At 46.8% G+C, this 72089-nt stretch overlaps 1 protein-coding gene, 1 long non-coding RNA gene and 1 other non-coding gene across 4 annotated transcripts in view; 2 read left to right on the top strand and 1 right to left on the bottom strand.

Moving 5' to 3' along the window:
* Positions 1–14242: 14242 nt before the first annotated feature.
* Positions 14243–15610, top strand: Zdhhc25 (zinc finger, DHHC domain containing 25). The gene has a single exon (NM_027306.3). It carries the CDS (start codon positions 14405–14407, stop codon positions 15242–15244), a length of 840 nt encoding a protein of 279 aa, NP_081582.1. The 5' UTR covers positions 14243–14404; the 3' UTR covers positions 15245–15610.
* A 39862-nt stretch (positions 15611–55472) lies between these two features.
* n-TMcat4 lies at positions 55473–55545 on the top strand. The gene has a single exon. It is a non-coding gene; the product is annotated as a tRNA-Met (tRNA).
* Positions 55546–70401: 14856 nt separating this feature from the next.
* The window catches only part of Gm35997, a 6155-nt gene continuing 4467 nt past the window's right edge, over positions 70402–72089 (bottom strand). For both annotated transcript variants that reach the window (XR_384332.2, XR_384331.2), the window contains exon 3: positions 70402–70513. This is a non-coding gene — a long non-coding RNA (predicted gene, 35997). The remainder of the gene's footprint in view (positions 70514–72089) is intronic.

Raw genomic sequence — 72089 nt, forward strand, 5'->3', positions numbered from 1 at the left:
CTCTCTGCATCCACGGAGGAAATCCACAGAGCCACAAAGGAAGGTCAATTCTCCCAGAACAATCACTTAAAGCTGGTTTGTCTCCTGATTAATTGGAGTGTCCTTTCTCCTAAAGTCCCCATCTGTCTGCTTTATGTGAACAGGTCACTTAAGCCTCTGGGATGCTTGCATCTCTTGTTTTTCTACTTTGTCTGTATTTATTGAATTCAAAGATCCTCTCCTGTGCAAGCTGAATGACTTCCCACGCTACTAACAAGAAGGCAAGGACATTCCGGCCAAGCAGGCCAGGGGCAAAAGGGAGACCCAGCCCTCCCACTCCTCTGACTCTCCTGTCCTCCTGCCGCATGTCTCAGGAGAGTACAGGCCAAGCATCAGCTACAAGGGGAGCCCAGAGACTCAGGACCACATGTCCGTGGTAATTTGTGGGTGTCAGGGAAGTACAAAGCCAGAAAGCAGGAGAGCTGCATCCATCATACCCTGGGTAAGATGCTTGTGTAGCCACAGGTAGCGAGCGTCCAACAACGCTAACAGAACCAAGTCAGTCTCCACCCCACAGCAGCTACAAGTCAAAGCAGAAGAACGGGGGAGCATCCCACAACCTAGAGGGAACCCCTCATGCTGCCCCAAACAGACCCCCACTAGCGCATGGCAAATCATAATCGTACCAGGAAGAAGTGTAGACCTGATCAACACGGGACAGACAGATTCAACTAGCCAAAACTCAGGGATGTTCGGCATCACTAGAACCCAGGCCAAAACAGAGGCCTGGACAAGAGGCAAAGACAGCTCTGAATTCCATCCACAAAAGCCCAAGAGGACCATTAAGATTTATCCAGCCTGAGCCAATGTGAGGAAGACTGCATGCTTATAAGTGCCTGGGAACTAACAGGGGGGCCTCTTAGAAATAAACTGAACAATAAATTTTTATTGCATTATTGTGTGTGTGTGTGTGTGTGTGTGTGTGTGTGTGTGTGTGTCTTGGTGCACATGTGGAGATCAGAGGACAACTTGCAAAGGTGGGTTCTGTCTTCCAACCATGATTGCCCATCAAGACACCCCAGCCATGTGCCCAGTCTGACTCAATCCCATGCCAGTCTCTCACCTCCCTCTCTCCAGATCCTGGCTAGACCTCCAGTCTGGCAACCATCATCTCTTGCTTAGAACAGCCTCTCACGCTGACATAACAGCTAGCTTCTCAAGGAGAGCTAGGCCATTACTCCTGAGCCTCCAGTGTTTCAGTCCCTGTGCTCTTCAAGGGTTACCCAAACTCAGGGACCCGCCTTTGTCATACCTGCCGCAGTGCTGAAGCTGCCGTGGCCTGCACAGGGAAAATAGCCACATCCCAAAACAGGAATGTGAGTATGTAGGGAGCCAACTCAAGAAGGTCAGAAGTGGTACCCGAGGCAGTACAGAGAGGTGAAGCAAGGATGGGAGAGAGCCGGAGAAGATCTCACAGGCAGGCAGGACTGCTATGAAAAATTTTGTAGGAAGTGAAAGAACCTAGGTAGAGCACTTGACTCTTGGAGCAGAGGAGTGAGCATGCATACACCAATCACAAGAGGACAGGTGCTGGTGCAGGGTGCTTCAGCTTACCTAGGGGTTTCCTTCAGACACACTGGGTGCAAGGGACACACTGTGTGCAAGGGCACAAGCTCTTTTTTTTAAGATTTATTTATTTATTATACATACAATGTTCTGTCTGCATACACACCAGAAGAGGGTACCAGATCTCATTACAGATGGTTGTGAGCCACCATGTGGTTGCTGGGAATTGAACTCAGGACCTCTGGAAGAGCAGGCAGTGCTCTTTACCGCTAAGCCATCTCTCCAGCCCTCCTTATAGCTCTTAAAAGCTACTCTTACCCATTTGAGGCCCCCCTGGAAATGGCACCCATCTTGCTTGGCCTTAGCTCACTCTCTGTAGCCAAGGATCATGCCCTCTCCTTACAAATGCTCGACTCACACATTACTGGAGACTGAGGCCCAGCTTCCTGGGTCAGATGCTTCCCAAACACAATAAAGTAGACAGAGCCCCACAATGCCTCAAGGGATAAATATTTTACACATCTACCTACACACAGTGGGTAGCTTCACAATGCTTGGAGCCTGGAGACCTTCAAGAAACCTAATCCCTGTGCATTTTCGTTCCTGACAAATTATTTTTAGGTAATTTATAAGAACATCCTTTCTCAAAAAAACACATAGTTAAGATCCCAGATGTGACCCTGAGCAGAGCCAACTGTGCGTGGCCAGGCTTCATGGGATCTGCACGCTCCCACATTCAAACGTCGGAGATCAAAGCCAACTATCCTGGCCTCTCTTTAGCCCCTTCACAGCTATTCATCCTTCACCTCCGTAGCAGAGCTAACAACAACCTTGTGAGCTTCAGCTAAAACCTTTCAGAACGCATTCATTGAGCAAATCACCAGCTTCCACCAGCTGGAAGTCTAAAAATGCCTTCAGACAGCATCTGAGGACTACAGAGGAGACTGTTTCTCACTGTGCTGCCCCCATCGGTTCTGAAAATCCCTTTAGGAATTTCTTCTGTCCTGAAACTGTTAAAGCCCTGCTACCTCTTCCACACTGGAGCATGCTACTCAGGACAATCTAAATCTGTTGTTCATATGTGTCTCAGAAGATGGGCGACTGAGGTCAGAGCTGGGGTTTGCATCAACAGTTCCCCCACCATGAGGGACTCAGAGCTGAGATTATATCCTTCCTCTCTTAATTGGCTTCTCATCTGATATTTGGTAACATGGATGAGAAAAATAACTAACTCAAGTGATGATAGGGGAGTGATGAGACAACATAGGCAAACAGAGCAGTGGGGTGGGGGGGTGGGGTGATGGCACATCATTGGACAAAAGGTCCAACCCAAATACTGAGCCCACTTCAGTGAGACCACAGGTGCTGACCAACAACCCACACGGGTTAATGTGAGGCAAATAAGAACACTTGGAAACTTGACAGAGATGCAATGTAGTGAAAGAATTAACCCACAACTCAGCCTTGAAATGGACAACATAGGAGAGTGTGGAGAGCCGTTACGTGCTGCGAGCAATTGCATGCGTGCTGCCAGTAATCTCTGAGGAGAGCCGTGTGTGCCGCGAGCAATCGCCATTATAAGATGGCGCGGGCCTCCGCTGTGCCTAACTAGTAAACAAGTCCTGTACGCAGGTGCAAGAGTGAATTCACTCCTAGTCACTCCCATTCTTGGGGTGTAATAGTGGGGTGATGGGCAAGCAACGAACCAGGAGCTGTCACGCCATATCAGGTGCTGAAACGTCACACTGCGGGTTATAAAAGCAGCGCCATTTTCCCGGTTTGGGATCTTCCTGAGAAGCAAGCAATAAAGCTTTTGCCGCGGAAGATTCTGGTTTGTTGCGTCTTTCTTGCCGGTCGAGCGGGACGCAATAAGTGGTGCCGAAACCCGGGAACTGTCATCACACCGGCGCAAGGAAGATCCCTCGTTCGCGGGGCAGAATCAGAACCGTGGGACAAAAGGCTCTACAAGGTATGTACAATCTTGAAATTTCTTCAGAGTTAGAAGCCCTTTTGATTGTTTGCACGGCGATTATGAGGATTGTCAGCAAATGGTAGAAGCGGGGCAGAAAGTTCTGGATGAAATTCAAGAAAGTCTATCAGAGGTAGAGCGGGGAGAGAAAGTAAAAGTAGAGAGGAAACAAAGTGCACTGAAGAATTTAGGCCTTTCCACGGGCCTTGAGCCCGAGGAAAAGAGAATGTCAGGGAAAAATACCTGGGGAGAGATTAGAAAAAGGGATGGAAAGGGAGAGAAGAAGGGAGATCGAGCTGGAGAGGCACATAAGGAAAGGAGCCTCTACCCACCACTGGATGAATTTAAGCAGCTAGCTCTTAGTAGCTCAGAACCAGATGAAGGAGTTAGCACCTCTGAAGAAATGGACTCGGAGGAGGAAGCAGTTCGTTATAAGGGAGAAAGGTACCAGCAAGATAAAATGTAAGCTACTCAGTCCAGAAAAAGGCAAAAAGCCGCTGGCGAAAGCCAGCTTGCTGCTCGGCCTCCGGACTGTCGGCTTCAGGGTCCTAGTGCACCTCCGCTTTATGTGCAGAGGTAGTTGTCAATTTTTACCTACTCCTCATGTAGGGGTAAACCCTCGTGGCGTCAGGCCACAGGTCTGGCAAATGGATGTCACTCATATTTCCTCCTTTGGGAGAAATCAATATTTACATGTTTCTATTGACACCTGCTCTGGTGTAATGTTTGCCACACCTTTAACAGGAGAAAAAGCCTCTCATGTTATACAGCACTGCCTAGAAGCGTGGAGTGCTTGGGGCAAGCCCACAATTCTTAAAACGGATAATGGGCCAGCATATACTTTTACTAAATTTCAACAATTTTGTCATCAAATGGATGTCACTCACTTGACTGGCCTTCCTTATAATCCTCATTGTGGAACGTGCCCACCGCACACTAAAATCTTATAAAACAAAAAGGGGAGTTGATGAGACTCTGCCCTCAGTGCCAAGAGTAGTGGTATCTATGGCACTCTTTACACTTAATTTTTTGAATCTCGACGAGCAGGGACACTCTGCAGCTGAGCGACATAGCTCAGACCCTGATAGACCAAAAGAAATGGTCAAATGGAAGGATGTTTTAACTGGTCAGTGGAAAGGCCCGGATCCTATCTTAATCAGATCCCGGGGAGCTGTTTGTGTTTCTCCACAGAGTGAAGACAACCCATTTTGGCTGCTGGAACGACTCACCCGCAGGATATTCATCAAGGATGGTGCAGAAGATGCTGACCTCCCGAGGACTGTTCCTGATCCTGACAATGCTGAACTTGTCTCAGGTTCCTAGTATAATGGGCGAGCAGAGATGGGCTATTCTCTCGACTTTCCCTAAACCAATGCCAGTTCGCCATGATGCTATAGTTTTTCCAAAATTCTTTACTACTGATAAAACAGTGGATTTGCCATATTTACCCTATGATCCCACCCGAGCACCATTAGGAGAAAATCGCTCTTTACTAGAACAGGGTTCTTTATGTTTTCAAATTAATGGACCAGGAAATTGTTTCAACCTCACAGCCCGAGCTTTGGGGAAGTTTAATGAGCATCGAGGAGGTTGGGTGAGCACAACCCAAGATACTTCCAATGTAGAGATAACCTTTACAAATCGGACCTTTTGGCACGAGGTAAATTGGGTTAATGGTACATTTCTACCACCTAACTTTTCAGACAAAGAACGTCCACACCAACCAAAAATAGCCCCTCATTGTAGTTTGGAAGATGAAGGGCTGATCCTGTCTTGGTCTGATTGTCAATCCTCCATCACTCATTGGGCAGATCAGAGTAAAACCTTTTCCTTTTCTCCCAACATGATAGATGACCCAGAGAAGGAATTTGTTATGAAAAAGGGACTTTTCATACAGGACTTTAGAATGCATCCCTTTCACAAGTGGGTGCTTTGTGGAGTCAATGGCAGTTGTACAGAACTCAATCCTTTGATTTTTATCCAGGGAGGAGCAGTTGGAAAGGCTTCTTTTACTGGCATCTCAAGATTTGCTCAGTATTGGGGAATACATGATGCCTCCCAGGACTCTTATGGATATACTAATACCAGTGTAGAGATCACTGGGTTCAATAAAACTTTGGTAAACCAGATTAATTATCCATCTACCCCAGTCTGTGTTTACCCCCCTTTCTTGTTTATTCTTTCAAATGATTCATTTGAAGTCTGTTCCAATGATTCTTGTTGGATTTCTCAATGTTGGGATGTAACAAAGAACACCCGTGCCATGGTGGCACGGATCCCACGTTGGATCCCTGTTCCGGTGGAAACACCCTCCACCTTATCTATGTTTCGACAAAAGAGAGATTTTGGCATTACTGCTGCCATGATCATAGCAATTTCAGCCAGTGCAGCTGCTGCTACAGCTGCAGGGTACGCTATGGTTAGTGCAGTTTAATCAGGCACAAAATTAAATCAGCTTTCAGCAGATCTGGCTGATGCCATCACTGTCCAAACTTCTGCTACTACCAAGTTAAAGGGAGGGCTGATGATTTTGAATCAGCGCCTTGACCTGGCGGAGGAACAGATAGGTGTTCTATACCAGATGGCCCAGTTGGGTTGTGAAAGAAAACTGGAAGCTCTGTGCATTACCAGTGTCCAATATGAAAATTTTACTTATGCAGCTAATCTGTCTAGACAGCTTTCTTTATATCTTGCAGGAAACTGGTCTGAAAGATTCGATGAGACCCTTGAGGCCCTGAGAGCGGCCGTTCTAAAGATCAACTCGACACGAGTGGACCTGTCATTGACAGAGGGCCTCTCCTCCTGGATTTCATCTGCCTTTTCTTATTTTAAGGAATGGGTGGGGGTAGGTTTATTTGGCGTTGCCACCTGCTGTGGACTTGTGGTCATGCTCTGGTTGGTTTGCAAGCTCAGAACCCAACAAACACGTGACAAGGTTGTGATAACTCAAGCACTTGCTGCCATTGAGCAAGGGGCCTCCCCTGAAATCTGGCTATCTATGCTCAAAAATTAATTGACATTGGTGGCTGGCCTCTTTTATAGAGTTCGCCCTAGGTCATTTAGTAGTTAATGTCACATAGCACTGCGGTATCCAGGGACGGGCAACTTTCCTCATGCACAGATCAACCTAAGACACGGGGCCCGGTGGCGATAGGGTTACCCTATGACAGGAAAGGCTGTGACATTGGAGGAACGACCTAAGACAGGAGCCACAGCGGATGGGCATAATTACACAGGCCTAGACCAGCCTCAAATTTTAATAAAATAAAAAGGGGGATATGTGGAGAGCCGTTACGTGCTGCGAGCAATTGCATGCGTGCTGCCAGTAATCTCTGAGGAGAGCCGTGTGTGCCGCGAGCAATCGCCATTATAAGATGGCGCGGGCCTCCGCTGTGCCTAACTAGTAAACAAGTCCTGTACGCAGGTGCAAGAGTGAATTCACTCCTAGTCACTCCCATTCTTGGGGTGTAATAGTGGGGTGATGGGCAAGCAACGAACCAGGAGCTGTCACGCCATATCAGGTGCTGAAACGTCACACTGCGGGTTATAAAAGCAGCGCCATTTTCCCGGTTTGGGATCTTCCTGAGAAGCAAGCAATAAAGCTTTTGCCACGGAAGATTCTGGTTTGTTGCGTCTTTCTTGCCGGTCGAGCGGGACGCAATAGGAGAGACTGTAGAAATAAATCACATGGTTAATAAGGTCGATTAATAAATACATAGGTGCAGAACCAACACACACTTTACCTCCAAAATTCGCAATGGACTTGCAGATATTAATCACAAATAAGTCGGCAGGATAAAACGCGCAATAAATTCAGAAGAGAGGAACCGCGTGTCCTACTGTCTAGATAGGAAAAAAAATAACATTCAAAACATCCAGTTTTGTTCAATTCAAAGACATGGGTGTGAATAAATCAACCAAAAGGAAATCAAAATGTCAGGCAAGAAACCAGAAGTCAAGTCCCGGGAGTGAGAGATGGAGGGCAGGGTTGAGAGATGTCCCAGCTCTCAACATCACACTGTTGAATTAAGAAAAGCAGAGAATGTGTCCTTCTTACCGGTTGGGACATCTTCTGGATATATGCCCAGGAGAGGTATTGCGGGATCCTCCGGTAGTACTATGTCCAATTTTCTAAGGAACCTCCAGACTTATTTCCAGAGTGGTTGTACAAGCTTGCAATCCCACCAACAATGGAGGAGTGTTCCTCTTTCTCCATATCCTCGCCAGCATCTGCTGTCACCTGAATTTTTGATCTTAGCCATTCTGACTGATGTGAGGTGGAATCTCGGGGTTGTTTTGATTTGCATTTCCCTGATGATTAAGGATGTTGAACATTTTTTCAGGTGCTTCTCTGCCATTCGGTATTCCTCAGGTGAGAATTCTTTGTTCAGTTCTGAGCCCCATTTTTAATGGGATTATTTGATTTTCTGGAGTCCACCTTCTTGAGTTCTTTATATATATTGGATATTAGTCCCCTATCTGATTTAGGATAGGTAAAGATCCTTTCCCAATCTGTTGGTGGTCTTTTTGTCTTATTGACGGTGTCTTTTGCCTTGCAAAAGCTTTGCAGTTTCATGAGGTCCCATTTGTCAATTCTCGATCTTACAGCGCAAGCCATTGCTGTTCTATTCGGGAATTTTTTCCCCTGTGCCCATATCTTCAAGGCTTTTCCCCACTTTCTCCTCTATAAGTTTCAGTGTCTCTGGTTTTATGTGAAGTTCCTTGATCCACTTAGATTTGACCTTAGTACAAGGAGATAGGAATGGATCGATTCGCATTCTTCTACATGATAACAACCAGTTGTGCCAGCACCATTTGTTGAAAATGCTGTATTTCTTCCACTGGATGGTTTTAGCTCCCTTTGTTCATAGCAGCCTTATTTATAATAGCCAGAAGCTGGAAAGAGCCCAGATGCCCCTCAACAGAGGAATGGATACAGAAAATGTGGTACATTTACACAATGGAGTACTACTTGGCTATTAAAAAGAATGAATTTATGAAATTCCTAGCCAAATGGATGGACCTGGAGGGCATCATCCCGAGTGAGGTAACACAATCAAAAAGGAACTCACACAATATGTACTCACTGATAAGTGGATATTAGCCCAAAACTTAGGACACCCAAGATATAAGATACAATTTGCTAAACGCATGAAACTCAAGAAGAATGAAGACCAAAGTGTGGACACTGTGCCCCTTCTTAGAATTGGGAACAAAACACCCATGGAAGGAATTACAGAGACAAAGTTTGGAGCTGTGACGAAAGGATGGACCATCTAGAGACTGCCATATCCAGGGATCCACCCATAATCAGCTTCCAAACGCTGACACCATTGCATACACTAGCAAGATTTTGCTGAAAGGACCCAGATATAGCTGTCTCATGTGAGACTATGCCGGGGCCTAGCAAACACAGAAGTGGATGCTCACAGTCAGCTATTGGATGGATCACAGGGCTCCCAATGGAGGAGCTAGAGAAAGTACCTAAGGAGCTAAAGGGATCTGCAACCCTATAGGTGGAACAACATTATGAACTAACCAGTACCCCGGAGCTCTTGACTCTAGCTGCATATGTATCAAAAGATGGCCTAGTCGGCCATCACTGGAAAGAGAGGCCCATTGGATACGCAAACTTTATATGCCCCAGTACAGGGGAACGCCAGGGCCAAAAAAATGGGAATGGGTGGGTAGGGAAGTGGGGGGGGGGAGGGTATGGGGGACTTTTGGGATAGCATTGGAAATGTAATTGAGGAAAATACATAATAAAAAAATATTTTAAAAAATATTTAAAAAAAAAAAAGAAAAGCAGAGAAAGCAAGCAGTAGGGGGCACACACCTTTGATCCCAGCACTCGGGAGGCAGAAATGGGTGAATCTAAATCTAGGTCAGCCAGGGCAACACAGAGAAACCCTGTCTTGGAAAAGAAAGAAGAGGAGAGGGAAGCAGTGGCAAAGAGAGAGAAGAGAGGAGGAGAAAGGAGAGGGGAGGGAAAGAGAGAGGAGAGGAGGGGAGGGGAGGTAATAGGAGAGGAGGAGGGAGAAGAGGGAAGGGAGGGAAGAAGAGGGGAGAGGAGGAGATAGGAGGGGAGAGGAAGGAAGAGAAAGGGAGAGGAGAAGATGGGAGGGGAGTGGGAAGAGAGACCTCAATCTGCTGCATTTGCCAGGGGCAGCAGGATCCAGGAGGGACCAGCCTCTTGTCTATTACTGGGAAACTAGAACTTTTACCCCCTCATCTTTGGATGAGCCAGTGAATGTTCAGAACCTCTGAGCTCCCACAACCAAGGAAATTAGGCGGATGCAGCCACAGCACAGGGTTAACTACAGAAGATCACCACAGATTCGGTAAACGCTGACGTACACAGAACGTTCCGGACTGTGTGAGCCTGGAATCCTAGGATACCCTGTGTGCCCCAGAGAAGGCATGGAAATTGCAGGGAACTGCACAGAGTCTGGGGAAGGGGATTTGGAAGCCTGTGACAGGGGTGAGTGAAAATGAGGAGAAAGGGGACCAAGAGAAGAACCAAAAGAGCCTGTAGCCACCCAAAATGGTCTAGTTATATAGGATCAGAAACTGGGGGAGGGAAGGGAAGTCCAGTCCCTGGGTTAGAGAGGTTTAGGGTCAGAGGTAGGATGGTAAGTGCTGGGAGGAGCCACAGGTGCTGAGACTCGCCCCAGAGCTCTTTGTGATCTGAGGAGGGCAAAGCACGGAAACAGGAAGTGTACCCTCTAAAGCACAGGAAACAGGAAGTGTACCCTCTAAAGCACAGGAAACAGGAAATGTACCCTCTAAAGCACAGGAAACAAGAACTATGCCCCTCAAAGCGTTAAGCGGGAAGCAAGCCTCTTCACCTGAAGCCGAGAGCAACCTCATTCCAAACCCTGGCAGAGATAACACAAGAACGGGAGAACCTCATTTGATGTAACTATAACGCCGGCCAGATGAACCCGGTGCTCTCTGTGGGCAAGCATGTCTCCAGTTCTTCAGGGTGCCAGGGCCCAGCTTGGACAGCAGTCCCCAGGTAAGAGCAAGCCTCTGTGACAATGACCTGCAGCCCAGATGATAGTCACTGTCCTTCGAAAATGTACTTTGGCTTCACCTGGGGAGAAGTAGGGCTCAAGTGGAACGCTAAGAGCTGAGGACTGGGCAGCAGATGGCTAATATTGGCTATCAACTTCACATATTTCAGATGAAAAACTACCTCCATCAGACTGTCCTGTGGGGTGTTTTCTTGATTAATATTGATGTAGGAGAATGTACTGGCTGGTTTTGCGTTTCAACTTGAAACAAGTTAGAGTCACAGAGAGGAAGAACCCTCAACTGAGAGAATGCCTCCATGAGATCCAGCTGTAAGGCATTTTCTCAATTAGTGCTCGATGGGGGCGGGCCCAGCCCATGGTGGGTGGTGCCATCCCTGGGCTGGTGGTCTATAAGAAAATAGGCTGAGCAAGCCACAGGAAGCAAGCCAGTAAGCAGCATCCCTCCCTCCATGGCCTCTGCATCAGCTCCTGCCCCCAGGTTCCAGTCCTGCGTGAATTCCTGTCCTGACTTCTTCCAATGATATAAGTGTAGGCCAAATAAACCCTTTCCCCTCCAACTTGCTTTTTGGTCATGGTGTTTCGTCACAGTAGTGAAAACCATAACTAAGACAGAGGGGCTGTGTAAGAAAGGCTAAGCAAGCCAGTGCATTCACAGCATTCTTCCATGGTCTCTGCTTCAGTTCCTGCCTCCAGGTTCCTGCCCTCAGTTACTGCCCTGGAGTCCCTTGATGCTGAATAGTAGTAACCTGTTGTCAACCAACTGAAAGAGAGTAAAGACCACTGACCCAATTGTTTTTAGTCGAATTAAGCAAGCTTTATTATGTGTGCACAATATAGCTGGCCCGGTGACTGCCTCTCCCTAAATGGGGGATTTGAGAGAACCACCCTGAACATAGGAGAAGGGGAAGTTTTATACCCCAAAACCGTACAGCTAGGAGGTTTCCAGGGATCGGGGGATTTCCAGAGGAATTCTGGTCCCATAAGAACTTGGCAAAACATCTCAACGTTATTTGGGCAGAATACCTTATCTTATAAGGGTGGATGTGGGTGAAGATTCAGTCAGGATACAGACCAGCTTGAATTCCAGGGAGATCATTCTATGGTGAGGTTGAATTACAAGAAACAAGTTGTACAGAAAACAGAAACGAACTTAATTTGACCCTGTACCAAGATGGCTTCTGATCCTAAGACAGAGCCAGACTGGCTCCTCACTATAAGCAGCAGTAAACCCTTTCCTCTTCTGGTCAGTGTTTTATCATAGCAGCAGAAATAAAGCTAGGACGGAGTGGATAGGAGGCAGGTATCCCAGAAGCAAGCTAGCTTTGGACACATCTTGCAGCTGTGGGAAACAAGCCACAGATCCACAGGAAACCTTCCATCCCAATCCAGCTCCTCTTGATCTGGATACCAGGAGTATCAATTGCCCACAGCTAAGCTGTGTGACACTCCCGTCCCAGAGCAGAACATCTTAGCAGGAGACAGACTCAGCCTTGTAGACTCAAGTTTCCCAGCAAACGGCAGGTATGTCCAAACCCTGAGGTCTCCACTCTGCCCCGCCCCCAGTCTTTCCAGGAGCCTCTCACACACTTCCTTGCTGCTGGTTTCATGAAGTTGACACCCCTGACAGTCTACACTGAGAAGCTAACTGGGTCCCAGCATGGAACCTAAGCCACCAGGCCCGCACTATAGAGTGTGCGCTTCCCAGGGGAGTTGCATTATACTCCTATAGTGTTGGCGATGCACCCCTGAAAGCAAGCATTTGAGATGCCGCCCCACCACCAGCAAGATGGCAGCCAATGCCATGCTCAAACTCAAAACCCAGTGAGGGAACAAGATATTCAGGTACCAACCCACAGTAGGGTACGGGGAACCACACACCACGACTGAGTCATGAGGAGAGACAGCAACTGCATACCCTTACATGCAGAAATAAAAGGAACAACCAGGGCACCCAGACAGTTTGGATGGGCCATCTAGCAGGTAGACACAGGAATGGCAATGCCAAGAATGGACAAGAGGCTCATGCCAGAAGCCCCACCACTCCCCCAAGAGGATTTTCTGCAGTTCTGTCCCAGAGAGCTGAGTTCCCTCAAAGTCCCACACCAGTCACCACACATGGGGGACAAAGAAGCAGGTGAACAGATATTTCCGATTTCACAACTCAGACACTCAAACACTTGCCTGATGGCTTCCAGCAGACATCAGGGAGATCAAGGTGTGTGAGGAGGGTCTGGAAAGGAGAAAGCTCAGAAGGTTCCCAGCAGTGGGAAACAGAACGGACAGAAGGCTGGGGGCTGGCATGGCGGGGGACTCCAATGGTGTGCATGTATGCGACTATAACATGTATGTTCACAGAGGCTTCGACACCCCACAAATTCCGCTGCCCGAAGCAAGGCCACCCCATATTGCAAAGCGACCTGCTGAGGGGGGTGAGGTAGGGGCCAACAGTGACTTTTCACCTGCAGGCTGTAGCTTGTTCCCTCGTGCCCTGCATGCCCACCTGTGTGTTAGGTGTGGTGACAGTGACACACAAATCCATCAGGCCACTGGGCTGTGACAAGGAACAGCAGAAATGATCCCTGTTGTTGTTTATCACAGACAGACAGACAGACAGACAGACACACACACACACACACACACACACACACACACACACACGTGCACACACACCATCTCCACAGCCAAACAGAAAGTTTTTTTTTTAAGGGTACAGAACATTGAGGAACCCAAAGCACCCTGGCCTCTGTATTGAGTGAGTCCTGAGTACAACACAATTGAAAAGCACCCCACCGCATCCTGCCTCTGCCATGTTTATGGCCAAACAGGTCCCTCTACCCTGGTAGACCACTCAGAAGCCCAGCCACCCATATTTGTCCCCCTACCACTGAATTTGGGCTGTGGAAGAAGAAGGCAGTTGGACCAGGTCTTCTCTGAAGCTTCCCCCCAAAGCTATCATGCCTGAGAAGCCACAGATCCCAACGCTCTCCAACATGTCGTCCCAGGGCTACATCAACCATATTGTTGCCACAACAGGCCCCTCTGGACAGATGCTCTTCGTGGGGATGCTGTACCTCCGACATTCCGTATGCTGTGTTCCCTAACAGGACCTGGCCGTGCACAGGCAGCGCCGCCCTCGTTTACACACACCTCTCCTCTCACCTGCGCTCTGCTGTGTCTCTTCTCTGCTCCACAGTAAGCATTGAAGGATCTGCCTGCTGGGCTCTAGAGGGAGGGCTCCCTGTGGGAGCTTTGCAAGGAGGCTCTAGAGCTGTCTTGGCAGACCATGGTGCTGGTCACATGCATCACCACCACCTCTTCTGAGGAAAGACTCATGTTCTCTCAACTAACATCCTGAGTCCTCCCCTGGATAGACCTTCAGCCCAGAACAAGAAGGGGCAGAAGCCCAGGCTCTGGACCACACAACAGGTGTGAAGCCCTCACCTGGTCTCTTCTGGTAATTTACTTAACTTCCTCTTGCCTCAGTTTCCTCAAAGCAAAGAGGTTCCAACAGGTTCGTTCAGAGTGGAGAAAGCAAAACCAAAGGGCCACCACCTATAGGTGTCTCCTCCCAGCCTTCCCCCGCAGGCCTTGAGGGACACTAAGCCCTTTCTGTGTTCATAAACCTGTCTGAGGGAACATTCTAGAATGCTGCAAGGATCAGCTTGTCAGGGAGCTCTCCCCGCCCCTCCCTGGCTCCGGGAGACAGGAGGCAATTCCAGACAAGCTGAGCAGGAGAGGAAGGCCAAGGGATCTTCCTCTCTCTGGAGGATCCTCTCCTCTCTAGGGGGTTCCTCCGGGGCCCTGGGTCTACCATCATGATGCTAGCTCTTGAGCAGGTCTGAGGACTCTCAAAATGTCCTCGTGGGTCCAAAACCACGGCACATCTGAGCACAGCGCCGGGCTAGAGACCCCGCTGCAGGCCCCCAACCAACGCTGCTGGTTCATATTGGATCCCATTGGCATCCTGTGCGCCATGGCCGCGTGGGCGCTGGTACTGAGCGGCGGATGGGTACTGTTCCGGGACCTGCTTATACCATCTAACAACATGTTGTACATAGTAGCCAATGGTGTGGTCTTCCATCTGCTGGCCTCGTTGGCACTCGCGTCACACCTACGGACTATGCTGACCGACCCAGGCTCTGTGCCCCTGGGTAACCCGCCCGGGCCTGACACAGTGTCCTACTGTACCGACTGCCACTCTGCCATACCGAGGACAGCTTGCCACTGTACAGTGTGCCAGCGCTGCATCCGCAAGAACGACCACCACTGTCCGTGGATTAACAACTGCATTGGTGAAGACAACCAGAAGTACTTCCTGCTTTTCACAATGTACATTGGACTTACCTCGACCCACGTTCTGCTCCTGTTGGGCATCCCTGTCCTGTGCAGCTACATGCGAGGCGAGTGGGATTCGAGCAGCACCGTGTCCCTACCTGCCCCTATCCTCTTTCTCCTCCTGGTGGCGATAATGGGCTTCCTCTTTGCCGTGGTGATGCTCTGCAGCCAAATGTGCGTCATCTACTCAGACAAAACGACAACGGAGCTGCTGTATCAGAACACACACTCAGGGGGCAGATGGTCCAAGTGCGCAAACATGAAGGCCGTCTGTGGCTCCCACGTCTCCCTGGCCTGGCTCAGCCCTTTTCATTCTCCAGAACATTACAAAGTGAGTGAGCACCATGATATGGCCTAAAGTCATTCATGGGTGTCCAGAGCAAAGCACGGCACACACAAACCTGAACACGCCAGCTCCCTGAAGGAAACCAACATGGCAGAATACAAAGTAATATACCTCAAATTTTCTTGTGCAACAAAACAGCAAAGGAAAGCCAGGTGTTGGAGGAACCCCGAGGAAATTGGGCTCCCTGTGCCGGACTGTAGCTCTACCATGCTGTCAGATGGAAAGCAATGAAATGCATCCCTATGACCACCTGTCCTGAGTTGGTGCTCACACTTGTTTAATTCCAACTGCACATTCTAAAGTAATCGTAAGATGATGCCCTGCCTTCTACCGTGAGCTTGAAGAGCATCATCGGGTTCTGAACGGTCTTTGCATTTCTCACAAGTCCATTTCCATTGTATTGGTAGTTCTCTCTCTCTGTCTCTCTCTCTCTCTCTCTGTCTCTCTCTCTCTCTCTCTCTCTCTCTCTCATATTGGTAGATTTGATTTTACTTAGGGTCTTTGCTTTGTGGTTTATCAATATACCCTAGCTTTGGTTTGTTTGTTTGTTTGTTTTTTAATCTTTTTGTTACATTTATTTGCTTACTTGGTGGATATCTACATGCTATAGTGCTCGTGATGAAGTGCTCTTCTCTCACGTGGATGCTGAGTATCTCTCGAATTATCAGACATGATGGCAAATACCTTTGCCTGATGAGCCACCTTGGTGGCCTGACTTGGAGTCTTTCATTGGCTTTATCTATTCATATTTCACTCAAATTCTCACCGGACATGGGAAATGGCCGGGATATCTGGGGTATATATTATCTTTTGATCAAGCTGTACAAGATTGGCCAGAGTTTCCTTAGAACAGAGGGTAGAAATCACGAAGTATAACTTCTGTTTTAAGGTAAGGATACAGGAGGTCCCTCCTGTAAAACATGGCAGGGGGCTCCTAGTGCCTTAACCTGCTGTCTTAGTTAGGGTTTCCATTGTTGCAACAAAACACCATGACATAAAAGCAAGTTGGGGAGGAAAGGGTTTATTCAGCTTATACTACCACATTGCTGTTCATCACCAAAGGAAGTCAGGACAGGAACTCACACAGGGCAGGAACCTAGAGGCAGGAGCTGATGCAGAAGCCGTGGAGGGGTGCTGCTTACTGGCTTGCTTCCCATGGCTTGCTCAGCCTGCTTTCTTATAGAACTCAGAACCACCAGCCCAGGGATGGCACCACTCACCATGGGCTGGGCCCTCCCCCATTGATCACTAATTGAGAAAATGCCTTATAGCTGGATCTCATGAAGGCACTTTCTCAATTGAGGCTGCTTCCTGTCTGATGGTTCTAACTTTGGTCAAGTTGACATAAAACCAGCCAGTTTACCTGTTCTGCCACCATGTGACACCTCTCATGACCGAGTCACCATGCCAACACCAGGAAGTCTGTACCGATCCCATCTACCAACCCTGAGCAGATGTCACCATGGTACAAACATGTGCACATATAACTTGAGAGTGCTGGCCCCATACCAGCGCAGACCTGCCCTTTTATAAGTGCCCCTCCCCTCCTCACCTAAGACCACCTGCATCTCTGTGGTTTTATCATTTCAAAATCACTACATAAATGGAGTTATACAGCATACCATTGTTCAAGGGTTTTAATTTATTTTTATTATTTTATTATTATTATTATTATTCGTTGTATTGTCCTGAAGATCCAGCTAAGTTTGCTTGTGTTAGAAGTTGTCTTTTATTGATAAGTATGATTGGCAGTATGGTACTGTAGTATTTGACCAGTTTGGACCTGTTATAGATGAGGCTGCTATGGGCATTATATGGCAGTTGTGCGCATGTCCATTTCCATGTCTCTGGAGCCAACACCCAAGGTTGCACTTGCAGGTGACAGAACAGGACATGTCTAAAATCCTGCAGTGCCTGTTTCCTGTGTCATTCACACCTTATGCCACTGCCAGCAGGGATGAGGGACGTGTCTTTCCCCCACCCTCTCAGCCTTTGGCGATGACACCAGGCATTTCATGTCGCCCTTCTCATGGCTGAGTGGTGATACCTCGTGTGGTTTTCATTCTCTACTGGCTAACGGGGAGAACTCTCTCTTCCTGTGCCTGTTTTGCCTCTGAGGCTTTCTGCCTGTTCTCTAATTGGTTTCTTGGGTATTTCTCTGTGATTTAGACAAGGCTCACCACAGACTCTGTGAGCTCATTTGCTCCAGCCTGTGTGCTGATGGACTGTCTCTCTCCCACTGGCTCCCTTTGGCACAATGTCAGATTTACTCAGATCTGGGAGGGTCTGTTCCTGGTTTCTCTAGCATCTCTGTGGTCTCTGCACACAGCCCCTTGTTTGTGTAGCCGGCTGTGGCTGCTGTAGCATCAAGAGGAATAATTCCTCCGACTTTCCTTCCAAGAGCGTTGTAACTCTTTTACATCTTTTTCATTTACATGTTAAGAGTAAGAGTTCTAAGTTTAGGTAAGTAAGGAGATCTACAGGGAGTGTTGGTAGTGTGCAAGGGTGTGGCTGAACTAGACACCCCGATGCCTTCTGCTCAATTCTGCTTTGAACTTAAAATTCCTGTGAGAAACAAATGCAGGGATAAGGGAGAGGTGGCTAACCAGATGGTCCACATTCCATCCCTGAGACCTACATAAAAGGCTGGGTGTGTAACAGCTCATGTGTGGAATCCCTATTGAGACAGGTAATAGAGACAAGAACATTGCCCAAAGGCAGAAGTTCTTGGCCATCTATCCCAAAGCTTACAGTGCAGGAGATACAGGAGGGACTCCACTTCAATGTAAGAGGACAAAGCTAACTCCCAAAAGGATGTCCCCTGACTTCCACATGTCCATTATGACATGTATGCCCATGCACTCATATGCACACACACACACACACACACATTATCATCATCATAAATAAATAAACAAACAAACAAATAAAATTGGGGCTGAAAAGATTGCTTCGTGGCTAAGAGAGCACTCATTCACATAGAGGACCTGGGTTCTATTCCTACCATCTACATGACAGTTCACAACTGTCAGTAAACTCCAGTTTTAGGACGCACATGATACACATACATGCATATGGGCAAAACACTCCTACACAAAAATAACCTAAAAATGTTCTTTTGAAAGTCACAGCAAGCAACAAAATAATTAGCTACACGTGGCGGTGCACTCCTTTAATCCGAACTATGGGAAGGCAGATCTCTTGAGTTTGAGGCCAGCCTAGTCTACACTGTGAAGTCAAGCACAGCCATGGCTACGTATTATACAGACTCTGTCTCAACATAGTAATAATAATGACAATAATAATACAATAAATCAAATCAAAAATAAATGATGAGAAGAGAGGGGGAGGGGCGGGATCTTGCTGGGTTTGGGGGAGACAGACACTCGAGCTACACTGAGTCTTCTCCGCTGCCTGGTGTGCTGCTCTGTTTATTTCTGGGTTTGGGGGTTCCATTGCCATACTTTCGGATGATTACACCCAGGTCTCCCACTGTGTTCAGTCACCTGTGAGTAGTAGTGTGCCTAGGTTCAATTTCCATGCTCAGCACGCAGGTCCGGCTGCCTTCCCATGCCAGGCTCCTCTCCCGTGCCCCCTGCGGAGCTCACAGGTTTCATCTTGGAAGGTTTTTGTGTTTCATTTCCATCGCTTCTTGGCTGCTTTCTGCATGGATGGTTGTCTGGTCTGAATGGAGTCATCTCAGCATCTTTTTCTGTAAAATATATGCTCAAGTCTTTGCCTATTTTTTTTTAATTGGCTGGGGTGGAGTTTTTCTAAATACAAGCCCTTACCCGGCGCAAGAGATAAATCACGTGATCCGTTTTGGGTATGAGCTGCACTTAGAATTTTCTGGAGAGTCCCGGGTAGACAGGGGGCACCAGGCCCCCATTTTCCCTAGCTGACCACTGGCAACCTCTTGTCTACGCTCTCAGATCATCCTAAGGTTGGAAAGTTGCAGGCACTGTGCTACATGCCTGAGTCGGCACATCAGAAAGGGAGGGCATCTCCAGCCCCACTCAATACCTTAGATTAAGGCTTTGTGTCCTAAGCCAGGGGTATGTCGGACCTGGGGAGGGAGCTGTGCTAGACAAGTGTGAAGACTGACCATCTCTGACAGACCCGCCTGTGGGAAAGAGGGCAGGAATTTCACAGTCTGGAACCTTAAAGATCACTGTCTCAGTTGGTCCTAATGACTTCTCTATGGCTGTGATAATAACCATGACCAAGGCAGCTAACAGAAGAGGTCTACTTGCCTTGTGGTTCCGGGGGAACGGGAGTGGGTGGTGGGGGTGAAGCCTGCCAGCAAGCAGCAGTCCTTAAACTCTCGAAACCCACCCTCAGTGACATACTTTCTCAAGTAAGGCCACACCCTCTGAGCCTCCCCCAAACAACGCCACCCACTGGGGACCAAAGGTTCAAATCCCTCTGGAGGACAATTCTCATTCAAACCACTAAGTGCACCATATTGACTCCGCAGCTATTTTTGCCTTTTCTGTAGTAGACTGGCCTCCATTTGGGCAGGGGGAGCAGAGAAGGAGACGTTTGCTTCTGCTAGTTTCTTCAATTCTCTCACTTCTCACATCCCATAAACTATTTGGCAATACTCTGCTGCCTCGGACTTGTCTTTCCACTCAGCACTGTTTGTTTTGGTGATGTCTTCCCCCTCTCTCTGTGTTTATGAGATGCTGGGGAAGACAGATCCTGGCCAGTGTTCCAAGGTCCCGCTAGACAAGAGTAAGGTCAAGTGACCACCGTGAGGCACAGCGACCGGAGTTAACGGCGGTGTCCTGTACGCCTGCAAATTGCTAAAAGAGTACATTTTTACAGGTCCTACCGCAATAAATGGTCATTTTGTGAGATGATAGATATCCTAATTAGTGTGATTTAAATGTTGCGTGACGCATTATGTCATATTTTGCCCTGTGAGGATATACCATTGTCAGTACAATATTTTTTTTAGATATTGCTCTATTAACTTTTAACTTTATCATTATACACTAGGCACAGTAACAAAATTAACAACCTGCAGCTGATCTTAGCAAGTTCCCAGCAGAGTTCATTTTTAATCTCCCACCCTTTTTTTGGGTTTTGATTTCATGTATTATATTGTTTCAGGTCTATTTATTTTATGAGAATGAGTGTTTTGCCTATGTGTATGCATGTACATCCCATGCAGAGCCGGGACCCACAGAAGTCAGAAAAGGTTCTACAGATGTCCTGGACATTTTGAATGGCTGTGAGCCACAATGTGGGTGCCAGGAACCAAACCCGGGTCCTCTACAAAAGCAACAAGTGATCTTAACTGCCGAGCCAAGTCTCCAGCCCTTTTTATATGCTTCATTCTTTGAAAGTTCCAGACCTTTATAAAATGCATGCTCATTATACACAGTCAGTACTTTTCTCCTGCTCCTCTAGAGCCCCCTCCCCATCTCTTTCCAACCTCGTGTACAAATAGTGTTGCCCATATGCACACACACATATACATACAGCGTTACTCTTTCTGTGTCAGATAGTATCACCAAATATTTTCTCTTCTTTAGAGAGTTACATGGTGAATATGTATACTTCTAAATATTTAAATTGATCCTGCATTCTTAGGCTAAATGTCATGTGTGTGTGTGTGTGTGTGTGTGTGTGTGTGTGTGTGTGTGTGTGTATGTGTGCATCTGTGGGGGGGTGCATTGGGGAGGGTGTATGTGTGCATTTGTGGCTGTGTGTGCATTTGTGTGTGTGCATGCATGCGTGTATGCATGCGTGTGTTTTGTGTGTGTGTGTGTGTGGTATATATAAATGTAATTCGGGATACTGCACAATTTGTTAGTATTTTGCTGAGAAATTCAGTCTGAAATGTCCCCCACGGGGTCTGGTTTGAAGCACGTCTTTCCCAGCGAGGAGCACTATTTTGGGAACCTATGGAATCTCTAGGAGATGGGACCTAGCTAGCAGAAGTGGGTCAGGAGGGGAGGGCTTCTGCACGCTATGGCTTCCCACAGCTCCACCGCCCTCTCTGCCTCCTACTCTGCTGTGGTTAGAGGAGGCTATGCAAGGCCTTTGGAGCCACGATGAACTGAGACCATGAGCCACGGCTAATAATCCTTCCCCCCATGGACTGATGCTTTCAGGCAGTGTAGTCACAGCACCCGGACAGTGACCGACAGGCTTCACACTCAGGAGGGACATTGGTAAGCCCAGATATAACGTCTGGGTTTGGAATCAAGGTAACACTGCTTTCATTAAATGTGTGGGTTCTCTGCTTTTCTGTCTTCTTAAACAGCCTCCGTTCTCATCACCATTGCTGATGATGATGATGACGATGATGATGATGTTTTAAATATTTGCTGGAATTTCCCAGGGAGACCATCTGTCCTGGAGAATCTTTCTCAAAAGGACTTCTAGCCTTAACTTTGGCTTTTTCTTTCATGTTCCTGTCCCATGATGGGGGGAGGGGAGATCAGGAGCACTCACACACAAACACACACACACACACACACACACACACACACACACATTCATTGACTAGTATTAGACTTACAAATGTGTACCTCCTCACCTAGGCTTTTATGTGCTGTTGGGGATTTGAACTCGGGCCCTCACGTTTGCACGGCAAGAGCCCTTAACCACTGAGCCACTTCTCCAGCGTCTCAGAACTCTCACTCCCACCTGCTTTGTCCCTGGTGAATCAGGGTCTGCAGCTTCTTTTCTCCCTGGGAGTGGCCTCGGGCTGTGATGTCTGCATTCCTTCTGCCCCCTAACTCTGGAGCAAGGCCTGTCTTTCCATGCCTAATATGTGTGATGTGTGCCCTTTTTTTTTAATGTGTCAATTCTAATGGAACTTTAGCCATTTTGTTCATCTTTTCAAAGCCTCAACTATGATATTCATTTTTCCCATCCTTTCTTTGTTTCAAGTCCAGTAATTTTTACTTTTTTCCTCCTTTGCACAAACTAAATTTATCTTGCTCCTGAGAAAATGTGTGGGTGTGTGCATGTATGTGCATGTATGTGTATGTGTATTGGAAGTATATAGGAGTGTGTGTGTGTGTGTGTGTGTGTATGAATGTGGAGGCCAGAGGTTGATGCCAGATGTCTTTTTCAATAGCTCTCCACCTTATATATTGAGGAAGAATGTCTTGCTTGAATCCAGAGCTTGCTAAATTCATCTGATCTCGCAGGCAAGCTTGCTCCAGAAATCCACTGCCCCTACCTCCTGAGTGCTAAGATTACAGGTAGACCACAACACCTGCCCAGCATTTATGTGGGTACCAGGAACCCAGACTTCAGTGCCAACATTTGTACAACAAACAGTTTACTCTCTACACCATCTCCCCAGAGTAGAAAAGTTATTTCTAATCTTTAATTTTTAACTTTTAATTTTTAAGTATGCAAGGATATTAAGGTGTGTGTGCCCTTGAGTACAGGTGACCATAGAAGCCACCAGAGAGTGTGGGATCCTCTGGAGTGGGAGTTACAGGTGTGAACAGCTTCTTGTGGATGCAGGAATGAACCCCAGTACTCTACAGGAGCGCCATGTAATCTTAGCCACTGAGCCTGCTCTCTAGCCCCTTGGAAAGGTAACTCTTTAAGCTGGAGGCTTGGGTGGTTGATTTAAGTCCTTCCTCTCTTTGGATACAGTTAAGCTCCACATTCTCCTCCATTTAAAGGTTTTTGTTTTTAATTCTCCATGAGACATCTTTGACTGTGGATTATCTAGATGTGTCATGTTTCATTTTCTAGTGTCTGAGTTTTTCTCTTTGATCTTCCCGCTGCTTCCTAATTTAGCTTCATTGTATTCAAAGAATGGGCACGGTTTGATTTCAACTATTTTACGGCTGTTATAGAACGAGGTAGAATATGGCCTATCTTAGTGAATACCCCCAAGCACCCTTAAAAACGTTGAGTTGACCCTGGCTGAGTAAGGAAGAAGGTAAATTATTTTATACCCCCGGCTTTATATCCATCCCACCAAGTACTAGTAGACAATAACCTACCCCCCCCCCAACAACTGTGGGTGCATCTGTTTCTGATTTCATCTTTCTTCTTCACGTCTTACCTTGGTTGTTGATTGTCCATCTGATATCATCGCCTCCTCTATGGGCTGAGCTTTGATCCATGCATAATCTCCTTTGTCTCTCATAATCATCTTTTCCCTGATCACAACTCTGACTTTTACAGAGTGACCCCAGCTCTCCTTGTTCATTGCACATATTTCTCTCTCCTTTATTCAGACCCCTTTTATCTTAGGGTACGTGGAATGTCTGGTTGGTTGTGCATGGTTGGCTCACGTTCTCTTATTAGTCTGGCAACTTTTCATGTGTGTATGTGTGCTGCGAATGTGGGTGTTTGCATGTTTTTGCACATGCGTGTGAGCACATATGTGTGAATGGGCAGCTGAAGAGCCCAATACTGACATTAAAAATTACCCTCAGTTGTCCCTTTATTGGGTTCATTGAGCCAGTGTCTCTCAGTTGAACCCAAAACTCGTTGATACAGCTAGTCTCACTAGCCAGCTGACTAGGAATCTGCTGAAATTAAAAGGGAGCTGACACATCTCCCTGGCATTGACTCGGGTTCCTAGGGACCCCAGTTCCAGTCTTCATGCTTGCTCTGCAAACACTTTCGCTACTGAGCCGTCCTCCAGCCTTCATTCTGACAACTTCTGTTCTTTGACTAAACTTTTGACTGTTCTGTCAAAGCTGTAGCACTCCTTGCATCTGGAATGCCTGTGTCAGGACAGAGGTCGAATAGAAATGACCGTTTAATCTTGAGCACATGATGAGGATTAGTTCGGCTCATTCTATCGCTGGCAAATGTCTAGATGAAATGTGATTACCAAGGTCAGTTGTCCACGTTTAAGGCTGTGTAAGCGCATCCCTGCATCCCTCAGATGGTATTGTGGTCATTCCCTCACAGTTCATGGTGTTGTCTGCAAAACAGCTCAGAGCAGTCTTGGCGTCATGATTATAGATTCTAAAAAGAACACAATCCGCCTGGGCTACTGTGTTTGTGAGTGCATGAAAAACAGAGCTAGATCCCAGGTGGCTCCAGAATTTCCTTGAAGCCCAATCTTGTCACAACACCAAGCTGTGGTTTTCAAGAGGCCGTCACCTACTGGAGTTTGTCATCGTCTTCCACATATTGTCCCTGTCCTCACTTCCTTGACACTTGACTCTTCCTTTCTAATCAATTTAAGTTTGTCTGAGACAGGGTCATTCTATGTAGCCCAACTGGCCTAGAACTCTCTATGTAAACCAGGCTGGCCTAAAACTCAACAGAGATCACCTTGCCTCTGTCTCCCAAGTGCTGAAATTAAAGACACACATTAAAACACACCTAATGTGCTACTTAACATTTTAATCATGCGCGATCCCACCATCTATACCCAAAACCTGTGCACATGAATAGCAACTACATTCTCAGGTATTGAAGCATCATTCTTTTTTATACCAGATAATATTCCATTGTATATAAGCATTTATTCCCACCTCTCTGTTGATAGACACTCCAGTTGCTCCTGCTTTTGGGGCCTTGTGAATAAAGACCGTTGATGTTTACTGTAGAGCTCACAGGCTGAATTGGGGTCCACTACTCTATTTCCTTCCTCTGCATTTCCTGTCTCTCCATTCATTCTGTCTCCGACCCTTCCAGATGTTTTGTATTTTGTTCAACTGCTGAGCTGCTGACTGTGTCTCTGTGTGTGACGTTTTAGTGACAGTCCCAGGGATGTCACAGAATACAGACAGCATTGTTCATCTGTAGGGGACTGGCCACCCTAGCAGAGGAAAAGAGCTACTGACAGTGAGTGAATTCACTCCTCAGAGCAGAGTGGAAAGAAGAGACTATTGAGAACCCTGCAAGCAGAGAGCAGGCTGACTGTAACTGGCTGTAAAATGCAGATGTGCTGCAGCAGGCTGAAGTGAGCATATCTGTACCTTAAAGATGTGCCCCATTGGGTAAGTTACTTTGTGTGCAACGGCCTGATATGAAGTCCACCCCTTAGTGAATGCTGGCAGTCCAGATCAGCCAGCGTCTAGCTCTGGAAATTTGGTATGGTTTGCAGTGCAGATCTCTGCCAAGCAAATAAGGACAGTCCTAGCTGATGGAGATTCAATCCTGGACCAAGCCTCTGGTTACAGAGACAGGATATCAGACAGAACACTCTGTAGCTAGCACTTTTGGCTGAAGATGGGATTTTCCGTTTGGGATTTCTTCACCATGTATCTGAGAATTCCCAGACAGAGTCTGTTCTATTTCTCTGATCTCCTACTCATGACTTTCCTTCTGTACTGTCTACATCCATGGGATATGGAACCCTGCCTGTCCTTGACCCCATCCCACCATCTTGCTGATGCCATTGCATATGTTACAAGTACATTTGTTGAATTCCCATCAACTGTAATTTTAAGCATAATTTTCAAAATTCACGGGGGAATAAAACTGCCCTCCTTACTTTCTCAGTCTCCACTTTAACATCCTTGGATCTTACTGCAGAGTAAAGACCATTGTGGATGGAGCACATCCACCAGGGTGCCCAAGGACCCAAAGAGAGACAGAACCAGAGATGTATGGTGACATGTGTGTGTGACGTGTGATGTGTGTGCAATGTTTGTGATGTGTGTGATATGTGATGTGTAAAGTGAACAAATATGTACATGATGTGTATATATGATGTGAACATGATGTGTATATATGATGTGCAATGTGTATGTATGATGTGTGTATGAGTGTGTATGATGTGTGATGTCTGTGATGTGTGATATGTGTGATGTGTATATATGATGTATGTATATGATGTGTGATAGGTGTGTGGTGTATTTGTGTGGTATGTGTGTGATATGTGATGTGTGATGTGTGTGATGTGTAATGTATGTGTGTGATGTGTGACATATGTATGTTGTATGTGTGTGATATGTGGTGTGTGTGTGTCTGTGATATATGTGTGATATGTGATGTGTGATAACTGTGTAGTGACAATTTTGGTATTTTGATTTCTTTTTAAAAGATTCACAGAAATATAAGAATATGTTTTTGGTCTGATCCCAGAATTGTGATATAGGGCTTCTTCAGACTGTCCACAGCAGCTATAATTTGCTTCATGCTCTAGCAAGGGCGTGATTTTGCCAGCAGCAGATGGTTTCTGCAATTGTGTGATGTTTGGAATTCTGGAGACTTTTCAGAGGGTATATAAATGCTAGGGCCCCAAAAGACAGACCAACAACAGCTAACAGCAATCAACCTGTCACCTGTCCTGCAGTCTGTCACCTATCCTGCAGTCTGTCAGCCCTAGAGTCTGTCACCTGTCCCCATATTGTCCCATACCATTGAGAGAAACCCATGAGCAGCTCTTCTCCACACATGGTAAGCTTGTGCCTTTAAAATAGAAATGCACAGGACAGGGTGGGAGTCCCTTCTGACAGGGCAGCTAGCTGCTCCCATCCACCCAGAAACTGTCCAGCCGGGACCTAGCTCAGGAGCCCTCTCAGCTTTGCAAGTGGCTAAGCCACACCTCTCCCTCCTTACTCCCTCCCCCCATCAGAGAGAGAGAGAGAGAGAGAGAGAGAGAGAGAGTGAGAGAGAGAGAGAGAGAGAGAGAGAGAAAACGCTCCAGCTAGCACTGTCTGCAGTAACGAACCATAAACCATCTTTGGGAAGATTAGAGATGAAGCCGCATTAACTCCACACGGCAGAGTGAGAACGTAATGAGATCAGAGGATCATCCTGCAGGTGAAATCGCTAGGTTCCAAAGCCATGAACTTCCCAGCTGTAGCCGGGCTTACAAGGAGATGGGGCAGGGGGTGCTTGCCAATGGAAGCTACCACTGAAGGCCAGGCCATGAGGAATATGACATTACAGACAGTTAGATCTGTTAGTGAGAAAGAACACTTGGGGACTCTGAAAACAAAGGTATGTTTGGAAATTATAGCCTCAGTGCTGAAATACTTGAAGGATTAAAATTGTAATCATGAAATAATACAGAAGTCAGGCCCAGCTTGAATGGAGGAGCAGAAACCCCACAATGGGTGCAACCTGATGCCTGCCCCCAGTCAGGGGCCCAGGCAGCTGTGGATGACTGGTGAAACATGTGCAACAGGGATGGCTTTGGAGCATCCGGGTCTTTAGGTCTCCCCTCTGGGGATACAGAGCAGAGTGAGGAGAGAAACTGCCTGCCACAACAATGTGACAGTGTCCTGGGTGGCTTGGCCTGATTCTCCACCCGGATGTTCTGGTTTGCAAAAGGGCATATGAGTCTGGGAGCTAACCTGAAGCCCTCTGAAACCCTGGCCAGGGCATGAGTGTGGCAGTCCCTGAAGGGTTAGTCTGCCCAGCCTGGGAACACAGAACTCTGTGAGTACCTCTGAAGCTACCTAGCAGAAAGGACCTTTCAATACACAGAGAAAACAGGAAGGCCTATCCACTCAGGCAATAGCCAAGGGGGCAGCTCAGGGAGGTGCAGGGAAGGGGTGTGGTCAGACCACAGTCAGAGAAAGGTTGGAATAAATAGCTATGACTCAGTCTACAGCACATCCACCTGTCTGATTCTCCAATCCAGGCACATAGACATGCCAGTTCTAATGTGACATCAAGAAGATGTGCAAGTGACAAAGGAAGAGGACATCCCAGGGCCCAGAGCTCAAAATTGAATAAGGAGCAGAGGACCCAGGGCTTGGCTTGAGGGCCACCTCTACACCATAATCGAGTCACAGGTCACGGGTAGACATCATGTTTGTGCTAGGTTCTGAATGTCTACCTGCCCATGGGAAGCTCTAAAACCATCACCTGCCAGTGTGAGTAGGCAACCGGATACTCTGAGGCCTGGATACGCTGGCCACAGGCTTCCTTCTGAAGCCACCAGGGGTTCAGATCAAGCCCTGGGGAACAGAGCTTGAGTCCTCACAGTGTAGAAACTGAAGGGAGTGATGCACACATTCCTTGCACAGATGTGTACATGTGAATGCTATTTGTGCAGACATATACATATGTGCACTCACACATGGTTATCCGTGTACAAAAGATAGGGCATCCATATATAAGCATCAATAGGCTTTTAATGAAATTTTGCATTGCCAGTTAAAGAGCCGAATGTGATGCTGCCCATCTGTTATCCCAACTCAGGAGAGACTAAGACAGGAGGACTTTAAGTTCAAGACCAGCCTGAGCAAGACCAAACTGTGGGTGTGGAGGCTGCAACGGTTAATGCTGGGGGAGTTGGTTAATATCAAAAAATAAAAGAACAGAGAAAATAGGTTCTTACCTCGTTGTAAAATTCAGTTCCAAGTGGCCTAAGGGCTTAACGATAACAAACATTTATAGAACACAACCAAGTCATCACAGGAGACCATCCCGTGGCTGCAGGGCAAGGAGCACTTTCTCAAAACCCCAGAATCACAAACATGGAGGGAAGAGACTGCACATTCAGGGCCATTGAAATTCATCAAACAGCATAAACAAACGGAAGGCGCAGGGCACCAACTGGGAGAAGATATTTGTAACATACGAGGCTGACAACGGATTAGTGTCCAGAATGTATAAATAACTCCACCAAAGCACTAAGAAGCAGACAAATCACTTGTGTTAAAAAATGCGCATCAGATCTGAACACGGAGGAGGAGTGGGGCCGGTGAGCTCAGAATCATATCTATCTAGGTGGATGCAAAATAAAGTCACGTTTAAAATGCCTCTGCTAATCTATATCATCAGTGGGGAAATCCGAGGCAGCGTGAGCAGGCTGCCCTCCAGCTTCTGCAGGTTCCCTGGGAAACTTTCACAGAGCTATGTGAAACTGACAGGGGACATGTATCCCTAGAGTCACCTGTGCTCTGGGGACATGGGCCCCCCTATAAGCATTTGTCACGTCTTCCCACCACAGCATCAGGGGACAAAGTGCAAACAGTACCCCACAACTCTGGTGGTATGATGCCACCAGGCTTCTCTGGGTCACCCTGATGGTCACAGGGTAGACAGTCAGACTTCTGAACATCTAAGGAACTTCATTGTGGCTCCCTCTCTGGACCTGGTCAAGAAAGTTCATCCGGCCTGATGGCGGTGGCTCACACCTTTATTCCCAGCACTTGGGAGGCAGAGGCAGGTGGATCTCTGAGTTTGAGGGCAGCCTGGTCTACAGAGCAAGTTCCAAGGATACACACACACACACACACACACACACATAAACTCAGTCTCAAACAAAAAGGGGAGGGGGTTCATCAGGAAATTTTTATTAGTTTTACAAGACAGAAAAACCCAAGGAAGCTGGAGAGATGGCTTAGTGGTTAAGAACACTGACTGCTCTTCCAAAGGTCCTGCAACCACATGGTGGCTCACAACCATCTGTAATGGGATCTGATACCCTCTTCTGGTGTGTCTGAAGACAGCTACAGTGTACTCATACACATTAAATAGATGATGAAAAAGAAAGAGAGAGAGAGAGAGACCCAAATCCCTTACAATTGGAGGTTGAGGACATCAACTATGGCACATTTAGATTCCAGCATGCACTCAGCATGAGGGGTTCTCTTGGACTTCATGTGGTTATGGTACAGTCGCTATCCAGGAGTGGCTCTTGCTAATATAGAATTGGTTTTGGTTGGTTGGTTAGTTGATTTGGTTTGTTTGGGGGGGGGGTTGTTTGTTATTTTTGTTTAGTGAATTGGTTGGAGGTTTTTTTGAGCAGGGTTTCTCTGTGTAGCCCTGGACATCCTGGAATTCACTCTGTAGATCAGGCTGGCCTTGAACTCAGAGATCCACCTGCCTCTACCTCCAAAGCACTGGGATTATGGAAATGTTATCTTTTTAAAGATCATAGAAAACACAGAGTTCAAATGGCACTTCCCTAAAAGGGTGGAAGAGAAGTGAGGTTGGTATTATCCCACTGGGGGCCTAGAAATCTTGGGGTACTTGCTTACTTACTTGGTTCAGACGGAGTACTGGATGTCCAGGTGATCATTTGCAGCTCTCAACCCATCCATGCCAACTTGGATAGTTAGGCATGGTGGAATCAACCCTTATGTTGTGCTGATGGATCCTTCCTCATTCCCTGTCACAGTCCATCTCCATGTCAACTCAACTGAAGTTAGACTCTCCTAGGAGACAAACCTCGAGGCATGTCTGAAGGTGTTTCCAGAGAATTTCTGAGTCTTGGATGGGAACGCATCAGTGACACCAGGCTGGCTGACCAGCAACCCACAGAAATCCACCTCTCCATGCCTTCCAGCTCGAGACTTATAAGTGCTCAACCACCACGCTCCTATTTTTAGCATGGCTTTAGAGGATGAGACTCAAGCGCTCGTTCACAGTAAGCGCTTTGCCAGCTGAGCTATCCTGCAGCCCCTGCCTGATGTCTTAGGGAGCTCCTCCCCTCCCGACTCACACAGGAACCCCAGATGGTGGCCCCTGCCTCCTGGTAAGATGCCTTGATGACCTAGAGATCCTTTCCTTCTACACCTTTCATCCATTTCTCTCAGCTGTTCCCAACTTCCTCTCCATCTTTCTCGTCTGTCTGTCTTCTCCTTGTCTGTCTATCTATCTACCTCTCTCTCCATCTGTCTATCTCTCTGTGTCTCTCTTCCCTTCAGCACCCACTCACCCTCAACCTCTAAGAAGAACCTGACTGTCCTCTGTCCCCAGAACACTAGCCAGCAGCCCACACCATGAACACTCAGATGAGGCAAAGCTTTCTGAGAATTACTAAAAAGCCAACTAATGTCCTTTTAGAAGGGGGAAAAAATATATTGACTGCTGATATCTGCAATAATGAACCCCAGCAAATTACACAAACGGCGTCTGGGTGGCAGCTTGATAAACACCCCTCCGGAGAGCACAGAAACGCCACTGCCAAACTCACAGAAAACATTCTCTCAAGACAGACTGGATATCACTTTGGGGTGAAGTCTAAGCTGCACGGGCATAAAAATGACAGCCGATGAAGTTGGGATTACACGTTTGAGAACTGATTCTCGTGGAAAATTAGAATTTGAGGGTTTGGCAGCAACGCGGCACGTTTTCATCGTTAGCAATTATCTCGTAGCCTGTCTCAATCTATATACTCCGAGCCTCGTTTGCATGCTTCTCCAAAGATGCTGCGTAAGGGAAATCGGCCCTTTAAGAAAACAACTTGAAGAAAGCTTATCTTCTTTAAAAGCCGTTCTGTGGCAGGTTGAGACTGCGGAGGGGGGAAGGGGCTGAGAAAAATATCTGGATTCCCAAGAAGCACTCCGATGGTTGCTGAAAGCTGATGGAAAGAAATGTTAGCCAGACCGTGTAAGCTCAGGTACAGCATTCTGCACCTGCCCGGAAGGGTATTTCAGCTGCCCTCGACAGCGAGTGAACTAAGAGGTCTACCACACTGGCTCTCTGCTCCAGCCTCAGCACTCAGCCATGAGGCTGCCTCATAGAGGGTCAGGGACCCCGAGTGCGAGGCAGGAAAGACAGACTGAGCTTCTCGGGAAGATAACAGCGCATTGTGCCAGCCCGCTGCACTTTCGTCTGCTTGGTTCAGACTGCACTGCTCCACAGCTAGGCGGTATGACCAGGGTTGGCAAAAGTGACATGTCTGCCTAGCACAGAGACCTGTCCGATTGGGGACAGTTAGTGCTGAGACGCCACGGAACACCTCAGTGTTCTGTTTGCGCTCTTGCTTTGTAGATTATCTGAAACTCACAGTGTGTAGTTGGTGCTAGGGAGAGCTGGACCGAACCCAACGGAAGTGAGAAAGTCCCTAAGACCTTAAAACCACCCAGACTGAGACTCCAGCCCAGAGATGAAGGTATATTCTCCTTGGTCTCAAACTCAGCTCTTAAGACCCAACAGAGACATTTCTAAAGACAAGGTTGTTTTGGGGTTGCCATCCTGCCTCCAGCTCTGCAGAGCAGGCAGCCTGAGTGACCAGCAGGGAACTCCAAGAGGCTATGAGTGCCCCCTAGTGGAGATTGCAGCCTGAGGTCTGAGGCAATGTCACCTCCCTTCAGGAACTTCCCCCACTCCCACCCCCACCCCCGCCCCAAATCCTACCAGATTGCTTGCACAGCTTGTGACAGCCCAGGGTGGGCAGTTGTCACAGAGCAGAGACCAGCTCCTCTCCAGGACAGGTTTGAAGAGACTGCCAAACCAACGTCACCTCCTTCACCCGAGCCCAGATACCCACACATTCCCGAATCCTCCTCGTCGGCAAATTGTCATCTCATAAATCAGTGTCACCAAATAACTCAGAAATGCAGCCCCTTTTATTAGTCACTGTGTCCGCATTCACAAATAATCTGTCACAACCTCTTACCGGGATAATGTAATCACCGTGCAGTAATTAGGATCTCATTATGTCCTCACGGCGCACGGCTCCGCTCGGCTCTATTCCCCTCCACTCCCCTCCAGCGACTCTCGTTGCAGACCGTGATTTATTTTGTTTATGCACAAAATGTATTTCTACAGAGAATTGTGATCTCTGTTTGGAGTGTAACAAGATACAGTTTTTAACAAACATATCAATTTACTTAAAGAAAATACTAAATTGTTTTGGGGGGGGGGGGGAAAGCAGCCTTTCTCCAACCCAGGAGACAAGGCCAGGAGTGAAACAGAGAAATCTTCTAAGTTGTCGTTTTTAACCAGTGAAGTCCTAGATGGGAAGGTATAGCCGACGGGAGAGCTTTTGTTCATCTGCTGTGGCAGTCACTGTTGGAAGGCCGATGTGGCATGCTCTACCCAAGGCACAAGGGGAGTTACCCAAGAAGATCACTGTTTTCAGCACCCATTCAGGTGAATCCTGCACTACTCTGGGACCCTCAGAGACCAGACACCTAGGGGAGGACTTCATGGGATAGTAAGAGACCACCCATTCACTAAGACTACAGTCCTGCCTCTTACCCCAAGGCACCTACAGGCCCATCCCAAGCTCAGATCATCACTGAAGGCTACAGGAACACACCGTCCGCTCATCCCCTGCCTTGAAGCAGAGAGCTGAGGCAAGTTGGGTCACCATGTGTCTTCCCTAAACTGCTAGATGGCTACGGGGTTGAAATCTAGGAAGAGAATCAGCAGGGCAGCTCCTTCGAGTTAACAAGGACACCTGCTTAAAAGCAGATTGCTTAATGTCAGGATCCCTATAGATAACATACTTATCCTAACAGGCGTTTATTGATGTGCTGACAAGGGAGGAAAATGCATAAAGATAGGGCCCTGTCACTGAACACGTCTCTTTCTAGTCTTCACTTCTGAAGCAGGTGTGACCATCCTACATAGTCATAATAAAATAAGAATAAAACCAAGAATCACAAGTCTTAAAAGTCTAATACAAATAGAATTCACTGGGCCTAGGAGCATTTCCAAGGCACAGCATAACCACACAAATCTGAGAAAGCCTTCTGAAGAAGCCACATTGACCAGTGACAAAGCCGCATTGTACTGGCTGGCTTGGTGTACCAACTTGACACAAGCTGGAGTTATCACAGAGAAAGGAGCCTCCCTTGAGGAAATGCCTCCATGAGATCCAGCTGTATGGCATTTTCTCAATTACTAATCAAGGGCGGGAGGGCCCGGCCCATTGTGGGTGGTGCCATCTGGTGCTCTTGGGTTCTATAAGAAAGCAAGCCAGGGGAAGTAAGCCAGTAAGAAACATCCCTCCATGTCCTCTACATCAGCTCCTGCTTCCTGACCTGCTTGAGTTCCAGTTGACTTCCTTTGGTGATGAACAGCAGTGTGGAAGTGTAAGCTGAATAAACCCTTTCCTCCCCAACTTGCTTCTTGGTCATGAGGTTTTGTGCAGGAATAGAAACCCTGACTAAGACACATATGAAGGAAACATATGGAACTATGAGGAAGCCATGCATAGGCTATTGTCCATAACAGAAAGAACTCTGAGCTTGCTATCTGGCAGATCCTCTGCTAGGAAGCAGAGAAATGGGAATTTAGGAAGTGTGCTACACAAGATAGAAGACAGGTCCCCAGTGACCTACTTCCTCTTGCGACCTACTTCCTTCCACTAAGCCCCCCACACACACCTTCTCTTATCGCCTCTCAATAATGCTGACTCCATCCATTGATTTGGTCAGAGCCCTCTTACTCTAACACCCAGAGATGGGCCTTACTAATCCCCTAGATATGTCTTAATCTCAAATGGATAGGATTAATCATTCCAGACAAAGGTGTGATAGAATTTAGGAACCCAGGACATGCCCTGGAGTCCTGGCATCTGACTCCTTGTGTGAGTCTGTGAAGCCCCCGGACCCATCATGATTCTAGAGGACAAAGCACACTCATTTCTATCCAGCACATGGGTCCCTAAGAACAGAGTCCCATCTACCAGTGAGCTTAAAGGGCAAGAAAGAAACTCCAGCTATTGGATGGATCACATGGCCCCCAATGAAGGAGCTAGAGAAAGTAACCAAGAAGCTAAAGGGATCTGCAACCCTATAGGTGGAACAACATTATGAACTAACCAGTACCCCGGAGCTCTTGACTCTAGCTGCATATGCATCAAAAGATGGCCTAGTCGGCCATCACTGGAAAGAGAGGCCCATTGGACACGCAAACTTTATATGCCCCAGTACAGGGGAACGCCAGGGCCATAAAAGGGGAGTGGGTGGGTAGGGGAGAGGGGGTGGGTGGCTATGGGGGACTTTTGGTATAGCATTGCAAATGTAAATGAGTGAAATACCTAATAAAAAATGGAAAAAAAAAAAAACAAAACTCCAGGGCTGGAGAGATGGCTCAGTGGGTAAGACTGCTCTTCCGTAAGTCCTGAGTTCAAATCCCAGCCACATGGTGGCTCATAACCACCCTTAATGAGATCTGACACTCTCTTCTGCTCTTCTGGTGTGTCTGAAGACAGCTACAGTGAGGTCCTAAATTCAATTCCCAACAACCAGATGAAGGCTCAAAACTATCTGTACAGCTACAGTATGTACTCATATACATAAAATAAATAAATAACTCTTAAAAAAAAAAGAAAGAAAGAAACTCCAGGTACATGGCATGAATGAACAAATTGATTAATTAATGGGGTGTGATCAGGTTTTTTTGGGGGGGGGTTGTTCCAAATTTTCCAAACTTTAGTTGGTTCAAGTACAGAAACTGCTGGAATATGAAGGATATGATGAATTCACTATTCATTATCCCTAAAACCTCCTCCAAAAACAAAAACAACAACAAAAAACAAAAGCCACCTCTGGTCCAGGTGATCATCCCAAGTGTCCCATATAACACCTGTTCATCTCAGATTCAAAGAACTCCCTCCTGCTCCCACCCAGTCTTCTTCCTTGTCCAACTGGTCCTGGCCCTCCTCTATAGGAAATCATTGAAAACAAACTAACCTCCTACACCCACACAAATGGTTCATCCAGAGCCTATGGCCTCGGCAGTGTCCTCTCCAGCCTGGCCATACAATCTATGTAATCCATAGCAGGTGGGATGTATGTACTCCATAGAACCCTAGAACACCATTTTGTTATGACCCAACCAACATCTGTAAGCCTTGGCACGACCTGTGCAGCCAGCCCAGTGCACGGGCAGTCCATCAAAACTATCTCCCGTCTTCTATCTGAGAGCAAGAGAAAATAAATGCAAAATGGCCACAGAGCATCCGGGGACGCAAGCTCGGCCAGGGATGTGTGAGCCAGCTGCCAGGGACAAGAACTATGACAATGTCAAACATGAACTGAATCTTCAGTCTCCTTCAGCTGCACAGGAGGGAATGGCCAAGACTGGAGACACCATAGTCTCTAGGCAGTCGAGCAGCTAGGATACCCTCTTTGATGGCCACTGGTGCTGTATCGTGTCTGGAAGGAGTGCCAGACCTGAGTGCAGCCACGTCCATGGGCTTCCAGACTGCTCATTTGTCTTGATTATCTTCTCTTCACGGCTGCTGCCCAGCCCAGCCTCGTTTCCAGCAGGTTCCTGAAGCCAGAGGAGGGTTTGAAGGAAACTAATCAACAAAACAGCTGCTCCCGCCCAGCCTGGCTGCCACTACATCAGCTCTCCCAGGGCAAGAAGAGCAGCTCAACTGAGGGCTATGTTCTTCCCACTGCTGCCCCAGGGTGGGGCCAACCTGGAGCTCATAAAAGGGCAGTATCCATGCTGAAGGGGAAATTTTAAGGGACCCCTGCCATAAGCATCTAGGACATGGCTCAAGCCATGGGGACAGTGGGCATTCAACAAGGGTCCTGTCTGGGCAAATTAGAAATGAAGATCTGACCTTTGGGGTTCACTTGTGCCTAGAGAGGGGGAAGGCTCCTAGAAGTGTCAACTCTACACCCCAAATCCAGGCAGCTCTATGGCTCTGACTCCCGCTGTCAAGGTGCTGCTGCGCCTCCACGCATGGCCAGGGTGGTCAAGGACCCAGCTTAGTTCTGAGCTCTGCCTTCAGCTCAGCCACAAGCCAGGTTCTAGGGTGGCTGAAGACTGTGGAGAAGATGAGCATCACTCTCTTCCCCGAGAGCAGATTCTCCCCTAGTTCTACATGCCCTGGGAAGGGTTCCTGCCTAGAATCCCAAGGAATCAAGAGTCAAAACACTCAAGGTCACAGTCTATCCAAGAAGAATGAAAAGGCCTTAAAAAAAAAAAAGAGGAAGAAAGGGGGGTTCAAGAAAGGCAGGAGAAGGGCAGCTTCTTCCAACAAATCCAGCTGAGCCCTAAAAAGGCAGAGGATCCAAAAAGCCAATGCACTTGGGAGAGTTTCAGCTCTATGGGTGCACTTTCCATCCTCCAGGGGGTGTTTGTGCCCCTGAAGGGTCTTGTTGCTTTTGCCTACTCCTGTGTCTGTCCTAAATTCCTTAGCTCCATCAAAGAACAGCTCTGCTTTCATTTCAGTAACCAGAGCCCATTCCAATGGCCCCAACCTAAAGACAGAAGAGACAGAGTGGAGGAAAACAGTCCAGTGCCTTGACACAAACATAAAACCTGAGCGTTCAAGAGCATGGGAGCATGCTGCAGACACAGCTAGCTCAGTGGGGAGTGCTCACCACCCACCTAGCATGTCCGAGACTGGGAGCTATCCCCTGCACCACTGTAAAAGGGAAAAATAAAAGCTTGCCCTCTGGTTTACAGACAACAGTCAGACATTTTATATCCAACTTTCCTTTATAAATTACATCTGGAAGTTTGCAACTTGTGAATGAAGTAAAATGGCTCTTCATGAGACAGGTAGAGGGACATAGCTTTCTTCCTTTCTTTCTTTCTTTCTTTCTTTTTTTTTTTTTTTTTTGTTGTTGTTGTTGTTGTTGTTGTTTTTCGAGACAGGGTTTCTCTGTATAGCCCTGGCTGTCCTGGAACTCACTTTGTAGACCAGGCTGGCCTGGAACTCAGAAATCTGCCTGCCTCTGCCTACCGAGTGCTGGGATTAAAGGCGTGCACCACCATTCCTGGCTGGGACATAGCTTTCATTGGATGCTGTGGCAGGAGGTCAGCACCTTCACACATTGTTCAAGACTGTGTAACTGGCCATGTGTGGTAGTACATACCTTTAATCCCAGCACATCAGAGGCAGAGGCAGGAGGATCTCTGTATATTTGAGGCCAGCCTAGTCAACATAGCAAGTTCCAGGACAGCCAGGGCTATAGAGAGAGACTTTGTCTCAAAAAAAAAAAAAAAAAAAAAAAAAAAAAAAAAAAAAAAAACCTCCTCACATACATGTAGCAGATGTGTGGCTTAGTCTTCCTGTGGGTCCCAAACAACTGGAGTGGGGGTTATCCCAAAAGCTGTTGCCTGTCCATGGGATATGTTCTTCTAGCTGGCCTGCCTTGTCTGGCCTCAGTGGGAGAGGATGTGCCTAACCCCACAGAGACTTGTGTGTGGGAGGAGAATACTGGGTAGGAGGCATACACATACGCAGAGGAGAAGGGGAGGAGGGCGGGGAAAGGATTCTGGGAGGAGGTTACTAGGAGGTGGGCAGTGAGCAGGATGTAAAGTGAACAAATTGAGTAAGTAACTATTTAGTGCTGTTGAATGCTATGAGAACTGTTTTTGTGTGTTTTAGCTTCCATTGGATCTTTTCTAAGCCCCCTTTTAATGTTTCCAATAAAGGGCTGAAACACAAGAACAGGCACTTTGGTGAGACCTTCCCTCATGTATGGTAGCCTTAAGCAGAGGATTATTGGCCAAATAGCCAGTGAAACTGCCTCCATGTCAGCCTAATCGCTTTGCACAGCGTATAGATGCCTTGAGGAAACTATGTTGCAATCACGACTGCCTCCTGTCAATGAGCAGCTTTAGGCAATGCTCTAAAAAGCATCACCTTAGCTGTAACTGTTTCAGGCAACTTTGCCAGACCTTGTTGCCCTAACTCCCAGAACTCTCAACTCCAAATAACCCTGTTACCTACACCAGAGGAAGAACTTCAGCTGGTGATGCAGCAGAAGGACTATGCTGGAATTGAAGCAACTGTGGTCTTTCATTCGCTTGAGGGACAGTGCTGTGATTGGTGCAAGCACAGCCCTTCATTTGCATGCAGGTCAGCTGTGGTCCAGAAAGCCTGTGTCAGAGGACAGCTGGAAGGTCCGGAGCATAGAAACAAAGCACAGAGACAGAAGCACCGGGTCAAGAAGGGGTGATAGAAGTAAAGAGAAGGTGAGGAGGTCAGCTCAGGGCCTTTGGCAAATTCCACCAGGCCCCAGAACATGAAGGCACCTCCTTTCCCAGAAAGGAGAAGTCGATGGAGTACGTAGGTACCCCTCCCTTCCTGGGAGGGAAGGGGCTGATTGCATTCATTAGGAAAACCGCAGGGCCGAACAACCAACCGACCAGACATTGGCCACCTGCAGATATGGAAAGCCCTTGCTACCTCATTCCCTAAGGACCAATCAGTTTAAAGGTCACACTGTTCTGCCAATCATATTGTGCCTAGTTACTTTTGCTCTATTCTGCCCCTGGAAACTATAAAAATTTGCCAAACGAGCTGCCTGGGTTGCCTCTCCTTTGGGAGCAAGACAGCCCCAGCACACTGGAACAATAAACTCCTCTTGCTTTTGCATTGTTATCTCTGGTTCCTCTTGGTTCACTGAGAGGTAGCAGGGGATCCCAGAAGCTGAGGCTCGTTAGAGTCTTACAGGGTAAGGCAGAGAGCAGAGGCTGAAGAAAGACAAGACTGTGAAAGACCAGAAAAGAAACCTCCAGGTGCCATCAATCACTGGAAGAATTCCAGGAAGCTTTTAAACCTTAAGAGCCAAGAGTTTCTGATACATCAGGCCTGAAGAGTGTAACACTAGCCATTCTCAATGGCTGACGATGGTTCTGGCATTCTAGATCCAAAACTGGTACCACAAGCCACCAAGATCTATAATGCTAGTCACTGTAGGACCAAAAAAAAAAAAATCCCAGTATTTGGGAGCCAGCAGAATATTACAATAGCTTCAATTCAAAATGCCAAGCTGCTGCTTGCTAAAGCCCAGAACAATAAGCCTCTGACCTGAATACATGAAGTCATGTGTGTTCAGCTTCTAACACTTGGAGCAACAGGCTCCTAGCTCTTGGGGTTTGCAGCTAGAAGCCTGTGGGTTTGCAGATCCAGCTCCTAGGCCTTGGATACTAAAGGCCCTGAAACTGAAAACAATGGAAATACTTCTCTTCACTCACCCACAAGGTTTGTCTGGACAGAGCAGTTAACTGATAACGTTAACAGAAGTACAGTCTTGCAGGAAAGGAGGACAGAAGCAGGGTGTGGCCTTGTTGCAAACTCCTAATTTAAAACAGCTCTGGTTCCTAACCATCAGCAGTGGCTGCCTGACAAAAGGACACAGGTGAGCATCGCATGCATCCTAACAAGGAACTCAGAACCAACCATGAAGTGTTCTCTCCCAAAAAGTAAGGCTGAAGCCTATCAGGTGTTAGAGACAGGAGAGTAACCTGCAGCCCTGCAGGATGTAACCAGCAAGATCCAACAGTAGGGAAGTCAGCCAGTCAAGAGCCTCTGCTTCTTTGACAAATAGACTCCATGGAGGAGCTATGGAGGGGCATGGAGAGAGCAGTACAGAGTAATGACTTCCATGATACTAAGTGATATAACAACCCCCAAAAGCTGCCTGTGGACCAGCAAGTTATCGGAGAAAGCATGAACTCTGAACATGGTTCTTATGGCTCCAGAGACGCTGTCTTTGTATAGAGCCACTGCAGACAACTTTTAGTTGTGAGAATGATAACGTAAAGTCATTGTATCTTTTAGGGATACAAATGTAACCCTTTCTATGTTTAAATGACCACGGCCAAGGCTCCTGCCTGAAGATGTCATAACAGGACACCGAGGGGTCAGGCTGGGAAAGCAGGTCACCCCTGGGCTCAGAGATGAGGTTTTCACTGAGAAGAGTGCCCATGAGAGGAAGAGTCTCAGGCTGGAGAAAGGGCTCAGTGGGGAAGAATACTTGCTGTGCAGGCAAAAGGATCAGAGTTCAAATCCCTACCTAGCCCCCAAGTAAAAAGCTGAGCATGGACTCATGCCTGCCTATACCCCAGAATGGTGGCAGGGTGACAGGGTGATATGAGGCTCATTGAAGCTTGCTGGCCGTCAGTCTGGCCCCAAGTTCAATGAGAGACCCTACAGGAATAAGCATAGAGCAGGACATCCAAGGTCTTCCTCTGGCCACTGCATATGTACAGACACACCTCAAAAGACAAAAGGCACAAGAGAGATTATCATTCTCCTCCCTGTTAAGCCTGCTTGAAGCTTTCCATAATAGAAAGGGTTGATCTTTTAATCTCCAAGAGATCTTGTCTTAGTTAAGGTTTTATTGCTACGCAGAGACACCATGGCCACCACGACTCTTATAAAGGCAAACATTTCATTGAGGCTGACTTGCAGTTTCAGAGGCTCAGTCCATTATTATCAAAACAGGAAGCATGGCAGCTTGCAGGCAGACATGGTGCTGGAAGAGCTGAGAGTTGTACATCTTGATCCAAAAGGCAGCCAGGAGGAGACTCTCCTGCTGGTAGCTAGGAGTGTCTCTTCTGCACTGAGCGGAGCTTGAGCACTAGGAGCCCTCAAAGCCCATCTAAACAGTGATGCACTTCTTCCAACAAGGCCACACCTCCTCCAAAAAGGTCACATGGCCTAATAGTGATGCTTCTCATAGGCCAAGCATATTCAAACCACCACGGGTCTCAAGCTGCTCTAACTGGACTCAGAGGTTCTCTTTGCCCATCCTTGGTACCACTGAGACCAGCAGCCTCTTGCTCAACGGTATTATCAGAGTGTGCTGTGCCTTGGATGTACTTTGTCTCCAAATGGCTCCTAAGCTTCAAACCTCACGCTCTAGTTCCTAATGTTTGTTGAATCCTGATGGTGCTACCCTCGGAAGGGATTCGTGCAGTTCTCATAGGAGCCCAGTCAGTCCCTCTAAGAAGAACCAGCCTGGCTCATGAGGGTCCCTGGCTTTCTGTCTTGTCTTCATTCGCTGGTCTCACCGATATCCACCATATTGTGATACAGTCATCCAAATCCCACCAAGCATGCTGTCTGGATGCTCCAGACCACAGAACCACAAGCCAAACACGTATATTTTCTTTAGTACTACACGGCTCAAATTTTTGTCTTGTTTTTTGTTTTTGCTTTGGTGTTTTGTTTTGTTTTGTTTTGTTTTGGTAGGGCACTGAACCCAGGGCCTCAAAATATGCTAGACAAACACCAATGAGCTGCAGTTACAGCTCTTTTGCCTCATTCTTTAAGACATGAACTTACTGAGTTGACCACACTGCCAGTGAACCCTGTTCTGTGCCCTTCTGCCTCAGCCTCCAGAGTAGCTGGGATCACAGGCCTGTGCCACCAGACCCAGCTCAGGTGATTTGCTAGGGCAACAACAGAAGATGGATAAGTGAAGAAGGATATGGATGGGTCGGAGTGGGGCGGCATGTTACGGATTGAGTCTGAAATGTGCTCCCACGGCTTCTCGTTTTAGATGTTTTCTCTCTCTAGCCTATGGCAGCCTTTAAAAGGTCAGATATGGCTGACATGTGTAGTTTGCCAGAGGTGGGCTGTTGAAGGCTATAATTTTCCTTGACTCTGGCTCAGAACTTGCATCCTGTTCTGCTACAATGTAACACACTCCCACCTCCTGCTGCTGCCGCCACAGACAGGGGCTTTTGTCCTGCCTTCTCTGCCATGGTGGACTAAAATCCAGAAAGCCAGAGCCAAAAGAAGCCTTCATCTCTAGGTGTTTCTATGGGATGTTTTGTCTACAGCAGCGCAGAAGTCAATACACACTATGAAAGGAAGGCTGCTCCAGCAGCTTCTTCACCCAAATGTGCACTTAGGCAACCGAGAAACATATTGTCACCATAATGAAGAGCCAGCAGGTTTGAGCCACATGTCCACTGCCTATAGCCATGATCAAAGTCTTCCCAAGGAGGGTCCTTTCCTCCCAGAGACACCCAGAGCTACTCTAATGAAGCCCCCTTTTCTCTCCATGGGGCAACTGGATAGTCATTTTCCTCTCCTTCATACATGCACCAGAGACAAGCCTCTCAGGAACCCAGAAAAATATGGCTGCAGGTTCCCAGCTCAAGTCTCCAGGTCTAGACCATAGAACAGCCTCTCGAGGGCTGAGGGGGTGGGGGTGGGAGGTGTGAGGAGCAAAGCCTGTAGCAGCATTGATTGCACGTCATTATCATAGCCCGTCAAAGTCCCTCAGCACAGAGTGTGAATTTACCAGGCAAACAGGCAGAGAAGTAACATGACCACCCCATGCCGCCATTCTCAGCGAGGAACTTCAGATTGTATACATTTATTTGGGAAAGGCCTGGGCTAGTTGTGGCATCTTGCCAAGACAATTTGAAAGGTATCAACAGTTTAAATGACATTTTCACCTTCAGCAAATACATCTCTGCCTGCTCAGAATGGTGATGCTATCCTGCCCCCCAGCAATCTATGATACAGTCATGTCAGAAATAGGTGTCAACTCTCATTACGCTCCCGAGGATAAATCCCACTTATCAGGCCCTGCAGCATCCCAGGCATCCTGACATCCCTCTGCAGACCAGGCGGCCTCCCACCCTCCCTCCGCCTTCCTGGGAGCTGCTACTATTGGGGGTTGGTTTTCAATCGCAAGGTCCATCCATGCTGGAGAACAGGAGGCATGCAGACAGTCTGAGCTGTGGGGTAGGGTGGTACAGAATGCCCAGTGTTATTAAGAGTTAGCAATGCCACGTTTGGGGGACTGAGTGTCCACACTTGTCTACTGTCACACTGGGAGTCTATTTGTTTTCAAAGAGAAATACTTTATTATTCAGAGGCATCTGGAATGCATGACAAGGCTTCCCTGAAGAGCATCCCTGCTAACCACAGGGTAACAAATAAGAGCCTCCCGTACTCAAAGCTACTTGAGGACCACAGAACATGACTGGCTCTATTTGGAAGTTTGGAGTGTTTAGGTTGAATGGTCAGGAGGGACAGGGATATCAGTCTCTTGAACACCATGGAGAGCTCCCTGGTAAAGAGACTGTGATCCTCCACTGACCCGTCCTGTAACTTCCAGCTTCATCATGGTTAGATTCTACACTCCCTGGACCTCCACCATATGGCAATTCCTAACTAAACATTCCCTGATGATTCCATTCAGGTAAGAGACCTCTCTACCAGCACTCACTGGAGACAAAAGAAAACAATCCCAAGAAGCTACTCACCACGAAGCCTGCAGGTATAAGATCATAGAAACTGAGTCACAAAGGGTCTCCAGTGCCTTCCTCCCAGGGGTGCCACCTGGCACTGGAGGAGACAAGGGTCATTTCATGACACTAAGGAAGCCATCTCTTGAGGGGGGCATAACAAGCTGCTGGGAGGGGTACAACTGGGCAGCTGTGTTCTGAGCAGTAGGGTTATAAATCTGAAGCAGACACAGATACACATTCACATTATCTAGATGTGGAATTTACAGTGTATACATTTCAACATGCCTCGCCTTACCTGAGTGAATAAGAGAGCGAAAATTAATCAGCAAACCTAGAGATGGGGGGGGGGCGGTAAGAAGAGCAGTACTCTGGGAGCATGAGGATCTGAGTTCTAATCCCCAGCACGTGATGGGCAGGATGCACGTGGCTGCAACCCCAACATTGGGAGGGCAAAGACAGGCAGATCGTGCCCAGCTAAATAAGTTTCTGGTCCAGGGAGAGAGCCTGTATAGAGAGAGTGAGGCAGAAGAGAACAAGATAAGGCACCTGACATCCATCCCCCTGCGGTCTCCACATATATATGCATGTATACGCACATGTATAGGTATGTGCATATGTATATATTTAGTCAAGTTTTAAAATGGGCAAAGCTATCAAACATTTGGCCAACTCTGCCAAACAACTGGACCCAAATCAAAGCTGTAGAGCACACACACATGCACAAAATACAAATTCCCCCCCATGACTTGCTGTGTCTGTCACCAAGACAGGCAATGTTGAGGATCAACTGATAGCTACTGGGGGTGGTGAAAGGCCATGCATGCTCCGGGAGATGCTCCCACACACAGGCACTAAGTCAGCACGGTTTAAAAACAGAGCACATAAAGCTGGAAGGGAAAGTGATGGGGGAATAAGAGCAGTGAATCAGAGAGGAGCGACTGGAGAGCAGGCTCCATCAAAATATACTATATGCATGATAGTCCTCAAAAATAAAAATGTAATTTTAAAATACAAGTAGCTGGGCAGGCTGACACACATCATTAATCCCAGCACTTCTGAGGCAGAGGCAGGTAAATCTCTATGAGTTTAAGGCCAGTTTGTTCTATATAGTGAATTCCAGGCCAGCCAAGGATACACAGTGAGATCCTGTGTTAAAGAAAAAAAAAAAATAGCTGGGCGGTGGTGGCGCATGCCTTTAATCCCAGCACTTGGGAGGCAGAGGCAGGCAGATTTCTGAGTTCGAGGCCAGCCTGGTCTACAAAGTGAGTTCCAGGACAGCCAAGGCTACACAGAGAAACCCTGTCTCAAAAAAAACAAAACAAAAAATAATAATAATAATAATAATAATAGGTAGAACATAGATAAATAGATAGGTGGATAGATGATAGATAGATAGATAGATAGATAGATAGATAGATAGATGATCATGGTGATAGATAGATAGATAGATAGATAGATAGATAGATAGATAGATAGCTGGCAGACAGAGCTACAGATAAATGATCATGGTGATAGATAGATAGATAGATAGATAGATAGATAGATAGATAGATAGATAGATAATGTCCAATAATATGAATTAAATTAGAAACCAGTAACCAAAAGCTATCTTAGAAATCATTAAGTTGGGCTGGAGAGATGGCTCAGCCGTTAAAGGCTAGGCTCACAACCAAAAATATAAGAAATCATTAAGTTAAATAAAAAAGTTTGGGCAGGGGGAGCTGGAGAGATGGCTCAGTGGTTAAGAGCTGCTGAAGACACTGACCATGTACTCACATACATTATTAATTAATTAATTAATTAATTAAATCATTAAGTGCTGGGAAATTAAGAAACATCTTCTAAATAACTCTGACATACACAAAAGCAGCTCTTACCTTAAAGAAAATTAGAGAGAGTTTATTGTGGGACCATTTTGAGCAACCATAGCCCCAAAGCAGATTTAAGTCACTTGAAAATTCTATGTTCTAAAATGGAAGCATTTTCATGAAGTTTCGTGATTTCACCAAAGAATCTACAACAGCACATTGGCAGCTTCAGCAAGATGGGAGAAGCCTTTCTATAGGCCTAAAACGCTGTCTGATAATAGTCTTAGCTTGTAGGTTGGTGAGAACCAGTGGTCTGCTAAGTTCATAGATTACAAAGGTTTTTATTTGTTAGCCACAGGTAGTTAGTTCCAACAAAGAGGGCAGGAGGGGTGCGGAATGGCTGTTCCAGAGGCTAGAAATAGTAGCCTTTGGACCTGCAACATTGTAACCTCAACATCACTTCAGTGTTAGTCAACTAACTAGTCTTTGAAAACACCGCTAGTTTCCACGAATTATCAGTCACATAGCTTAGGAGTCGAAGATGAGTACTTTCAACTAGTTAAAAATGGAGCCAGGCAGTGGTGACACATGCCATTAAACCCAGCATTAATCTGGAGTCAGAGACAGGCAGATTTCTGTAGGTTCCAGGCCAGTCTGGTCTACAGAGTGAGTTCCAGGACAGCCAGGGCTACAAGGAGAAACCATGGCTCCAACAACTAACATGGCAATACAGCACAGCAAGCTCTGTATGCTACAATTGAGATAACAGAAGGATGGTCCCGGCACTGAGTACTGAAGGTGAGCGCTGATGTGCAGGTTCTATGTCAGCAGACCTGGCAGCCAGGCATTGGTTGGTTCTTCTTAGTCTTATCTGTACTAAACGTGCACATAGTCTTTTCTCTTCATTGTTTCCCAAACAATGGCAAGTGTTTAACCATCCATTTGCATAGCATTTACGATGCATCCCTTGTTATTAGCAATTGTGGGAGAATTTAAGGCATGTGAGAGCATGAAACTGATCCTAAGGAGACTCTAAGCTCTACCTCCATCAGAACTAAGTAGCTGTGGTCTGTTGTCTGCAGAGCAGCCAGGAAAGAGGCCCCCACAGACATCAGTGTGCAGCCGTATTACTATATATAAAAAGTCCTTAATCAGGAACCTCTTGTCTTACCCTAAAGAACAGGAAGGGTTTGTGGAAGCAAGCATATTGCTGTGAGCTTAAGGCCAGTCTGAGCTATGTAGAGACTTTCAGGCCAGAGTATGGTCCTGCCTCCCAAAGCTAAAGGTGAAAAGGTGAGAGAGGTATTCATAAATAAAGCAGAAAAAATAAAAGTAAAAATAAATCAATAAAACCAAGATCTGGGTCTCAGAGGTGAGTAAAACTCAAAACCTCTAAAAACTAACAAAGATATAAAATAAGAAACAAAGAGCATCAGGACAGAGGTGAGACCCTACGGCCCCGCAGGGAATCCTAAGAGAGAAAGAAATAAAGTGTGCAAGCTTGCTCATGTAAGCTTGACGCAATGGTCTAGTTCCTAAAATGAAAATAAACCAACTACTAAAACTCACCCAGGAAGAGGGAGTCTGAATAGTCAATGTGCGTGCATGTGTGTGTATGTGTGTATGTGTGTATGTATCTGTGTGTGTCTGTGTCTGTGTCTGTGTGCGTGTGCGTGTGCATGTGTGTGTGTGTGCCTGTGTGTGTGTGTGTGTGTGTGTGTGTGTGTGTGTGTGTGTGTGTGTGTGAGGTGTTATATTTACTTTGTATTAGATATCCCAAGGAAAACTTCCAAGCCTCTATGAATTTACTAGTGAATTCGGACCAAGTGTTGAAGGCAGAAATAATACTGATTTTTGCTCAAATAATTCCAGGAAATTGAAGAATGAGTAGTTAACTCACCAAAATCCCAAGAGACCAAGGCTGCTCTAATGGGAAAAAGGCATTTCAAGAAAACTCCTGACAAATATTCTAGGAAACGTAAATTCAACAGTTTTTAACAAAAAACGTTAAAAAATTATTTCCAATAATATCCAAAGAGGGTAATAATGCATAAGCTAATGGAGCTAGTCCCAACGGGGTAAGGCTTTTAACGTTTGAAAATCAGTCACTGCGATTCATTGTGTTGGTAGATTAAAAAAATAAGAATCCATCATCTCAACAGACTCGGAAAACAACCTGACAGATGACAACCTCCGGGACCTACACTAACATCCAGGAGCAGGGGGAGTTGTTTCTTGCTCTGATACCACCACGAGCTATAGGCTAAGCTGTGCCCTTACCACCAAATAAACATACTGAACCCTGAGCCTGGCAGTGGTGGCACACACCTTCAATCCCACCACTCAGGAGGCAGAGGCAGGTGAATCTCTGAGTTCGAGGCCAACCTGGTCTACAGAGTGAGTTCCGGGACAGCCAGGGCTACACAGAAAACCCTGATTGGGGGGGGGGGGGGAGAGGAGGAGGAGGAGGAGAAAGAGATTAGGATTTTTAAAAAGGAGGGAGGGAGAAGGAGAATGAGTAGAGAAAGAAAGACAGAGAGACAGAGAAAAATGAATGAATGAATGAATGAATGAATGAGAACACAAGTAGCATACAGCACCTGCAAGCTAGGAAAAAATGCCTTAGAAGGAGCCAGCCCCACTAATACCTTAATCTTCAGCTTGAAGTCTCTTGACCCCCTAGTCCTTCACACCTATGCGTGTGGCACAACATCCAAGCAGGAGTACACATGCACACACAGCTTACACATGCAGGCATGTACCAATGAAGACATACCGGTGTACCCACCTATGCCACACAGATACATATATAGATATAGACATAGACATAGATATAGATATATGCACATGTATGAACACATTCACAGTACACACATATGCACAAGTGTAACACATGCACATGTCTAAAACCACCTGGGGACTCCCAGGTTCCAGCCCTTAATATTTAGCTGTGCCCAGGGATAGAAGCCACATACAGACAGACAGACACTTGTCTCCATGCACCCGTTGCCCCTCCCACCATTACACGTGACCACGGGAATGGCTTAGGGAAGTCTTAGTAAAAACCTGCTGCACCTATGAAGGAACAGCCAAGAAACCCTGAGGAGCTGAGGGGAGCCATCCCCCTGGGGCCACAGCTGCTTCACCCTCATTTATAGCTTTATTTACATCTTGATTTCATTCTTGATCAGGGCTGCCAGCATTTACATTGCTCCCTGCCCAGTGCTGCGTGCCTGCCCCTCCCCAGCAGGCCCAGTCGGCCAGGACTCGCCAGATTGCCAATTTGATTAGAAGACGGAATAATGCCGCCGTGATAGAGTATGTAATTTATTTAAATGGAACAGAATGTGACACACTACTGCCAGAGCCGAGACTGTACCTGTAGGAGCTTATTTGACACAAATTGAGATTTCAAGGTTTACAGGTATTGCAAATGAAAACTCCCCGTAGGGTGTCAATACAAGTTCACAGGTTCCCTTTATTTGGTTTGAATTAATCACAAGATAGAGGGGCGGGGGTGAAATAGGCTCTATATTTTGAGGGCTTTTTAAATAAAATTATTTTAAGAAGCATACATGTCTTCGGCAGCTATAATTAAATTTCCAAATTGCCATTTCCGGCTCTCCCCTCTGCAGGCAGGAGGTGGAAGCGATTAAGCTAGCAAGCAGGCTGTAAGGAGGTTCCCTCTCTCCTCTTGGTCCTTAGTGTGTGTGCCCTCAGGGGCTGGAGCGCCCCCTAGAGAGAGATACAGGTGGTGCAGAGGTGGTTGACTGCACTCACCCCAGGCCCTTCCCTCTCCTCCCCTTCGCTCCCCTCCCCTCCCTTCAGCTTCTCTGGCTCCTCCTCCCTGTTCCTGGTAAACTGCAAGCCAGCCCCATTCCAGTCCTGTCTGCCAGCCATCTATTCCTGCATGATAAATATCCCAAACCCAGCAACTGAAAATGAGCCTGGAATCTGCGCGTGAACAAGGGGCCAACTGAGAGAGTCTAATCTCAGTTGGTTTACTCAGGTAAAGCCAGAAGATTGCTCACTGAGGGAATCCTAGGCGAGAACGGTGGGCATCCCTATCTGCCTCTTCTATCATATTATCCTCCAGGAGTCTGGTCCTACAGCACCCAAAGAGAAGGCAGAATTCCACAAAACCTCAGCCAGCACCTTGACATCGTCATTGCATTTACTAACCAAAGGAAGTTACAAAAGAATAGTGAGATGGGCCTGGTGTGGCCTCCGCAAGTCAGAGCAGAAAGAGTACAGGTCCCAGAAGATCGCACCATCCCCCACAGAGCTCAAACAGAACTTACCAAGTCATAGTGGCCACCACTACCCCTTTGAGCTGTCCCGTTGCTCCTCCTCCGCAGACTTTGTGTACTTGACCTGCAGGTTTGAGGCAAGTGGGCAGCTCTCTGACTTGAGGGAAGTCACTGGAGTGAGACGGCCCAGGGCTAATACACAAGAACAACTTAGTGGGGAGCAAACGCCATGTCCTCTGATCTGTCTTTCTAAATATTCTGCTTGCCTGGATCAAGGCCTTCACACTCTTGACAAATTAGTCTGCAGATCATGTCTCCCAAAGAACAGGGCTGGCCACTTTGGGCTCAGAGCCATCCACAGTGGTACCTTCAAAGCCTGCCGACAGCATACATCGGGACAGTCTCAATATTACAGGGAACAGGTGAGCCCCTCCTTCTGACAGGTGATCAGAAACCCTACACTTCAATTTAATTTCAAGCTCAGATCCAATCAGCAGGCATTAGAACCCCTTTCATCAGCTGTGCTCAGCTACACAGCAATAGCAGCCGCGCCTTCCAGTGAACGTTTCTGCCGAGCCGCTGGGAGGACCATGTGCTAAATTAACCCACAAATTCACTCTGGCTGCACGGTTAAGGGCTCTTCTATTAAAAGCCAATAAATAGTTTTAATGTGTGTTTAGCATCGGGGGCTTAAGCACAAAAGCAAAGTGAAGGTGTTTTCATGGAAACAGGTTCTCAGCAAGAGGGAGACAGACTTCACATTCCAGTCAGGGGTTTTCAGAACACAGAGGCATAAGAAAATGGCAAGGCTTCTAGTGGAGGGCAGGGGGACCTTGAGGAGTGGCAGGACAGGGGACAGTTACGGGAGTGCTTTGTAGGATGCCAAGGCATTTTCTGGAGCTGATAACAGCGTCTAAGAGAATCATAGTGACTGAGAACCACCTCATAGTGTTGGTCTAGAACGGATTTCTATCTCCCGTTGTCCCCAGAGCCTCAACGCCCATGACCGTAGCCACCTCACTGTCCCAGGCACCAGTAGAAACTGCCAGGTCACCACAACCCAAGGTCTGACCCCAGAAATACCCTGTGTCTGACCCCCCCCCCAAAAAAAACAAAAAACCATGAGCCCTGTGATAGTCATCACCTGTTACTTAGTTGTGATTTTGAACTGGTTTGGTACACAGCATAAGTTAACTGTCCTAGTTTGCTCTCTGTGGCGTGAAAAATACATGGTGACCAAAGGCAACTAGAAAAGGAAAGGGTTTATTTCATGGCAGCTTACCAAGTCCATCGTGAATGGAGGTCAGGGCAGGAACTCAAGGCAGGAGCCTAGAGTCTGGAACAGAAGCAGAGGCCATGGGAGAATCCTGCATTTCATCTTGTTCTTCCCCCCCCATCCCCCACCCCACCCATGCCTTGCTCAGCCTGCTTCCGTACAGCACCCGGACCACCTGCCCAGGGGTGGCATCCACATCAATGAGCAATCAAGAAAATGCCTGACAGAAGTGTCCACGGAAGACAATTCCTCAATTAATATTTCTTTCTCCTAGGTAGGTCTAGCTTTGCATCAAGTTGACCAACAACAATAATAGTAATAGTAATGATAATAGTAATTATAAATAAAATTTTCTACTTAAGAAACTTTCTCAGTGAGACTGTCCAGGCCCACACCGTTCCCCTGTTTCAGAGGTGTAAGCCCAATATACGTACGATGCCAGAAAAACATGGCATCTACACATCACAAGAAGATATCACAAACACACGCAGAGCGTTAGCATAGCAGATCCAGCGGTATCTCAAACGAACAACACAGTGGCTTGTGCTGTTTGTTTCTTTCTTCCTAATTTTTTCAACATTAGAATGCAAATTCCCTTCAGCCAACACTAATCCCACTTAACCCAATTATTGAACTATAATTCCAATTACTGTGTTACTTTTAATTTCTTTTTTTTTTAAACTTAGTTCCGTGGCTAGTCCAATACTTGTGCTCCCTAATACATTGCTCTTTTGTGGAGGGTGGTTTTCCTTCATCGGTCTCACAGACACACCTAGACCACATTTGACTGAATGTATGGGTGGGGACTCAACTGCCCATTCAAAATGGCACAAACTGAGCCATCTCCAGCAAAGCCACAGCCCCCACCTCCCCCCACCCCCACCCTCGAGGATGATTCTTCCCTGATCTGAGCTCTGATTTGTGTACTGGACAAGATGCCTCCATATTCCAGAGTCAGTAACTAGGAATACACTCTCCTTCTTGCTCCTCAGTGCAAGGGTCTGACTGCCTCTGCTCTAGAGATCAGGGAATGTTGGCTTTGAGTGGGAAGCGTGAGAATTGATGCAGCTCCCTGGTACCCCAATCCCACCCATCCAACATCAGTCTTGTCATGTGACCACAGCAAACCCCACAGGCAGCAGAGGCTTCTCAGAATCCGTAAAGACTCCCCCGATGCACACCCCTGCTTCATAGCCACTACCTTCTTCCCCAAGAGCACGTATCCCTTTGTGCCTACCACCTCCCCCAGAGATGATCTTCTTGCCTCCTCCAGTGTCCATACTGGTCCTTACTGATCCTTCAGCACAGGCTGTCCTGTCGTTGGTTGGCACTGAGTCTAATGGTGTGTAACTGTGGAATCTGGCTCTACTCAGGATGAGGATGTCAGCTCTACCAGTTGTCACCTAAACGATTGTGTCTGTATCTGATTGGGCATCTTCAAGGGACATACAACAAACGGGTGTGTGTGGAGCCCTCTCCCTGGGCTGAGAGGCAGCGGCACCCTCAGGAAACGTGTGCTCTGACTCACCACCAGCAGCGGACCACTTCCTTCAAGAGCATCACCTCTCTAGACAGATCAACATAACTAGTTCTGCAACTCGGGTGTCTGGCAGACATTCTCCCAAGGGTGCAAGGTGGTCATCACACCAAGAAAGACAAGGATGGATTGTCACCGAGGACAAAATTTAAATTTCCAGGCAAAAGTAAAAATCTTCAAAGATCTGTATCAATGCTTGTTAGACTCTGAGAGCTAAAAATAACCCTTGTGATGACCAGGTGGACATAAAGTGGGTTTCAACACTGTTTACTGAAGGGTGTTGACATTTGGAAACCCCACGTAGCTTCTTGGGACAATGTCTTTTAAAATAATCAAGGCAGGGTGCTTCAAGGTCTCACATGGGTCCAAGATCACTCGTATGCAGAAGGTCCTTCCAGCCACCAAATGTGACAGTGGGCCTGGGTGCAATCAGGAGCTTCAGTGTCCAGATTACAGCGACTGGCTCACTAGGTCTCAGTGTAGCCACGCAGCGAGTATCTGCAATTGACTGGAAAGCCTACATAAGTGGCCCCATCATCTTTGACTAGGGATCCCGTTCTTCATGAGAGAGTCTCTGTCCTCCAGCCTGTCATTGCAGACACAAATGTGTGATGTCAGATGTGAGGACCAAGGCATGTGGCATGTTGCCCCTGACAGCAGCCTGAGAAATTCTTTGATGAAATCTCCACTCAGACAAAACTGTGATTTTTTTTTTTTTTTTTGCTTTGATATAGAAGAAAATTTCAGGATGAGCCTATGTAAAGCAGGGGTGGAGTTTAACAAAAACTGGGGGGGGGGGGGGGGCATTCAGAAAACAACAAGCTATGCCCAGAAGTACAGGTGTGTTAGCCGTCTGCTCCTCCTCCACCACCACCACCACCACCTCCTCTTCCTCCTCCTCCTTCTTCTTCTTCTGTTTTTGTCTTGTTTTGTTTTGTTTGGTTTTGTTTTGTTTTGTTTTGTTTGTCTTTTTTTGAGACATGGTTTCTCTGTGTGTCCCTGGCTGTCCTGGAATGTGCTCTGTGCACCATCCCAGCCTCGAACTCAGAGATCTGCCCTCCTCTGCCTCCTCAGTGCTGGGAAGGTGTGCGCCACACTGCCTAGGCAGGTGTGGGTTTCCTGAAGAAGACTCATTCTTCAACTCTCCTAGTGGTGACAATGTTTAGAATTCTGAAAGACTTTGGAATTTCATCATTCAATAAATTTCTGGGAACCTCTTCTCCTCTCACACATATGAGTAAATACACACAAAAACAAATCCTTAATAAATAGCAAACCTACCTCAAAAACCTCATTCACCGTGATCAAATTGGTTTTCATTCCAGGAACACAAGGATGGTTCAACATATGCACACTGATCTAATAGATCACACATCACAAGTAGACCGTAGGACAGAGATCACATCACTTAAAAAGGTCATTAGCAATGTTCAGCATCCCTTTGTGATAAAAAAAAAAATCTCTGAGGAAACTAAGACTAGACGGAACATACCTCAATATAATCAGGGCTACATACAACAAACTTCTATCTAACATTTATACTAAGGGGAGAAAACTCAAAGTGCACCCACTGAAATAAGGAACAAGATAAGGGTACCCAGTTTCTCCACTCTTATTTGGTATAGTATTTGAAGTATTAATAAGAGCAATAAGGTGAAAGAGAGAGACAGACAGACAAAGAGACAGAGACAGAGAGACAGAGAGAGAGAGAGAGAGAGAAAGAAAAAGAAAGAAAGAAAGAAAGAAAGAAAGAAAGAAAGAAAGAAAGAAAGAAAGAAAGAAAGAAAGGAAGGAAGGAAGGAAGGAAGGAAGGAAGGAAGGAAGGAAGGAAGGAAGGAAGGAAGAAAGAGGAGCTGGAGAGATGGCTCAGCGGTTAAGAGCACTGACTGCTCTTCCAAAGGTCCTGAGTTCAAATCTCAGCAACCACATGATGGCTCATAGCCATCCATAATGAGATCTGATGCCCTCCTTTGGTGTGTCTGAAGACAGCTACAGTGTACTTACATATAATAATAAATAAAAAAAATAGTGAATAAAATCTTTTAAGAAAGAAAGAAAGAGAGAGGAAGGAAGGAAGGAAGGAAGGAAGGAAGGAAGGAAGGAAGGAAGGAAGGAAGGAAGGAAGAAGGAAAACAGGGTGGATGGAGGGAGGAAGGATATACAAATAGGAAAGGAAGTCACATAATTCCTATTTGTAGAAGACACAATCCTATAAACAAGAGATCCTGGGCTCATGAGTCATGGCGAGATGGCTTAGTGATTAAGAGCACTGGTTGCTCTTGCGGAAGATCTGGGTTTGGTTCCCAACCCACAAGGCAGCTCACAGCCACCATCCATAACTCCCACTTCTAGGGAATTCAATGCTTTCTTCTGACCTCCACAGGCACCAGGCATGCACATGCTACAAACATCATGCCTGCAGTAAAGCCGCTCATACCAAATAAATAAAATAAGACTAAAAGATTTAGAGGGGGAGCTGTAGATTGTCCTGCAGTAAGCTCTGAGATCTTCAACAAAGCAGCCAGACACAAAAATCAGTAACCTTCCTATATGCCAATAATGAGCAGACTGAGGAAGAAAGTCAGGAAAAGAATCCTTTCACAATAGAGTAAAAAATAGTACCTTAGAAATAAGCCTAACCAGGAAGATGAAAGACCTTACAATAAAAATGTTTAAATGGCGAAGAATCAAGCTGATGATGACCTTATGGATAGACAAAATTAAAATGAATGCTGTAAGGATGCCTATGTTACCAAAAGCAATCTGCAGATTCAATGCAATCCCCATTACAATTCCAATGACGGGTGCCTCCTTAGCGCAGTAGGCAGCCCGTCAGTCTCATAATCTGAAGGTCCTGAGTTCAAACCTCAGAGGGGGCAGCCCCAGTGTATTTGCAGAATGAACGGACACGGGCAACTTCAGGAATACACCAGAGACCGGGGAGGTGAGAGACTCTCAGGACTCTAAGGGAGGCACCTTAGATGGAATGCCCAACAATGGGGAGAGGAAACTTGTAGAAGTACACCTCCAGTAGAAATGGAGGGATGGGTTTGCCATCCCACAGTCAAAATCTCTGACCCAGAATTGTCCCTGTCGAAAAGAACTGCAGGGACAAAAATGGAGAAGAGACTGAAGAAAAGGAGGTTTAGTGACAGGCTCCAAGTCCTGACACTGTTACTGATGCTATGGTGTGCTTACAGACAGGAGGCTAGCATGGCTGCCCTCCAAGAAGCCCAACAAGCAGTTGACCAAGACAGAGATACTTATGCCCAACCAACAGAGAGAGAAGATTGAGGAGGAGGGAGACCCCATAGAAAGACCAGCAGTCTCAACTAACCTGGACCCCTGAGATCTCTCAGACACTGGGCCACCACCAACCAGGCAGCAAACACCAGCTGATATGAGGCCCCCCGATACATATACAGCAGAGGACTGCATATGGCCTCAGTGAGAGAAGATGCACAGAACCTTTAAGAGACTTGAGATCCCAGGGAGTGCGGAGGCCTAGAGGGTAGGGGTGGGGGGTGGGGGACATCCTCTTGGAGACAGGGGGAAGGAGGAATGGGATGAGGAGCTGTCAGAGGGTGAACCGGAAGGGGGATAACATCTGGACTGTATAATAATAATCATAATAATAATAATAAAAGATAAAAAAATCCAATGACATTCTGCACAGAGATAGAAAAAGCAAAACAGTTCTAAATCTCATATGAAGCACAAAAGACTGGAAATGGTAAGCAATGCTGAGGGTGTGACCACGCCCAGTCTCAAGCTATCCTATAGAACCATGGTTAAAAAAAAAAAAAAAAAAAACAGCATGGTCCTGGGGCTACCAAAACACACACATAGACCAATGGCATAGAAAACCCAGAAATAAGCTCACACAGCGACAGCCACTTGATACCTGGTAAAAGGGACAGAGATCTGAATTCAGGGCCTCACGATTGTGTAGCAAGCACTTTACAAACTAACCATCTCCAAAAGCACACACGGGAGAAAAGTCCACATCTTTAACCAGCAGTGCTGGAAAAGCCAAATGTCCACGTATGGATAGAAGAACAAAACTGCATCCCCGCCTCTCATCTTGTACCAAAAAAAAAAAAAAAAGAAAGAAAGAAAGAAAGAAAATCAATTCAAAATGGATCAAACCCCTCAATGGAAGATCTGATGCTCTAAAAGTGTTAAATAAAAACATAGGGAAAAAAATACTTCAAGATACAGGTGTAAGCAAGGAAAAGTACCACAGCTCAGAAACTTAAAGCAAGTGAGATACTGAGAATCCCATCTCACTCCGCTCAGAACTAACGCAGTTAAGACGGTAGCCACAGACAGTGGCAATGGTGTGGGAGCTACACACTGCCCTGGAAATGTAAATGAGTGCAGCCACTGTGGGAATCAGGGTGGAAAGCCCTCCAAAATAACCTAAAAATAGGGCTAAAATGTCTCAGCAAATTAAAGCTCTTGCTGCCACGCCCAGTGACCTGAGTGATCCAATAACCTCTTCTGGATTCTGCTCACACTGTGCATAGCAACAGCAAGAGAGGATCTTGCACAGATCAAAAGACATCAGCTTTTTTGCTTTTGTCTGCAACTTTGGGGGAGGCAGGATCTTGAGAGTGCATGCTTATCAGACTATCGCCATTGTTACGATAACAAAATGCCAGGGGGTACTTTTAGTGGTCCATGCCGAGGTGTACCCCTGAGAAATTATGCCATGCAACGAATCTGGTGTGAAAGGTTTATTGGGGAAGAGGAGAGGAGTGAGGACCTACGGGAGAGATAAAGGCAGACAGAGAGGCCAAGGCAGTGAGAGAGAGAACGCAGAGAGAAATCTGGGGTGTCTGGGAGCCCTTTTATCCTAAGCACACACCTAGAGCACCTAGCCAGCTGCAGGTAATAACGTAAGCAGCTGCTAAGGTCCCGGAGAGCAGGCCAGTAGAATTGCCTGTCTACTAACAACCATTGCCTTAAACTACATGGTCTGGACTTCTGAATTATCAGGGAAGAAAAGAAAAAATTGTGTCTCACTTTGCTGTTTTCTGTCTTGGATTTTGTTTCATCCGATACTAATATCAGGATGTTTTCTTTTTCGCTGATAAGTAACAGGTGTGTATAAAGTGACTACTCTGTTCCTGCTGTGGACGGATGAAACTAACTCATATCTCCATCCCTGTGGCTGTTTAACATCCTCCGCAGCAGCAGAAACAACTGCCTGCCGCCTTTAGAACAGTGTTCTCCAAGGGGCTCCGGCTCTGTGCGGACACAACCACGCTGACCCACAGAGAGCAGGTCTTCTGCGCGCAGGATGGGACCAGAACATGGGCTGAGCTGTTAAAGAATGCTATTTTATTCTGTGTTTCACTCTCCTTCATTGGAGTCTCCTATTAAATACCGGTAGAAGGGCTGAAGAGATGGCTCAGCAGTGATAAGCACTTGATGTTCTTGCCTAGGGCCTGAGTTTAGTTCAGTAGTACCATGTCGCATGGCTTACAACCTCTGACAACTCAATCTCCAGAGGGCATGACACCCCCTTCTGGCCTCTGCTGGCACTGCACACACATGGGCATACACACAGAGACAAACACACATACGCATAAGTGAAAACTAAAAATAAAACTTAAAAATGAAAATGTGAAAAACATTAGCAGAGTGGCACCGTTCAGCTTCAAGTCCACCCAGTCTTACCCTCTCTCACTTATGACGACAGCAGATTCCCCCCAAGGCTGCCTCAGCGCTTCTCTGGGCGGCCTACTTTCCTCCACTGCATTACTTTTTTCTGACAGTTTTGAGTTGAGCTTTCTTTATTCTGTTTTTCCATTTTTGAAAGTTATCCATCCAATTTCTAGGAGTTACCCTAATTCTTAAAAAAATAGGTTACCTAAATTTTTAAAATAGAACATTGCTCATTATAAAAATCTTAAGGCGATATGGACAAAAAGAAAGAATTAAACTATAAAGTCTCACTGAGCAAAAAAACAAAGAAAAAAATCAATATTTGCTCACATCTGCCAAACACTATTCCAGATGCCTCCTGAGAGGAGGAAAGAATACATAAGTGCGACTCGTATTCTGTACCTCCTGGGTGGAGTCTAGTTGGTACAGTGTTGACCTAGCGTGATGGTCCACTCCTGTGATTCCAACACTTAAGAGGCAGGGGCAGGAAAGTCAGAAGAAGTTCAAAGCCATCTTCAACTATATAATGAGTTCAAGGCCAGCACAGGCACCTGAGACTCTGTTTCCAGAAATAAACAAACAAACAAACAAACAAACAAACAAAAAAGTTGCATCATTCATTATATAAGAATACCTTTAAGAATGTTATAGGTGCTGGAGAGATAGCTCAGAGGTTAAAAGCACTCGCTGTTCTTTAAGAGTACCCAAGTTTGGTTCCCAACATCCGCAATGACTCCAGACCCAATGAAATCTGATATTACTGACCTACATGGGCACTGCACACATGTGCATATATCTGCATATCACACACACACACACACACACACACACACATACACACACACAAAATTAAAAATACTTCTGAAAAGAAGAAAAGTTTAGTACATTTTATTTGAAATTAACATTTTTCTTTCTAAATTTTCTTGATTTATTTTATTTAATGTGTTTTATACATGTGTTGCTGCATATGCATGTGTGTATCACTCAGAAGAAGGTGTTGGAACTGTTAGAACACAAGCACCAGCCCCACCACCCCACCCCCGCTCTCTCTTGCACACAAACACACAACAACTCTTTAAAAAGTCCCAGAGGGTTCAGGAGACTGCTCAGTCAGTTAAGTGCTTTGAGGTCCTGAATTTGATCCCTAACCCACATATTTAAAAAGCCTGCCATAATGGCTCCTAACTTGTAATCTCAATGCTAGCGTTGTGGACGCCTGGGATTCCCATCAGCCAATCTAGCCTGCTTTGTTGAGTTCCTGGCCAGCTAGAGACTCTATGACAAACAAAAGGTGCTCACCTGAGGAACACCACCAGAGGTTGACCTCTGCCCCTGCTCACACATAAACACACACACACACACACACACACACACAGAGAGAGAGAGAGAGAGAGAGAGAGAGAGAGAGAGAGAGAGAGAGAGGTGTGCCTCCTACATGTCTTGGAACTAGATATTACAATGAAAAGCTGAAAGATTAAGGCAAATTTTCAATTGGACTTTTACCCTGTTAAGTAGCTATTTACTCGTGGGCTTCTGAACCATATGACATTCAGCACGACCCCTCCACACCTGCGACTGTGTGATGGGCGCTACTTGTTAGCATTCTGTCTAAACTCTGCCCCATAGTTACCTGGCAACAACCAGGTAGGCCTGATCCACTATAAAAGGGCTGCTTGCCTCCTCTCTCTCTCTCTCTCTCTCTCTCTCTCTCTCTCTCTCTCTCTCTCTCTCTCCCCTCTCTCTCTCTCTCTTGTTCTTGCTTTCCCTTCCCTCTCTCTTTCCAAGTGCTCACGGCTGACCTCTACTCCTCTATTTCTCTACTCTCTCTCTCTGCCTTTCTCTACCTCTACTACCCTCTTAACTCCCCTCCCCATGCCCTGGATAAACTCTATTCTATACTATATCGTCATGTGGCTGGTCCCTCGGGGGGGAGGGGGGGAGGGATGCCTCAGCATGAGCCCGCCGAGATTACCCCCTCCCCCCATACCTGACTACACATCCATAAAAGATATCCCACCTCTGTTTATCTTTTTATAAACACATCACTACTGGGTACCCAGCTTCCACTGTTCGCGTCATCCTGTAAGAACTAGCACACTAGACCACCAGCCCCTTCCCCACCCTGCTCCTGCTGTCCCAGCAACCACTGAGATACTGCTGTCCTGAGCCACAACATTGGTCATGATCACCCTCCGAGCTGAATCTGTCCCTGTTGAACCAACTCCGGATATTCTAGCCCGGGATGTTTCCATTCCACTTTCTGTCCCTAAGCTCGATGACACTGGGGGTTGACCCTCAGACTTGAAGTCATGCTGTACACCTTCCCTTCTGTCTGCCGATTTCACTCGGCACACTCGGCACATCTTCGAGGTTCATCCACGTTGCGGCGTGTGTCAGACTCCCTTCCCTCCTGAGGCTGTGTGGTGTTCTGTCAGGTGTCCCGTCCTCCACTCACTCAATGGGCTGTGGATTCTACTCAATGACCGTGAGTACATACAGACTGCTTCTATTTAAGTCTCAGCTCTCAATTCTTTTGAGCATGGTGTGAAGCCAGGAATGGGCTTCCCAGTGATGTCTGTGACCTCCACACACTATTCCCACAACTGTTGTGAACTGTGAGTTTGGCGAAGCACACGGGAGCCCCCACCATCTCCTTCCCGCCACTTCAACTGCTCTATCTTCGGTTTCCGTCTCCCTGGTGAGTCTGGCTATTGAGCATCTTCTGTGTTCTTTATTGGACATTTGTTTGTCTCCTCCAGGGAAATGTTGGCCAACTCCTTTGCCTGTGTTTTAATTGTGTGGATTTTTCTGTTGTTGAGCTGTAGATTTTTGTGTGTTCGGAACATTAATCTCCCATCAGCTATCTCCCAGCACATAGATCCCCCTTCTCACTCATTTAAAAGTGTCCCTTGACTCATAAGGGTTTTTTTTTTTTCAATGATGTCTAATTTACCTGTTCTTCCTTTTGCTGTCCTTTGCATCCCGGTTAGGAACTCGCTGTCCAGATAAACCAGGCAGCTTTTCACCTCTGTTTCCTTCCAAGAGTATTGGTTCTCCTGCTTGGTCTGCAATTCAGTTTGGTTAATGTTTACCTATGACTCTAGGTGGGGGCTGGGTTTCATGCTTTTACATGCAGATAGCTAGTGTCCCCAAAGGACTGTTGAACAAACTTCCCTTTTGATAACTCAGTGGTCTACACACCCCTGTCATGATCATGGCTGTGACGCTGTCTTCTGGGGCTCTCTGCTCTATTCCTTTAGAGCTACGCCTCTGTCTTTAGCATGTGTTAGTCATGCTAACTTTCTCTTCCAAGCTTTCTTTGACTGTCACAACAAGCCTGAGATAGGGCTTGTCTTGATGAACAGTTTAAGGGTTCCAGCCATACTTCACGGACACCACCGCTCTTGAGCCTGTGATAAAACAGCTCATCGAGACAGGAACACAGGAAGGAGGATGTGCCCTGTGGCAGCTGAGAAGCAGGTCAGGAGTCTTCAAGAGGGGACAAGGACACCTTCAAGGGGCCCCAGCGACCTGAAGTCCCCCCAACAGGTGCTACCTCCTAACAGGTTCTACCACCCCAACAGTGCCAAGCTGGGGTCCTTCCAAGACATTCCAGGTAAAGAAAAGCCTGTGTGTCTGTCAGCCACCTCTCTGCTTTATTGGATGTTTCTCATGGCTCTTCAGAGTTCCTTGAGATTCCAAAAAAAAGTTTAAAATGGATTTTCTTTTTTCTAGTTAGGTTAGGTTTCTCATTTATTTAGTTGGTTGGGTTGGGTTGGAGGTTTTGATTTTTTTAGTAAAATTAATAATAATAATAATAATCCATTGAGATTTTAAGAGGGATGCCACCAAATCTGCAGACCTTGGATCAAATGCCTTGGATAATATCGATGTCTTAACTACTGAACCTAACATAGGTAAGATGTCAAGAAACATGGGGTGTCTTCCTGGGTTGTTTGTTTGTTTGTTTGTTTGTTTTATATGAGCCCAACCTTTAGCAGCTGAGACATCCCTCTAGCCTGTATTTATTTTTTTATGTGCTTTGAGTTTCTCACAGTACAAGTCTTTCATTTTTTTTAAGATTTATTTATTTATTATATGTAAGTACACTGTAGCTATCTTCAGACACACCAGAAGAGGGAGTCAAATCTCATTACAGATGGTTGTGAGCCACCATGAGGTTGCTGGGACTTGAACTCAGGACCTTCTAAAGAGCAGTCACTTCTCTTACCCACTGATCCATCTCTCCAGCCCAAAGTCTTTCATTTCTTTGGTACAGTTTTTTAAAATCTAAGAATTTTATTTCTTATCATGTTGTTACAAAAAGAATTTTTTTCTTATTTTCTTATTGTTTACTGTCAGTATATAGAGAGTAGCTGGTTTCCTGTGTTGACTCTGTACTGTGCGATTTTGGACACCTAAATACTGTGTTCACATATTAGTTCTAACAGATTTTTGTGGCGGTTTTGGGATTTTCTACTTCATGACCTCAGGGAGAAACTTTCAACCTTTGACCTGTGAGTATGATGTGCATCATAGATGGCTTTGATCGTGCCGAGGTGGTTTTATTCTGCTCCTAGTTTGTGGGTTTGTTTGGTTTTTGAATCATATTTTCTATTTTATAAAGGGGTTCTCCTCTGTCATCTGGCTTCTTTCCTTCATTCTGTTAAAAGTGTCTATCACATTGAACAAAGTTCATAGGTCAAACCATCCTTGCATTCAGGCAAGGTCTTGATGTATAGTATTCTTTGAACACACTGCTAGATTTGCTGTGTGAGCCTCCCATTATACATACATATATATATGTATTATATATATATATTATACATACATATATATATATTCTCTATTCCATTTATGCATTTGGCTATTCATAATTATGTGTAATTGTAAGAAGATTTTCATTTTGCAGCTTATGTATATCAAAGACAGCTATCTCAGGGACCTGGGACTTAGAGGCATGTGTGGTCTAATGAAGACCTTTGGGGTGTGTTCTATGAGTGGGAAAAATGGTTCTATGAGCAGAGCCATTGTGTGCTAGTCAAGAGAACACAGTATGGCATCAACAGGCCACCAGGTCCCCAAATCCACTTCTTATCATACCTGGACACAGACACGTGGCATCTCCTAGCCTCCTATGGTATAGGGATGTCTAGGGTTCTTGTAAAGGGGCCGCACCATTTCCATACTGGTCCGTGAACTCTGTAGATAGCATCCTGGACTCCTTTCCTCTCTGTCTGGACAGAGGAGATCTCAGCCCAGCTTTAGAACCTTGTAAAAGATAGAGAAGTCACTGACAGAAGAAACTAGGCTCCCGGCTCCTCATGGACAGAACAAGCAGGCCCCATGTTGTGCTCTGACCGCTTGCACACCTGGGATTCAGGAGGCTTCGCTAGTGTGGTCACTGGAGTTACTGGGCAGTGCGTTCAGAATCATCTATCTCCAGAGCCTGGTACACACTAATCCCTCCTTCAGAAACCCTCTGTTCGGATCCCCCTAGATAGGACCAGCTTGGCTCTTATGTTTGAAGCCTCAGTTTAGGACATGTCTCTCCCAGAGCTGTCAGCTGAGTTGCTGCGCTCCTCCTGGGCCCCGTTGGACCCACTCAGCACTGTAACCGTTGTCTCGGGACCAGGACCACACATCTGCTTACCTGCTTTCCTGGCCAGCCTTTGAGCCCCATGCGAGCAGGGAGAAGCTGTCTTCTTTCCACTTGGGCCCCTGTTCTGACTAGAATTGAAATCTCATGAGTGTCTCTGCCTCGTGTGCCATCTCTTCTGTATCAAGGGTTGAAGGAACACAGGTCACAGGTCAGTAAGTACCATCTCAAAGATGGTGACACTCAGTCTCAATGTTACTTACCATCATGGCCACACCGGGGACAGTATTGCAAGGATGTCACTCTTTTTTTTTTTTCCCAAAAAAAAGTAAATGTTTTTGCACACTGCAAACATGGCTGAGTGACAGTCTCAAGGTGGAAAGAAGAGAAATATCAGCACTAAGAGTCCAGCTGAGAAATGAGAGAGCAGAAGTCAGTCCACGTGCCAGGGCAGCAGCTAAGCAAAGAAGACCTCCCTGTGCCCAGTGGTCCAGGCAGATGAAGCAGAGCCCAGGCAGCTCTAAAACTGGTAGGCTTCCTTAATGAGCCCACCACACACACTCCTTCTACCCAAAGATGGCACCGAGCTTCCCTCCAGGAACTCCCTCGCCCCTCAGCCAAGCTGCCCATCAGTCCTCTGAAACTGCTCAGTCTCAGCAAAGCTAACTGCTGACTTGGGGGGCCAGGCATGGGGGAGTTTAGCTGTTCCTGAAGCCCCCCAGACATCAAAAGAGAAATCTAACTGGAGCAGAGATAACCAGGCACGGGAAGCAGACACATTTGTCGGGTAGGAATGGACCCTGCATCCTACGCTGCAAATGACCGTGAGGGTGTACACCTGCTGTGGCCGGGACTTGCAGAGCCTCAAGAAAGTCCAGCGGCTGCTTCTCCACAGGGACAGATCTTCACCATGGGTAGCTGTACTGCAGAGGAGGGTCTGCTGTGGGAAGAGGCTTGTAAAACTGGCCGGAGAGATGCAGTGATTTCTACCTCAGAAGCCTGGGGGAAATCCCACAACCGATGTCCTTACTGTCGGGGCAACCTGAAGAGTCTGTGGGTCCCCTGCACACACCTTGCTCTGCCTTACAAACACCCACACAGCCTTCCCTGCGTGATAATTCTCAGAGTCCCAGCTGTGGACCTTCAGGTGCGCACGCACGCTCATTTGCAGTCATCAGAAGCCACGTTGGAGAAATGTAGCTCATTGCTGAGAAAAGCCTGCCCTCTGCTGGTCGGTGTGCGCATTTCAGGCAAGAGACAGCCAAGTCTCTCCCTATGGTAACCTCGGAGTGGTCCCTAAGGCCCGTAAGGTACAGCGTCTTGAAGGATGGACATCCAGACAACACTCAGGCCTAGGCAGAAAAGGGTGTCCTCCGCAGGACTCCGTCACCACCATGATTCCAGAGCCACTACTTAGAGCCGTGCTGCTGGCCCTCCTTGGAGACAATTGCCTTCCTGCCACCAGCCATGAAGACAGGACTCTTGACTCCTGGCCATCCCCCACCCACCCCATCCCTGATGATTTTGTTGCAAAATTTTTTTAAAGGGGGGGGTGGACAAACAGTGCAATACATGGAACCAGGCCCACTGCCTGTGTCAGGGCAGGCCTCCAGAGATCAGATCTAGGTGAAGAGTGCTCAGACTTGTCCTCAAAGGAGGGAGGAAGAGAAGGGGACAGCACCTGCAAGAATCAAGTGGACTCCTGTTCTTCCATAAAAGTCCCCTACAGGCCCCAAAGGGGATAGGAACTCCACAGGAAGACCAACAGAGTCAAGTAACCTGGACCCTTGGAGCTCTCAGAGTCTGAACCACCAACCAAAGAACTCACATGGGCTGGACATAGTAGCAGATGTGCAGCTTGGTCTTCGTGTGAGTCACAAACAACTGGAACGGGGCTATTCCAAAACTCTTGCCTGTCCCTGGGATATGTTCTGCTAGCTGGGCTGCATTGTGTGGACTCAGTAGGAGAGGAAGCACCTAGCCTCACAGAGACTTGAAGTGTTAGGTGGGGGGTATACCCGAGGGGGAACCCACTCCCTCAGAGAAGGGGAGGAGGGAAGGACTATGAGAGGGTGTGACTGGGAGGAGCAGTGAGCGGGAATAAATTTTAAAAATTAATTTTTTTAGAAGAATTGAGTGACTAATTCTGGAATCAGAAACTGGATCTAAAGACAGCTTTGGGAGACGCTGTCCATAGTGCTGACCGTCCCTCTTCAGGTGTGACTAGGAGACACCAACTGGCAATTTGCTCAACACTGTGGTATAATGTTGGGGCATCTCACAGTGGACTTGGATGTAGAGGCCAGGGTAGGTGGAGAGAGCTTACAGCACCATCTGTCACACAAACTTCAGGCTCCTGACCATTCTGGTGTCCAAAGGTCATAGGGTCGGCCTGGGTTCAGGGATCCTATCCTATCAAGAGTCTGATGGTCTCTAGGCTATCTCCACTAAGTGAATAGCACACTTCCTGGCTACTGGGTGCTTTCTTCCCTGGGCACAGTGCTCCAGATATTACAAACAGAAGCTGAAGAGGACCTGAACGGAGAGGCCTGCAGTTCTAAAGAATGGGATCCCAGCTCCTCATAGAAAGATCGAGGAAGGCTGTGAGGTGGGCACCTTAGAATAGTGTCAGGATAAATCCATGACAGTAGCCTCAGGTAAAGATGCTGCAGGCCTGATTCCCACAACAATAAAATTTTCTGGACCCAAGAATTGCCACAAACATCAGGCATCCCTGTGAGGCAGAGATTCAGACAGCTCCCCACCCAATCCCCTCTTCCCTAGGCTGATAGTTATACATATCAGACCATATACAAGCACGGTGGAAATGAATACCATGTCTCTGGGCCCTGCAGAGCAACCCTGGTCCCTCCTGGGCAGCCCCATGGTCACACATCCTGAAACTAGACCCGGCATCTGGGGGCTGCTACTGCTGCTGCTGCTGATTCTGCTGGGAATAGTTCACAGCTGTGTGTCTATATCAGCAAGCAGCTTCCACCAAGCCCGGTTATTCATATCCTCTTCCCAAACAGAGATATAAGGAAGTGTGTTGGCAATTTTGACTTTATTTCATAAAACACAGGATGAGGCCACATGGGGGTGGGTTTCTGAATAGACACAGATTACAGATCTGAAAAGTCGAGTTCTCTTTCAGCTGCAAATATCACTTAGAGAAAATGCCTTGTTTTGTCAAAAGACGCTGCGTGTTGATAAATCTCTTCACCTCAAACTCTTGGTGGTGGGTACCCCACCTGCAGGAAGCACTTGCCTCTTGCTGAGACATTCCATGATGCTGAGGAGTGATGCAGGTGGATCCCAAGGTCACAGTAAGTAAGCGCCAGTCACAATTCTGAGCGGCCACTGTCAGAGAGCATGAGACGGAGTTCAGGGTGAAGGGGCTTCCACGGCAAGCCTTGCCCTCTCCTTTGAGCTTCTGAAAACTCAGGAGCCAATCTCAGCCTCAAGGAAAGTGCACCCTACCATTCAGCTTAGCTGCCTCTGTTTAAGCCTCAAGCCATTCTTCAGAGGCTAGGAGAACACTTCCCCTCTGAGCAATGACCCACCTGCCTCTGCTCTCGCCAGGAGGCCTCAGCCTTCCAGACTCCTCACCGGGATCCTGGAACCCTCACATATACCACCCTCTGCCTCACAAGGTATCTGAAGAAACCAGCACCTGTCTTCCACCTGGAACACCTTCCTCTCCAACCTTGGGAGGTTGCTTTATTTTGCGTTAGTAACCTCGGTAAAGCCTCCCTTGGTCATTGTGACCACTGCGGCCACCCTATAGACCCCACCTCACCCACTTCCACCCCAGGGTCGATATCTTGCTGCCACTCTGTCCTGATCTATGAAGTCTACTGCTAGCCCTGTGCCCATCAGTGTCCAGAAAGCCCTATGGAGAGCCAGCAGGCCAAAAAAGGTCTCCCAGAGGCAAGGACCCTCAGAACAGAGCGGTTACTACACCAAATGCGAGCACAGGCGTGGCCATTCAATTGCCTTTGGATAGATAGAACCAATATCCAGAGAGAAACAAGTTGCCTACCCAGAGCCTTGGGGACATCATTGTCCAGGTCAGGGTCTGAAACTGGACCCTCTAACCAGCTCTTCTGAGAGAAGTTGATCACCCCCAGCCATCCCCAGCCCAGCTTCCATGTCGTCTCCCCTCCAGGCCCATGACTGAGATCTGCATGGTGTTCTGACTATCATTATCACACACTTTTTAGTCCAAAAACTGCAGGGGCTGAAGCATCTCTCCCTCCCCTCCCAGGTCAGAACAGAGAGCTCATACCCTCGCTTCATCCTCCTGGGCCTCCCCACCAAGAAGCACTGAGAGAGTTGGTTTGATTGTCAGTGTGACAGGATCTAGAATCGCCTGAGAGCCAAACTTCTGGGCACGTCTAAGGAAATGTCTAAACCAGATTAACTGAGGTGGGAAGACGAACCCTCAATGTGGGCAACACCATACCACTGATAAAATCCTGGGCTGGATAAAAAGAATGGGAAAGAAATGGAGAGAGAATGAAATTCAGTACTTATGTATGAAAGTCTCAAAAATAATGATTGTTTTTTAAAAAAATAATTGTATGCATGTATGAAATTCTCATAGGAAAAAAAAAGCCAGAACTAAGGCTTTGCATAGGTGTAACCCCAGAATGGGGATGAAGAGCTAACTAGCCTGCCAGTCTAGTTGAAACAGGCTACTCCTCCAGAGGACCTGGGTTCAGTTCCCAGGATCCACTTGATGGCTCACAACTGTCTGTAACTCCAGCTCCAAGAGAATAGTGCCCTCTTCTGGCCCAGGGAAGATGCTTCAAACATCCAGGCAAAAACAACCACTCACATACAATTTAAATAAATCTTTAAAGATAATCACGTCTAGTAATTCTGCCTTGGACCTTTCAGGATCTTCTAGAATGTCCCCAAGCTGGCTGCACCATTTGACAACCTCCATATCCTTCGAGCGGCTGTTTCTGCGTGCCAACCAGAGGACAGCTGTCGTCCGTGAAGTCCAAGGGTTGAAGTGCTCTCTCTCTTCATGGTTTTGATTTGACCACACTTGGTGGGTAGTCATGTTGACTACAGCTTCATGTTCTGACTGAGGTATTAACATACCTCGGTTGACGAGAACTCGATTCAAATCCTTTGCTGATTGTTAAATCAATCTTTCTACTACTGAATGAGGTAGTACTTTTATATAAGTCTTATGTTTTAAAGATTTGAGTGTGTGTCTGTCTGTGTGTATCTGTCTGTGTCTGTGTGTGTGTGTGTCTGTGTGTGCGAAGATGCACTCAGCTGTGCACACATACACAGATGTGAAATGGCCCCCTCTAGCGCTCTCCACATGATACTTAGAGGCAAAATTTCTTCCCTGAACTTTAGACTCCTATTTTCTTGGCTAGGTTAGACTTTAACAAGCCCCAGCGATCCCCCTGCCTCCATCCCTGGCAGAGCTGGAGTTACAAACGTGTGCTAGATGCCCAGCTTTTTCCATAGGTTCTGGGATCTAAACTCAGGTGCTCGAGGCTGTGTGGCAAGCACGCTTAATCCCTCCACCATCATCTCTCCAACCCATGCTACTAAATAAACCGGCTATAAGATATAGACTATGAAAACACGTTCTCCTGTTATATGGGTTCACTTCCTTGACAATGTCTTCTTTGCAAACCATTTTGCTTTTAAATGAATCCATACTTCTTTTCCATATGTTGCCTGTGATTTGGATATTGAATTTAAGAATTTCCTGGGGCTGGAGAGATGGCTCGGCGGTTAAGAGCACTGACTGCTCTTCCAGAGGTCCTGAGTTCAATTCCCAGCAACCACATGGTGGCTCACAACCATCCGTAATGAGATCTGATGCCCTCTTCTGATGTGTCTGAAGGCAGCTACAGTGTACTCACATACATAAAATAAATAAATAAACATTGAGAGAGAGAGAGAGAGAGAGAGAGAGAGAGAGAGAGAGAGGAAGGAACCTAATCCAAGGTTATGAAGATCTATGGTTTTTGTATTAGATATTTTCTTTATTTACATTTCAAATGTTATCCCCTTTCCTGATTTCCCCTCCAAAAAGCCCCTATCCCCTTCCCCCTCCCCTGCTCGCCAACCCATCCACTCCCACTTCCTGGTCCTGACATTCCCCTACACTAAGACATTGGGCTTTCACAGGATCAAGGGCCTCTCCTCTTATTGATGACTGACAAAGCCATCCTCTGCTACATATGCAGCTGGAACCATGGGTCTCTCCATGTGTGCTCTTTGGTTGGTGGTTTAGTCCCTGGGAGCTCTGGAGGTACTGGTTGGTTCATATTGTTCTTCCTCCTATGGGGCTGCAAACCTCTTCAGCTCCTTGGGTCCTTTCTCTAGCTCCTCCATTGGGGACCCTGTGCTCAGTCCAATGGTTGGCTGAGAGCATCCGCCTCTGTATTTGTCAGGCGCTGGCAGAGCCTCTCAGGAGACAGCTATATCAGGCTCCTGTCGGCAAGCACTTGTTGGCATGAAGATCTGTTTTCTTCTACAATTTTTCAGAGTTTTACTTCTTTCAGTCAGATCTTTGATTTCCCTTGATTTACTGTTATCTGTTGAGAGATAAAGATCCAAATTTACTCTTTTGTGTGAGTATCCAGTTGTGTCAATAGCATCTGATGAAAAGTAATTCTTCTCTCCCAATAGTGGTCTTAGCAGCTTTATCAAAAAAAAAGCAACTAAAGCGGGATGGAGAAATGGCTCAGCAGTTAAGAGCACTGACTTCCAGAGGTCCTGAGTCCAATTCCCAGCAACCACATGGTGGCTAATAACCATCTGTAATGTGATCTGATGCCCTCTTCTGGTGTGTCTGAAGACAGCTACAAGTGTACTCATATAAATAAAATAAATAAATCTTTTTTTTAAGCAACTGAGGAGCTGGGGAGATAGCTCAATGGTTAGGAGCACTGGCTGTTTTTCCAGAGGAAACCAGGTTCAATTCCCAGTACCCACATGATGGTGCCCAGCTATTTGTAATTCCAGTTCCAGGGATCCAAGATCCAAATCTCTCTTCTGGCCTCTGTGGGCACCAGGCACACATATAGTGTGTAGACATACATGTAGGCAAAACACCCAAACCCATGAAATGTTTAAAAATGTGGGAAGCAATTGAGGAAAACATCCAAGCTCCACGGAAATGCACACCTGAACACAAATACACACAAACCAGATACACACAAACAATACAATTTTAAGAAAAGAAAAAAAGAAGCAACTGAGGGTCTTGGGAGATGGGGTCATGGATAGGAGCACTTCTCTCATGAGCGTGAGGACCTGAATTTGCATCCCCAGCACCCATGTAAAAAAGTCTGCCATGGCCACTTGTGCCTGTAACCCCAGAGCTGAGGGAAATGGAGACAGGAGGATAGTTGGAGCTAGCCAAAGACATCTGCAAGCTCCAGGTTCACGAAAGACTCTGTCTTAAGGGAATAGGGAGACAGACAGACAGACAGACAAGCAGACAGGCAGATAGGCAAGCAGAACAGAACCCAATGTCATCCTCTGTCTGTCATATAGTACCTTGTGAAGTAAGGAAGTGGGAACCCTTCAACTAGACTCTTTTTCTGAGATGGCCTTGGCTCTCAAGTTTTGTTTTATTTTGTTTTTACCTTGTATGTGTGTGGTGTGCATGTGTGAATGCAAGTTTTTCCATGTGCATGATGCACAAGTGTCTATGGGGTGCAAGTGCAGGTCTGTGTGTTTGCATGTGGAAGGGTGAGATCCATGTCAGGAATCGTTCTCAGTGGCTCCTCTGCCTTATTCACCAAGGCAGGACTCTCAATCGAACACAGAATTCACGGATGCAGCGAGTCTCTTTAGTCAGCTCCCTCTGAGAGTCCCTTCTCTCCATCTCCCCAAGATGGAATTGCAGGTGGGCTGTCTGACACCCCCATTTTGCATTTACATGGGTTTCTAGGGATCAAAATTTCAGTCCTCATGCTTAGATGATGGCAAGTGCTTTAACCACTGAGCCATCTCTCCAGACCGCGTATTAACGTCAGACTGGATTCTTCTCTGCCTTCAAAGGAAACCTGTGGCTTCGATAGGAACTACACTGACTGTGCAGAGCCAACCGGGAGAGTATTAAACAATATCGACAACATTTAAGCTTCTGATCCATGACCTTAG

Source organism: Mus musculus, chromosome 15, assembly GCF_000001635.26.
Source record: "Mus musculus strain C57BL/6J chromosome 15, GRCm38.p6 C57BL/6J".
Taxonomy (NCBI): domain Eukaryota; kingdom Metazoa; phylum Chordata; class Mammalia; order Rodentia; family Muridae; genus Mus; species Mus musculus.

Bases quoted from the DNA above. Each gene is read 5' to 3' on its own strand.
- Zdhhc25 (NM_027306.3), top strand. From the start codon at position 14,405: ATGTCCTCGTGGGTCCAAAACCACGGCACATCTGAGCACAGCGCCGGG.